General features: G+C 40.4%; 3 protein-coding genes and 1 long non-coding RNA gene across 6 annotated transcripts; 2 read left to right on the top strand and 2 right to left on the bottom strand.

Moving 5' to 3' along the window:
- Positions 1-2606: 2606 nt before the first annotated feature.
- Positions 2607-16124, bottom strand: LRRC31 (leucine rich repeat containing 31). The gene is given in 10 exon segments (XM_061374800.1): positions 2607-3095; positions 4990-5159; positions 6329-6494; positions 7155-7322; positions 8093-8260; positions 9103-9270; positions 11656-11823; positions 12216-12365; positions 13643-13900; positions 15484-16124. Coding segments are annotated over 10 exon segments (1749 nt in total). The 5' UTR covers positions 15497-16124; the 3' UTR covers positions 2607-2775.
- Positions 16125-25207: 9083 nt separating this feature from the next.
- Positions 25208-43661, top strand: SAMD7 (sterile alpha motif domain containing 7). 2 transcript variants are annotated; one of them, XM_061374795.1, is made up of 9 exons: positions 25208-25402; positions 33406-33509; positions 34198-34324; positions 34465-34601; positions 35685-35763; positions 38103-38782; positions 39783-39904; positions 40667-40777; positions 41687-43661. In XM_061374795.1, exons 2-9 carry the CDS (start codon positions 33407-33409, stop codon positions 41957-41959), a joined length of 1632 nt encoding a protein of 543 aa, XP_061230779.1. In that variant the 5' UTR covers positions 25208-25402; position 33406; the 3' UTR covers positions 41960-43661. The 2 variants fall into 2 exon arrangements, with proteins under 2 accessions (XP_061230779.1, XP_061230782.1); XM_061374798.1 differs by lacking the exon at positions 25208-25402 and having other exon boundaries at positions 33385-33509.
- On the bottom strand, positions 33317-51511 carry LOC133223772 (uncharacterized). Its single transcript, XR_009728678.1, has 4 exons — positions 51080-51511; positions 49831-50185; positions 47001-47138; positions 33317-33460 (listed from the first exon to the last, which is right to left on the bottom strand). It is a non-coding gene; the product is annotated as an uncharacterized LOC133223772 (long non-coding RNA).
- A 411-nt stretch (positions 51512-51922) lies between these two features.
- On the top strand, positions 51923-70834 carry SEC62 (SEC62 homolog, preprotein translocation factor). Of its 2 annotated transcripts, none has more exons than XM_061374809.1 (8): positions 51923-52049; positions 60255-60363; positions 60757-60862; positions 62843-63047; positions 64484-64576; positions 67162-67222; positions 68097-68216; positions 68804-70834. In XM_061374809.1, the coding sequence occupies exons 1-8, from the start codon at positions 52014-52016 to the stop codon at positions 69271-69273; spliced, it is 1200 nt and encodes a 399-aa protein (XP_061230793.1). In that variant the 5' UTR covers positions 51923-52013; the 3' UTR covers positions 69274-70834. The 2 variants fall into 2 exon arrangements, with proteins under 2 accessions (XP_061230793.1, XP_061230794.1); XM_061374810.1 differs by lacking the exon at positions 51923-52049 and adding an exon at positions 56841-56863.
- Positions 70835-71512: the final 678 nt, after the last annotated feature.

Below are 71512 nucleotides of genomic sequence, written 5' to 3'. Positions count from 1 at the left end.
GAGCTGAGAATGAGGACCCAACTATGTCAAAGCAAGAAACCCCAATGCTGAAGTCCACTTCAGTCAGCAAGATTACAACAAATCTCAGATATTAAACATGGGTCAGCTGCTTTACTGAATTAGAGAGGGAGAGTTTCAAGTGGGAAAGCTGTGATTCAGAGATTCTCACAGAGCAGATAAAGCATCAATTTCCCAGTTGGCCTAAAGGCAGATTTGAGGAGGAAAGGTATAGAAAAGGAAAGGCACAGAAAAGCAAGTGATCAAGGAAAGAGGCTGGTGCCCTGCTGTTAAACAGAAATGATGGTAATTCCACATTAGAGTCACTCTCCTGGCTTAAGTTTCTGATTGACAGTCTCTCTTGTTAGCCCTATATGAAACTGGGGCTCTTCGCTTCATTTCAGAAGTTGAGGATCTCTGTAGAAAATAACTGATGCCACACCGTAGAAATTCCCAGCTACCTCTGACCAAGATACTCCAGTTCACCTCACGTTTCTGAGAGCTGCGGGAGCCAAGCACACTTTTCATGTAGAACTGAAACTGGAACCAGGAAGTCCATGGAGACCCTCACACAAAATTATGGATTAAACAATCGAGAGGTATCATCACAGCATGGTCAGCTGCTGGTTATAGCCCTGACTAGCCAGAAGTTGATGTTGGAAGGGTCATCTAGACGGAATATTGATGTACGTCTGCATGAGAGGGGTCCTAGCAAGTTAGGAAAGTGCAACTTTGTGCCTCTCCTTTACAAGATTGCTGTAGCATGCAGATATACTCAGAGCTAATTCAGCAGTACTTTATCCCTCAAGCTGCCTTGGGATTTCTCTAAGACTCCTCACCCAGTGGGCAGATCTTATATCTTTACTTCCTAAAATACCTTTCCAATGAATAATCCCACTGCAGTCTTTGAGCTCACTTGTGGGTTAACATGCTCCATGACACGAGTGACTATGCTGGAATTCGGCTCTGTTTAAGCAAATACAGTACAATGCCAAATAAATTATCAAATAAAAAAAAAGGAAGAACCACTTACACATCCCAAGTTGGTGCTTTTTCTAACAGTTCTTGGTCACAGATCAGGGCGCTGTGCTCTTAACTAGAAGATGCCCTGTGGCTTTCAATAATAGACTTTGCTTATTTCCTTCATCTTTAGGGTAAGTATAAGAACACTGTCTATGTTACAAGGTGTTGTGAAGGTTAATGGATTAATCCTGAATGTGGGAAGCATGAAGGCACTGTGGGAACTCCCACTGGCTTTCACATGCTGTAGATCAGACTCTTACATCTGAAAGTTTGTTTTTTGTTGTTGTTGTGTTTGGTTTGGTTTGGGGTTTTTTTGTGCTGCATGTCATAAACGGGTCTGTACAGAAAGTGCAGTCTGAAACAGCTCAGGATGAGAAGGGGCATCCCTGAAGTTTCCTAAAGTCTTTGCATAGCCTTACCCAGAATGCTTTTGGATTGCTCTGTATACAAATTTCCTTGCTAAGGTAGCAGGACATCTCTCTCACTTAACCTACCACAGCATTTCCCTTGTCCCTGAGACCTGCAAAGACACCAATCAACTTGATTTTATGTTGATTCTGTACACAGGACTCATCTACACTATGAGATGGCATCAAAGGCTGAGCCGAGGCAGAACAGCTCCTTATGTATTTTCCTTACTGGACTAATATATAATCCTGAGTTGTCCGGATGCTGTCCAAATCTCACAATTTTACAGATTCACAGAGAGGCAAAAGTTTTGGGGGAGAAGAAACTAAAATTTAAAACATAGAGGTTTCAAGTATTTTCAGACATTTTTCTTACATACATGAGGCCACATTCACACTGCCCAGCCACCTCCATTAGCAAACACCCCAGCCACTTCCTGCTCTTGACAAACCTGCAGTGTGTCCATCTGAAATCATCGTTGCTCATTTGACAGTAGTCACTGTGGTATTCATAACACAAAGATTAAGCGTATATAGTAGTGTGAGCATGGCCCAGAGAATCTGAGAGAGTATGTTATTAACCATAGAATCATAGAATAGTTAGGGTTGGAAAGGACCTTAAGATCATCAAGTTCCAACCCCCCTGCCATGGGCAGGGACACCTCGCACTAAACCATATTACCCAAGGCTTCGTCCAGCGTGGTCTTGAACACTGCCAGGGATGGAGCATTCACAACCTCCCTGGGCAACCTATTCCAGTGCCTCACCACCCTAACAGGAAAGAATTTCCTCCTTATATCCAGTCTAAACTTCCCCTGTTTAAGTTTTAACCCATTACCTCTTGTCCTATCACTACAGTCCCTAATGAAGAGCCCCTCCCCAGCATCCCTGTAGGCCCCCTTCAGATACTGGAAGGCTGCTATGAGGTCTCCACGCAGCCTTCTCTTCTCCAGGCTGAACAGCCCCAACTTTCTCAGCCTGTCTTCATATGGGAGGTGCTCCAGTCCCCTGATCATCCTCGTGGCCCTCCTCTGGACTTGTTCCAACAGATCCATGTCCTTTTTATGTTGAGGACACCAGAACTGCACACAGTACTCCAGGTGAGGTCTCACAAGCGCAAAGGGGCAGGATCACCTCCTTCGACCTGCTGGTCCGCTCCTTTTGATGGAATGGATGGAATAATCTGTGCATGCAGAAGGTTAAATAAGTTTTTTATAATTGTGGAACTATTTCAGGAGTTCTTATGAGACGAGATTACTAAAACCTGGGCTGTCTTCTAAGTCAGAGACACGTAATACTTCGTTCATGTGCTGCTTGTGAAAGTCCTTCCAGAAACCCTCAACCTCCATCAACAGTCAAAACGAATGCTTCTTTTGTTGTCTTGATTAAAGCCTTCCAGTTGTTCCCGTTGTAATTCTGAAAGGACCCATCTTTGCATCCCCAGTTCTGCCAAGGCAGGTAGCTTTGTCAATGCTGCTAACAACTCACTGAACCACATCCCACAGTCACGGCAGGACGATGGGCGAAGACTGACGTCCAGCTCTGAGAGTTCTTTGAATACTGTTAAGCCTTGACAGAACATGGCCCATCCTTCGTCAGATACATTGTTATTATAACTCAAATCCAGCTTCTGTAATCTGGCTAGGTGACCATCCCGCGTCAGCAATGCTGCAAGAAATTACAGGCACAAACACAACTAATACATCCTCACAATTGCCTTAAAAGCTTATAAGTAAGAATAGCAGTATTTTAATACCATAATATTTAAGACTTTTCAGCAGTCAAACAGCAAGATTCAACTCCTCAGCAACATTAAATCACAGGCTGTTGATGTCAGAAAAACTTTTATCACACCTGAAGGAGTGTACAACATTTAAAACACAGGCAATTCAAAAGGAACAGAAGTATAGGGTTAAAATTGCATGACAGCCTGAAAACCTTTGAGTCAATTGGACAGAAATTGTATGCAGTGCTAATTAAAATAGGCAGACAAGCTTTACAGGGAGACAACTACAGGCTGGGCAGAGATGGATCGAGAGTAGCCCTGAGGAGAGGGACTTGGGGGTGTTGGTTAATGAGAAGCTCAACATGACCCAGCAGTGTGTACTTGCAGGCCAGGAAGCCAACCATATGCTGGGCTGCATCACCAGCAGCAGGACCAGCATGTTGATGGAAGGGATTTTCCCACTCTACTCAGCTCTCATAAGACAACCCCCCCCCAGAGTACTGTGTTCAGCTGGGGGGCCCCCAACACAAGAGGAACATGGACCTGTTGGAGTGAGTCCAGAGGATAGCCATCAAGATGCTCAGAGAGCTGTAGCAGCTCTGCTATGGAGACAGGCTGAGAGAGTTTGGCTCAGGGGAGACCTTATAACAGTCTTCCAATACCTAAAGGGGGCCTACAAGAAATACGGAGAAGGACTTCTTACAAGGGCATGCAGTGATAGGACAAAAGGGAATGTTTTTAAACTTAAAGAGGGTAGATTTAGATTAGACATGAGAAATTCTTTACTATGAGGGTTGGTGAGATACTGGAACAGGTTGCCCACAGACGTTTTGGATGCCCCATCCCTGGGCAAGTGTTCAAAGCCAGGCTGGATGGGGCTTTGAGCAACTTGCTCTAGTGGAAGGTGTCCCTGCTTGTGGCTGGGGGTGTGGAACCAGATGATCATTAAGGCCCCTTCAAACCCAAACCATTCTATGATTCTAAGATTTAGAAAGAGGAAAGCAAAACTAGATGAGGTTGTGTGATTACAACAGCCACTTCCACTGTGGGTGGGTAATGGTCCCGATATACCCTAAAGGGAACTGGGATCCCTAATGTACAATTGGCAAAGGAGACACCCATCAAGGGTAGTGTTTATAAAGTCACAAATATTCAGGCTTCATCTCACCAGCCTTCAGATTACAGGGCCTTAATAACTGCCACACAGCTATTGCCAGTCTCAGACACTCAAAACCCATGAGTCAGGCCCACAGAATCACAAAGATGATTATAAAATAAACAGGTTTTTAAGGGATCCTAGAATTGATTCCATCATCAGGTTTCTGTTTTCCAGTATTTCTCAGCAGCTGCTAAGAGATGGGCAAAAGTATTTCTGATTTGATTCTTCTACAGTAGTGTGACACCCTGAAACACACCTAATGGACTGAGAGCTAACAGTGCTGTATTACTGCCTGTCAGCATGTACATTTTTTATAAATTACTGGACACAGAGCCAGCAACTGAATAAAATAAAACTCCTCACAGGCAGTTTAAATATCTGATATAAAAACCAGATGCAAACCCTACATTTTCCAAGTGCTGCCTTTTTGTATTAATACTTAAAACTACTAAAAGATTCTTTGTACTTTGTACTTTGTACACCTTTGCACTGTGCATGTGCAGGACAGCCAGACTTCAGTAAAATAAAAACCCTTTCTGGGTAAAATATTGCTTAATTTTCCATCTTTTCATTTGATTTATGCAAAAATGTGCTCAGCCCATAGAACAAGTCCCTTCTGAATTGTGGTCTAAATGCCCTGGCTCCTTGATTGCTAGTAAATACCATGTTATACGTACTTAGAAGTGCCAAATCTTCATCCACCAAGTTACAGCTGCTCAGTCTTAACACTTGAATCTCCATTGCAAGCTTTAGTGCTCCCAAAAGCAGCTTTAGGTTCCCACCAACGCACTTATTCCAGGAAAGGTCTAATATCTCCAGTTCAGGAAGGTGAAGGGCAGCCTCAGCTGAAAAGATTAAGACCAGCAACTTCTGCTTACTGAGAGAAAACAATACAGCTTCAATAGACAGCTCACCAACAATTCACCTCTAAATAGGCTTCTACCAGGCTGCCTACTTGTGCTGAGAGTGACTTATTTCATCCTAATAAAAGTCAGAATAAAGAATATAAGAAGGGCCTGCCTACAGAATCTATAAGAACTCTGTGGAGGAGTTTCTTGTCTTTCTGTTTATGTTATTGGCTTGACCTTGTCCCACTGAAGCCAATTTAACTTAACAGCTTGTTTTTAAACCATTTTATATCAATTTAAAGACAGCAAATTCTTGCTGTGAACTCACCATGCAAGGTGAAATGCTGTGTATCTTTTGACAACACCAATTTCCATGATGTCAGTCTTACATAATTGTAATGATATAAATATAGTACTTTTCCTGCAGGGACCTCAGACCAATTTAGCTTGCTACTGCTTCTGCTGAAGGCAGTAAAATTTTACTACAGGTTTCAATGTCACTAGTAAACAGTACAAAACGTAAGTGCATTTTGTGGTAACTAACTGATCCCTCCTAGGGGTACTTAGATTTCATGTGCCATATGGAACACTTATCAAAAGTACAGTGTAGCCACTAATCCACTGGGATTTGCAATAAGTAGGCAAAAGAGTCTGAATTTGCATGTCCCACGTTAGACTGGACTTTTCTTCATAGCTATGCAGTCTCTTTTCTACTAATGCAGCCATTGCTTCAGTTCCTCCACTGCCCCATGCTTAACTCTATTCCAGAGAGTTTCTACTGAAACTTTCACGAGAAGTGAGGTGAAAAACCTTCAGTCAGAACTTTACCCCATTAAACTGCAAATGCAGTGTTACAACCAAACTATAATTACAGCATAATATAAAATCAGGTTTTCCTTTCTCTTCCCAAATTAGGAAGTATACAAAAGCTCGCTATCAAACAAAAGACTAAAAGGACTTCATCCAGTCAGGTATAATGGGCAAAGATAGAAAATGGCCTTCCCTTGCAGCTGGGTCCCATGAAGCACTGGTTTCATCACAGGCTTTTTCAGCTGGGACCTGTGGTATAATGTAGCCATGGATCTGGAGTTCAGCCAGTGGAGAATGAAGTACTTATCCCACAAGGATACATAGAGAATAGACACTCTTTAAAAAACCATTCCTATCTAGTGATGAAAACGACTCTTCACCTAAACCACAATTGCTGATGGCCACAGATTTCAACTTCAGTAAAAACCTGAGCCTGCTCAGAAGAGGTCCAGATGAGACGCCCACATTTTTATTCAAGGATAAATTCAGCTCTTGAAGACTGGAGAGTAAAGGTATCACCTGGGCTGTGAAAACATGAAATATTTATTAGACAGTCACCAATCCAAAACAAACATGTAGTTGTATACTTGCTTGACATAATTTCTGCTCTTTATAAATCAATCCAAAAGTCAAGGCCAAATTCTGACACTCAGATTTATGGTGAGTAATGTTTTAGTCCATAAATAGCCTTTTTATTTTCAGTAGGAATGTTTAAGAAATTAGGTATTACATACTGTGTGGAAGGTCGTCAGAACACAGCTTCCTTTGAAATTTTGTAGGTGAAGTAGGGAATTTAACATTAAATGAGATGGGGGTTATTTCTAAATGTCTTTGCTGATAACTGAAACTCCTTTGTATTAATGCTATTATTTTCTATTAGTCAATAGATTAAAAATAAATTATGTTTGCTATTAGTAATAGTCAGTATTTCCCAGTGCTTCAGCAGTAGCTTTTCAAATTGTTTTCTTTATCATGGAAAATAAGATGTAGGCAATATAGGCTTTGAGTCATGGGATTTTATTGTTATTGTTCTAAAGAGTAAAAAAAACCAATGTCAAGATATTGTGATAATGCACACAGAAAAATTAACTGGCTCACTAGGTTAGGCGGAATCTCTTACACCTTTGAGTGCTTTCAGAAGTCAAAACCTACATTCTTAATGGATTTCCTCAATATGTTCTTACACAAAATGGTCATGTCCTATTCTGTTACACAGCACTGGTGGAAATCAAGGACTTCAAGATTTTTCAAGCTGGCCAAATGAGCTGTTGAGTCTTTAAAGCCACCACCAATCTCTTTGTTACATGGTAAGTCTAATTTCCTTAGGTCTGCAAGGTGCTGTAAAGCAGAGTCTGAAATGGAAAAGGGAGCATCCTGGTCACCGGCTGCCACAATAGCACAGGTCACAGCTTTAGCATTTATTTATTTACTTCAACGTCAAAGTTTGCACAAGGTATTGCAGGCAAAGCTCTTAGAGTAAGCTTCAGTGTATAATCACAGGAGACATACAGTAATACCACAAAGCTCCCCCATCTTTGCAACTCCATTCCTCTCTGAAAGAGCAGGTGAAGGTGAGGCCAGCTCATCCCCCAGATCCAGTCAATCCTCAGCATTTTGCTGAAATTACTACTGGATGTGATAATTAGTGGCAGTTGGTTTGTCTTCTGGATAAAACCTCCACTAGGGAGAGACACAGACAATAAGCGCATTTCATATGGCTTCACTAGACACTCATTAAGTGATGATGGTGAATTTGGATTTCCCCCTGAGAGTAGGGATTAGTTTGTTAAAAGTTAGCTAGAGTGTCTGGGCCTTGTCTGTTCTGTCTGGGGAGAGAGGAAGCATGTCCACAGAGCCACTAATCTACCCTAAGATGTGTCTCAGATAAATGGTGTGGAGGGTGACTCTCCCCACTGACTTTCACATGCTTGAGCTCAGGGAAGATAAATGCTAGTCATTTTGAAAGTCTCTGTAGTCTTTTATCAATCCTCAAACAGCAAATAACGATTGCCCATTAATACTGCCAAACCATCAGCAAAATCCCACCTCATTGCCTTTCTTAAATGGTTTTCAGATGTACAATTTATTCGGAATGAAAGTCTTTCAGAACATGAAGTCTAACCTAAGCCCTGAAGGCTGGCTTGCTTTAATCCACACATGTGCAAGTTTAACTCTTTCAAGCCTGGCACATTTTTCAGAGCCTGAGCAATAACCTTCATGCTGCAGCCAATGAGTTTGTTGATAGAGAGATCTAATACTTCAAGGTTTGGGATCATATTTAGAATTTCAGCTGGAAAAAAAAGAAAAGAACGGAATTGGGAATTGTCTGCAATACATACAGATGAACCCTAGAAAAATATAGCACCATGGCAAACAAGAGGAGGTAGGCAGGTTTGCCTATATGCGTGGTTTAGACTTACGAAGTTCCTGTTCTATCTAAAAATACAGCAAAACAAAGACTGGATAGGAATAAAGAAAACCAGTGAAAAAATCTGCCTCAAAATAAAGGTGAAAAAAAAATACAAGGATAGCTAGGAAAATACAGGGGAATAAAAATCAGAAGTACTAGAAAGAAAAAATTATAATGAAAATATATACGATTTTATGTTGCATAAGGACCATATGCTACAGTGCAGGTGAGTGCATAGAGGTTTCTCTTTAGGGAGTAAGTATCTTTTGAAACACAGAATCATATCAAAAGATGACACAGGATTAAGCTGTGGCGAAAGAGAGGAGGGATGGTAAGTGGTTGCCGACTCAGCCTAAATTCTCATTGCTCAGGCCTTCTTTCCCATCCCACAGCTAACTACCTAATTTTAAGCAGTCAGTGTTGGAAAACCTGGCGTATATGATTTGCTCAGCATCTCAAAGGATCAAGCAACCCTGGACCACCGAGGCAGCTAGACTGCGGATTAGATCTAGCTATTTTTCTTCTCAACCACACCTCCTGTGATTAGGGAGAACAACTTTCTTCCTTGAAAGAACGTGCATTAAAATACAACACTGTTATAATGCAGAGCCTGAAATAAATTAACTTTCTACTAACACTGAGCTCAATACAGCCATGGTCTAAGTCGAACAGGTTATATTGCTGTGAAGCCACCCACAGTCCAGCTAGATCGATAGACATACCAAGGGATTCTCCATCTTTTGCAGTCAGGTTACAGTCTGTGATTTTCAGAAGTTTTAACTTGCATCCTTTCTGGATTTTTTTTGTCAGGAGTGATAGTTTTCCACCTATGTTACTGTTCCATGATAAATCCAGTTCTTCAAGTTGAGAAACAATTTCAAATGCCTCTCCTGTAACAGATGTTTAAGATGACTCATTCTAGGTATCAATTTCAGTGCAAGATGAAAACAAAGGTTTGGAATATATTAAAGAGGAAGGTTAGTCACTTCATTCTCAAACTACTGTATTTCAAATGGCTTGCCACAAAAATTGGTATATGTGTGAATTGTTGCTACTGCAGCAATGTTGCATAAACTGTCACTTTGTCTAAGGAGCTATACAGATCACAAGTCATTGTCACTGTACACACAGGCCTGGAATTTGTTCAGGTTCCCAAATCCCCATCAGACTGGCCATAATTGCAGACCTTTCCAGGACCCCAAAAATCTAGCCTATAGGAAAATCAATACAAGTGACAAGTCTGAATTTATTGCCCTGTGTAGTTCTGCTCTATTTTATTTGTCAGGCTTTCAATGTCCTCTGTAGTGTGCCCACAGGTCATTTTGGAGGGGATGAAAGAAGGTCCTCTCCCAACTATTTCTGAATATGTAAAAGTTTCATTTCTGACTCACTTCATAAGAAATCAAGATGAGCATGGTTTTGACCAAAGCCAACTTTCCCATGATTTCAAGGCAGACGGCACTGATTTTGCTTACACTCAGAAAAAAAAAAGTCTTTTGCAGTCTTGATATACCTCCCAGTGTGAACTGGGTTAGTGCTTCCTTGCAATACTAACATGCCACTGCAAAATACAGCTTCCTAACTTCCTTTGTAGAGGAGGAAGGCAGGTGTATATTTGCATATACTCATTCCCAAAGAAGATCAATTAATCAGACCATATGCAAATACCATTTCAAAGTGTCACAAATTTTTATATGAAGTCTTGTCATCAACCTAGCAATTAAGAATTGCATATTAATAATAATAAAACACACGTCTGTGTGTTTTCCAAATTAATTCTTCACAAAAGTTTTATAATAGAAACCTAATTATTTCTGTTTTGAAAGGGAATATCTAGGTCTGAGAGAAAAGGAGATGTTGCAGTTTCTGTTTCTGCACTTACTCAAAATGATTGCCTCATTCTTGAACACTAAGCAATGCTCTACAGCCGAGAAATCCTTTTGCCTCTACAGCACAGCCTGTTTCTGTTTGACATGGGGAGTACCATTCTAGACACATTTCCCACCCAGAAGATAAATAAAGGACTACAACTCCAGGAATGGTTTCCTATCACTTCTCACAGCTCTAAGCAATCACATAGGAGAGGCCAATAATTATGGTTATATGATTTCTAAGCAGAATGCACTGAGTCCACAAGTGGCCACATTTCCACAGATAAATATGAACATAGTCAAACAGGCAGTAGTGGCCTAAATGCACATACTGTTTTCGAAATCGCAGGCAAAATCAACGTAAACTGTGTTGCTATTCTACATGTCAAGGGCATCGCATTTTGGCTGGAAATTCAAGTTCTAGGATCAGTTTTGTATCTGTCTCAGCAGAGACCAAGCCAGAAGAGGGAAGGAAACTGCAGAGAAGAACCAGGCAGAATAAATCAATTGGAAATATAACCAGTAACTAATAAAACTCAAGGGCTTGATAAAGGATAAAATAAATTTGGAAAGAAAAAAACAAACACAAAACAAAACAAAGATCAGAAATGGACCAATAATTGTTTTCACCAGCTTTTGTAGAGATGAGAGATATAGCTTTCATCCCCAGCAGATAATATGACCCACTTTTGTGCTGCCACCATATATGTCATTTTATTGCTAAACCTTTCATGGAAAAAGCCTAGATATGAATGACATAAACTCCAGTTTTTTGAGTCAGCCCTCCTTTTTGATACATGTCACAGACACATCCCACAGTAAACTCCAGGCCCAGAGGTCACTCAGTGTCAGAACCTGAGTGCATAACACTACCTTTAAAACTTTTAAATCTCATGCTTTGCAGAAAGCAGGGTTGCAGGCACTCCAAGCAAAGAAGTAATCAGGGGAATAAGCTTCTCCCAGGCCTGCAAAAACAAGTCATAAAGCTTCAAGCAGCACTTCTGTTTTTAAGTCTCTTCCAAAAGATCAACATTTTTTTGTGATGAGCACTTACCTGTCCTGCCTCATGAAGACCTAAGCTGACCCTATTATGACTGACTCTGTTTCAGTTCTTCTATCATTAGACATCAAAGATAGAAAAACAAAACAAAACACTAACTGGAATTGAAAACACGCTTTCCTGCAAACAGGACTGAATTCTGTTCCCTTCTGAATATGAAATCTTCATACCCTGAGGAATGAACTTGGCAGAGCAACCCGTAAGCCCAAGTTCTTTCTGCTGTTTCACAGCAGGACTTTTACATTGTCCTTTGTAGAAGCAGCAAGAGTAGGATGTAGGAAGAGATGAGATGGATTATGTTAGACCCAAGCTGTCTGGAAGTGAATGTAAATGAAATCCTGTACCTAAGGAGGTGACATCCTCAGCTGTCAGTTTGCAATTGTTAAGTCGAAGGACTTTTAACAGGTTTACATGATGAAGATGAACAGTGAGAGCTTTCAAAGTCCCACCAACACCACCATTCCAGGACAGCCTGATTTCTTCCAGCTCTGGGAGAAAGGGCAGTAAAGAAGCTGTAAAAAAGAAGGGAATTCTCTTTGCATGTTCTCTGAACACTCTGGATGTTAATACATGTTAATACAAATATTCTTTCTACAACAAATACAGCATTTTTAAGCCATGACAATTTGTATCTCAGTTTTCTTATCTGTAGTTCGAGTGTTAAGGACATTAATCTGCTTCACAGACTTGTTTGATTTTATATTTATATATATATATATTACATGATTTGTGTAATTTATTAATTAACATTTCTCAGGGACCTAGGACCACCAGATGAATTGTTAAATAAAGCCAGGCCTGTGTAAAAGAAAGGTAATAGAAAAGAGGAAAGTGAATAACTGAATAGGCAAATAAGAATTTAAGAAATGTATGAAGTGACTAGTTGAATAAAATGTGTATTTACCCAGCTCTGTTACATCTGCTGCACTTAATGCACAATTATTTAGATCCAGATTCTTGCTGTTGGGTTTCTTCCCCAGTTTCTGCATGAACTGGTTAAATATCTGGTCACCAGATGGTGACTCTGCTTCAGAAATGAGATGTGAAATTCCATCTGAGTAACAAAAGAAATAGGCCTCTGGTTATTTCTGCTACTAACATAGTGTGTAAAACCTACCTGTGACTGTCAGGTAAAGACTTTAGGAAATGAACTAAATCTGTCAGTAAAACAGGATCTGGTTTTGATCAATGTGGACCAATATTCTGAGTGATAAGGTCACTATAGGTCAGATCACTACAAAGCTCCTGATACACAGTGGGAAAAGAATCTCCTGTTGCACGTCTCCACGCTACCTTTATGCCAGTGACTTTGGGTGGTTACACCCCCAGTTCAAGGACATGAAATCCATGTAAAAGTTTGCACTGTAGCTACTCTGGATGCACAAGTCATACAACCACCTCCATGTGCCTGCACTGTAGCCACACTGCTGCAGTACGCCCTGATAAGTTAGCACCAAGTGGCCCTGCAATTGTGTGGTGAACCTGCTGCTGTCTTCATGACAGCCTGTGTTAATTTTCATTGTGTGTGTAAGGCATTTCCTGCTTTTCTTGGCTCTGCAAAGCATCCCTTGCTTACCTTCTTCTTTCATGCAGGTTGTACAGCAAGGAAAATTGCCTTTGCATTCATTGATAAACTCTTTAACAAATCAGTAATTTCATCTAATGCCTATAACTGGAAAAAACGCAGCAAAAATTTATATGAAATAGCAATCCCACTCCCAGTAGCCATCCTCTCATTGGTTGCCCAAACCTACCCAAAACTCTTAGGACAAAGGATGGGGTTCTAAGCATCACCTTCCAGCTCCTTTTTAAAAATAGCCTCATTTTCTCTAGTGTGGATATAAAGAGTATTCTTATGTGCCCAAAATCACATACACAATGAATTTCCGTTCCCTTCCCCTCCCTCTTACCAATGTCAAGTGGTAGAAAACATCTGCTTTTGTTGTCTTCAGATTGCTTTAGCAGCAGGGCAGACAGAGACTGATCCCACATACAAGCCAAGCTACTGCTCAACTCTTGGCTTTGAAACCAAGTAAGCTCTGTAACTAATGAGCTGACTCCAGCACTGATCTCTCACATTGGAGATCAAGAGAGAGGTCACCCAAAAGCTTTATTCCTCCTCAGCAACATGGATCTCACTCCTTGCTTGGCATCTATCAAATTTGAGGGTACGTCCTTGATAATATTCCAATCAGAAGGAAATCCTAGCTAAAGGATAAACTGTAGACAGCAAAATACAGGATTGTGGATTGCAAGAAAAATAACTGATATTCTATGAAATTAAAATATGTATTTCATAAGACATATATTTCATTAATATACTGGCATTACCTTCTGCAGAGAGATCTTCCTTCTCACACTGATCATTAGCTCCAGAATTGTTTATTTCTGTTTCTTCAATTTCCCTTCTGTCCTTGCTTTCAGATTTCCCAAAGTCAAAGCCCCTGAAGAATTTTTTCATGGCTGAAGGCTGCTCTTTTCTTTTTCCAGGAGATGACCTTTTTCTCTGGAACTGTTTCATAACAAAGTCAAATGGGGAACTCTTTGGGATCTCCTCTTCATGCTTATCCTGGCAGCTACCTTGCTTACCTTCTTTCACAGCGGCAGATGCAGTGCGAATTTCCTACTATTCTCTCCCTGCTAATATAAAAAAAAGCACTGTTTAGTAGGCCAGACTCTGAACTCCCCCTCCAAAAGGAACAGGTAATACTCAGTATTAATACAGCAGACTCGGTGGCCCCAGTTCTCAGTGGTATCACTCTGCTGCCTGGTTAGTGCCAACAAGCCCCTAAGGCCAACCTACCTGGCCACCGAGTGCTGAAGGGTGAACTTGCTGCTTCCCCTACCACTGAATCCCCATGTTTAGTTCACAGTCTTGTGGCCACATTAAAAAAGCAAGGCTGAGATGTCCCTGTTGTGAGGGGATGCCAGGTGAAGTTTTACACCAAAGTGATTCTTCTTGCCAAAGGCCAGCCAGGCAGTTACAAAGGTGGGAGGAGGTGGTGTGCAAGAGGGACTACAAGGACATCCTTGCCTGAATCATGTCAAATGCTCCCAAGCTCAGGGTGGAACATGCAAACAAAACCCCATTAACCTTAGAGTAAAGCTGAAGCGATAGTGCTGAAAACAACCAGATGTCATAGCTATGAACATTCAGAGTGTGACACTGCTAGAAGAAAACAAGCCCCCTTGATAGCTTGTTTGGAACAGTTCAGTACTATAGCAACCTCAGTTTCAGTGACTAATATAAATATTAAAGTTTTATTTTATAATTTATGCACATTCTTTCCTTATTTCTGTTCATACTACACAAGTATCGTTCAGTGGTTCTGAAACTGTTTTGTTTTTTCTTCGAACATGCATTTAATGCTCTTTTGTTAGTTTTAGTTCTAGCATTCACACACAAACTCATGCTTTTAACAGAGCAGTCATAAAAACTAGGTAGGCATTCACTGACTTCTGCTTTTCGAAGGACCACATGGAAAAGGCATGTATCAAGCCCTGCTGTGTGCCACTGACTGCAAGAGAGATGATCTCTGCTCAGAACTCAATTCTGTGATTCATCAGAGCTCATGAATGGATTTCTGTGTTCACAGATTCCCCCTTTCCCAGTACAGATCTGCACACAGAACACATTCCACAATTTGCTGTTCATAGAGTGCATTAACTCAATCATTTTAATAAGTCAGTTATATAGAATGTCACTGGCACAAACTTTCCCCAAATGAGAAACGTATGTAGTAGTATCAGAAACCCCACGACTTGCACAAGTAATTTCATGTTATTATAGCAAGAGCTGGGTCAATGTCAAAAGAGTTGGCAAATGTCAAAATAAAGCAAATGTTTTTATATACACCTACTTTTCTGTGTGTGCGTGTATAAATGTGCGGTTATATACTGATGTATATGTATTTAGGTAAATTTTCTAAGTGTGTTGGGAGTTCTCTGCCACAACATGAGTGCTCAATGGCAGAGCACTTACAAAAAGCTGATGCATTGTTTAAAGTCTTGCTCTTAATAACCTTTTACAGCTCTATTTCTTGTAAGTAAAAAATTATACAAAGCAGTCTACACAGCTGTACATGCACCTTTACCGAGCTGTAAAACAATGCTGGTTACCCTGCTGTGTTTTCATGCTGTAGAACAGTATTATCTTAAACAAAGAAACATACCTGTCTTTTCCATTGGTACACTTAAGGATCTCTCACGTTTTACAGTACTTTCAGGGCTTGCAGGAGAAGTGAGCGATGATATCCAAACAAAACCTCACTTCTTTCTCTCATAGGACTCTCCATGCAGTTTCAAGAGCTTCTGTCTTCATCAGTTTGATAGCAGCAGCTCTGCACAAGTGGTTTGTGGGCTCTTTCCTGATGCCTCTATTCCTTTGCACCGTCTCTTAATGTTAGCCTGCTCTCTCTGGCCTCTCTTTTCTTGGGGGGGTTGAGAAGTCCATTTAAATGGTGTGATCATGCCGCAGTTCAGATCATTCACCAGGCAGAAACCAGGAAGTGGCAGCTCAGACTTTAACACTGTATGCTAACCACTGCATGCCTCTGAAACAGCTGTTGTTCGAAGAGGCTGAGACACTTTATAGATCGGGTTACAAGACTACCTGAAGAAAAGTTCTTTGTTTTCCCACCCCTTTTGTCCATACTGGTCAGAAATACTGCTGGAGGGTGAGGAAAACTGTGCTGTCAGCAGGATGTTGAATAGTTCTGTAACAAAAAGGAATACAGGGGATACAGTGCACTGTTTTATGTTAGCAGGAGACATTGGAGGAGGGGGTCACACTGCATCATCAGGCACAATTTACTTGTAGACAACAGAATATACAACATTACAATGTAATCATTTCATACAATGTATGTATACATACATAATAATATACACATACATAATATTTCATATATTCAAATATATACATACATAATATTTCACTGTACACTTTTTGTCACTATACCTTTTGCCTATCTGTGCTAAAACCTGATTTCCATGATGGCAAATGTTACAATTTCCATATTAAACATACTCACGGACATTTCTGTTAGAACTCTTGAGTTTTGATGATTCTTTTTAATCCACAAGGTCTTCAATTTTGTAGGCTAAACAACCTAAACTCTTCTAGTCTCCTCTCATGTGGCAAACTCTCCATTTCCCTTATCATTTCCTGCTCACCTTTGCACCTGCTGCAATATAATTTTTGCTTCCTTAAATACGAGGGACCATCCACTGACATGTATACACTAGAGACATATGCAAACTGGAGTGCTTTTGTTGGGGAATGATAAAGCTGGTCAACAAAACTAATGATTGCTTTGAAAGCAGCTGAGCAGACACGATTCTTGAGGACAGGCTTTCTGTGTAAGGCAGTTCCTGCTTGGCTTTGCAAAGCATCCCTTGCGTGTCAATGCACAAATGACTCAGAGTGAAATAAAGCATTGAGTGCTTCTAGGAGCCAACAGGATAAGATTAAGGGAAGAAAATCTTAGAGTGAGTATGAGGCGAATCCTCCCACCCATGAGTAGTACTATGCTGGCAAACATTTACAGTAGGAAAAAATGCACAAAACTACTGTGATGAACCATCTTTCCCTGCAGGAATGGAGGGCACATTTCTATTCCCAAACAGAAAGGATCTCCAAGTTGGTTTTCAGGTTTTCTGACACCCAGGAGTGGCTGCCCTGTCCCAGTTCTTGGAACTAGCATCTCACTACAGACTTGTATCCACTGGGAAAGATAACCTCCCTGTGTGCTAATTCACTTCACGTGTTCTGGTGTTTCCGCTATGCAGACTATCAAAATCCCAAGCATTTCTGTTGGTAAGGAACTCGCTGAATTTGACAGCTCTTTTCCACTTTTCTTGTGGAACCACAATCGTAGTTCACAACCCATGCTGTGAGTATGTGCCAAGCTCTGCTGGCCCAAGACACTCAAAGCCTGCTGCAGTTCAATGAGAACGTGGAATGGGAATATTTTATAATCTCCACTCCCTGGAACTGGGGAAATCCCTAAGCATGTTAAGCACCAAATACAGTGTTTCGGTGGGCTAACTTGGGTGCTCTGACACCAGTATGTTAGGTGATGTGCTGCCCATTCAGAAATTCTTTCACCACTAAGCTGTTGAATGGTAGTGAAAATACCTCATGGCACTACGGCAGCACCCCTGTAATCTGGTAAGAAGGGAAATGTAGTTTTGCAGGGACCTAATTTCCTCTTTCTAAAAAGCGTATCTTCACCTTTTTTTACAGCAGCTACGAAGGAAGAGCAGGGTTATCCCAAAACAAAGCAGGATAACCAGAGGGAGGTGGCTGCACTGGGCTGTAAACGTGAGCATTACTTTGCAATAGGCCCAGGCTGTGCTGTGAATGTGTGATATATCAGCCATGCCACTGTTAGCTGTTAGACTGGGCCTTGCTGTGTTGGTTGCTGTCTCCTCCATGGCATACTTATGAACATGTGCCCTGCTCCTGCCTTGCTGACCTGTGTGCCTGCTTCTTGCAGTATGTCATGGACAGCACGGGGCAGGCTTAGCTTCTGGAGTTTAAAAACAATAAATGCCTTCCCCTTTCTATCCAGTTGTATGGTTTGTGACCATCTGCCAAGTATTCAGTGTCACATGTTTATATCTGCTCTTCCTTCTGTGTAGACCTGCAGCAAGGTCAGGAACAGAACCAGTTTTGGAACAAAATAGTTGAAGTTGCATCCCACACAGTATCCACTGGTGAGAGATTAATGTGGATTTTTGTACTTTGCCTCATTGTGACTTCTTAATCCGGCATATATTCCAAAGAAATAATGCCATTAGAGGATTAGTGCTACAAGTTCATTTGAAAAAAAGGATTTGCAAACACTGAAATCCTATATTCTATGTACTTAATCACTCAGTATCATTTTGGGGATTTTCTCTCCCTTTAGTAGTGTCCTTTTCAATGAAACCCAAGCAAAGCAGCAGCTCTGTTTTGGATGGCCCTTATTATCCATTAAACAAAATCCAAAGCATCTGCTTAAAACAGTACAGAATCTAAACCCACTGGACTAAACCCATCCTTGCTGTCGTAGTCACTGCAGTTATACCAGACAGGCACTTGGCCCAATATATATATAGAATTTAATGATTTTGGATATTTATCTGCTAGGGATTGTTAATATCCTGTAGCATGTAGTAACACAGTGACCCTTGTTTGCTTCTAAGACAGTTCCCTTCCCCAGCTTTGCTCACAACTAGTAAAGCTACTGTTCTCCTCTGTGGGAGAAGGAGACTGAATCACTGCCTTGCTATTCTTTCTTCCTTTCCTCAGAATGCATCTCAGCTGCTCTGTTTCCCCTTTCTGCATGGCTGTCACTGCCTGCAGCAGCCTCCATGGACTTCTCTTGCTTGGCTTGATTTGTTGCAGGCTGCCTAGATGAAGTGGGCAGTTTCTTGGCCCATACCAATACTATACCATACCATAGCAGGGGTGGTAAAATGCTTACTGCCCCATTACCATCTTTGCCAGTGCCAGGGGGCTTGCTGTGGGGATGCACTGACTCAGAACACGTGCCAGGAGCTGCTGCCAAATGAGGGTAGGGGAAGAGCAAGTGGTCTGTTCCAGTACCAGGTTCACTGCCCTTATCTTTCCCAGCCATGTACATCAAACCATACCCTCCACAGCTCTCTCTGTCCTTTTCCTCCTGCTTTGTCCTGTCCCTTTATCCTTCAACTTTGACCCAGTTCTGACCCCTTATAGCTGAGGTAGCAGAATTCAGTCTTGCCTACATAGCTGAGAAGCCTTCAGCTGGCACAGATGGCACATTGCTAGTACCACAGTATCTGTGTCGTCCACTAATTTGATGATGACTCTACACCTGCGCAACTCACAGAGCAGCAGGGATCAGCTTTAGGGCCAGACAAAAACCTTCAGAGAAGACTTCACACACAATGGGCTGGAAGGACAGTTCTCTGAGGATGAATGAAGGGATGCAGGTGCAGTCACTAGCGGGTAGTGCTCTGGCAGAGCCCAGGTTAGGAAACACAGCTTGGGCTTCCAGGTAGAGCTCAGCAGTGTGTTGCTGTCTGGATAAATGCTTATTTTCCGTATATTCTTACACTCTCAGAAATACAGTGCAACACTGACACTTCCCCAGAGCAAGCTCATCTCAAGACTTCCCTACTCTGAGATCGGTGTGCATGCCTGAGGATTCAATTTGGTTCATAAATATTCTCATTTCCCACAAAATAAGTATTTAACTTTCTGATTTGAATAGGCCATCCGCCTACAGTAGTTCCTGAGGCAGCTGCTTAAAGTACATTTCACTGGGTTATGAAAGCCAAATCAAATTCTTTTATTCCATATTTATGTACAACCATAAACTGACCACAGGAGGGGTCTGAAGAGGCAATGAGAACATACAAAACTAGCTGAAACCTTGGATTCAGAAACACACGTCTCTGAATCATAGAATCATAGAATAGCTAGGGTTGGAAGGCACCTTAAGATCATCCAGTTCCAACCCCCCTGCCATGGGCAGGCACACCTCACACTAAACCATGTCATCCAAGGCTCTGTTCAGCCTGGCCTTGAACACTGCCAGGGATGGAGCATTCACAGCTTCCCTGGGCAACCCATTCCAGTGCCTCACACTCTTACAGTAAAGAACTTCCTCTTTATATCCAGTCTAAACTTCCCCTGTTTAAGTTTGAACCCGTTACCCCTTGTCCTATCACTACAGTCCCTAATGAAGAGTCCATCCCCAGCATCCTTATAGGCCCCCTTCAGATACTGGAAGGCTGAATACCCTTAAGCAGCCCCCTAAACTCAGTGAGGATTTTCATGGATCAAAAGGTTGAGGAAGATTTTGACATTTCACTCCATTTTTGCACTTTAAAAGACAACAAAAAGTAAAGTTATGAAACTCTGGTGCTAGCATGCAGACTTGAACTCTGCCTGACTTGAAGGGGCTGCACACTTCGCAGGACCATCTTGCAAGTTCATGTGCTGGGTGAACTGGTCATACACAGAGGTGTGTGACAGCCCGTTGCCACTGATTTATTGAAGCTATTGATGCATGTAGCAGCACAAGTTGCTAGACATCAACTATAGAATTTTAAAACATATGCTTTTTTTTACAAAGCCAGAATTTACCTTACCTACTATAAACAATAGCAAAATAAGTAGATTTTTCCAACACTCATATTGAATATACATTTTGATTTCCATAAAAAAGCATGACTAGAAAATCTGTCACAGCAAATGTATATTTACAACCACAATGCTGGTATTTAAAACACCCTGATATTTTGAGTTACTCTTTTTTTAAATTCAACAACACAAACACATACTTAATGTTTCATTCTCTGTTACAATACACAGGTCTGGTAGAGAAGATTTTCAGGCTGGAAAATTCTTTTTAGTTGAACTTACGCCAGGATTAATCCCCTTTCAGTTAATCATTTACATGAAAAGGTAATCTGCAGAGTTCATGCAAGGCCTGCAAACTATATTAATTACAAGAAACCTAATTAGAAATCAACACAGTCAAAGCATCAGTGTTATTTCCATACAGTGCCATCTGGTACAATGAGTCTGGATAGTTCAGCAAAACTCTCCATTGCATTCTGTGGAACTTCAACCTGGATATGTGTTGCCACGACAGCAAGTTTATGCTGATATATGTAAGCTGGTTGTAAAACATTTTTTAGGGTCATTCTAAGTGGCAGCATCTGAGACCCTGTGTTTCTTGTTATTTTGAAAGTTAGTTCAAAAATTAGTTCAAAAATAGCCAACAGTTTCCTTTTTGAATGTGATTAACAATCACAGATTACCAATGCAACAGGAATTTGCCCTTCCATATCCAAAAATACCCTAAATCCGTACACAGGCTAATGAAAAAAAATCACCAAGCAAGCAAATATGGAAACATGCTTGCTATAAAATGGTTTAATTAGAGATAAATGAGTGTTATTTGCTCTGTTAATTATTACTGTAAAAAGGCACATCCAGAGTGAAAACACTGAAATTCTATAGGTGACACAAACATGGCAGAATGTGGCTTCTGTTACCTCTCGTGTGTGTGCATGGAAGTGGTGATACCATTTTACAAATTGATTTGCTCTTTATGCATGTGTCCAGTCTGAAAGCTTTGACTAAGACATTTCAGTCCTGTTAGACACTCTGTTAGCCAAACAAAAAAAAACAGGTATTTGAAAACTTAATTTGTATGGTTTCAAATCCAAATCTTTACAATGATTTTGATTCAGCAACACATAAAATCCAGTCTTCTTTCAATATACAACATTTGGACAATTTAATTTTCAAAAGAACTTAATGGTTAGCCATATTTCATCACTTAGACTCACTCATTCACTTTTGGACTTGAGATCAGCTATGCTGAGTAAATTACTGTAACTTCAGTTTTGTCCCTATTTTGGTCCAGTTCTGATCAATTCCCAGATTTCCACTGGGAACGAGACAGCTGTGTAAGCCACCTAGTCTCTCTAAACATCTCCTAAGAACTCTGATAAATGTAATTCTTTTCCACTGAAAGCCAACTGTTACCTTTCCAATTAGTATTTGCCGATCTTGTCAGTTCCAATTAGTATTTGCCGATCTTGTCAGTGTGTATGTAATACAGGTGAACTCTGAAGTTGGGCACTTCTCTGTTCAGAGTATCCTACTAGAAGCAGAGCACCTGCCCTGCAAACCAAGCAAAGAACTAGGACTGAAAAAAAATTAATGCCCAAGGACTGCTATAGTTTAAAGTACATTCTGCACACCCAGCACACCAGGTGACACACAGCTTTGCCCATTCCCTTCTCTGGGTATTTTTGAAGTTGTTGTGAGTGAACCCAAAGGCAAGATCCTGTGTGATTCCAAGCCAGCTGTGTCACTGTAGAGTTAGATGATTGTTTCTAATCCCAGGATTCTAGGACACCACTTCTTGTTCAAGCTCATTCTTGTTATTCCCAGCCTACCAGTTCCAGACTTCTTAACCCATTCATCAGGACCACCCTTTCCCCTGCCTATGCCTGTGGGCACTTTCCTAGTTTATACCTTTTGCAGGAAACACGGAAGGGAGGGAGGTTTAGCTAAAGAATTTGATATGTCTGAACACAGATTTCGTTATGGGAAAAGACAGGGTGACCTGTGATAAATAAGCCAGTTATCGAGTTCTGTATCAATCCAGTTCATTTCATTATATAGAAATTAGTCTCCACTGAAGTGTATGTTGCTTCAGCAAACTGCATAGGAGGAGAAATAAAGATTACTGCTCTTTCACAGATTCCCCACTTATGATAGACAGTGTTTAGAAACAGCTTTAAAACCTGCTTACACTCTAGTTTAGCAGGTTCTCTACTCATACGAGTCCATTTCAGCATTGCATTCTATTGAACAACGTAATTCTTGAACTGGCAATAAAATTGCCTAGTACAATTTTTTTGTCTTCTATTTTTGAAGACCATAAATCCCATCAGTTGAGCCATGTCTGTCATCAGTTTTGTCTAAAGGGAAGAAAGAAGTTTCTGACCCAAATCAGTGCTGACAATGATAAGACAATATCTACCTTAGTACACGGAGCCGATTCCACACTTAACAACCCATTCTGGTACTTCAGGAATTGTGACAGATGTGAAGTAGTTGACATTTATTTTTAAATTAATTGAGAGAGTCTCCTTATTCTTAATTCAGCTCTGGAATAGTACATAAACTGCCAAAGTCTGTTGGGTTTTTTGGTACTGTTCTTCCAATTCCTTGTGGTCTATGACAAAGTGATACTCTTTCAGGGCACTCTATACCAGATGGGTCAAATCTCTGTGTTGAGACTTCTTCACTGCTTATTGTAAAGGTCACTCCAGGCAATAAGCCTGGCTAAGAATGTACAAAAGGTTGTGTTGACTCCAGCTTCATCTTTTGCATTACTGTATATCTGGTGTCAGTAGCTCAGGCTACAAACACCAGATACTGGGTGGGAACTGACAGGCTACAGTTGTCCCTGAGTGTCAGTGTTTCCCCACTCACATTCCTCTCTGCAAAGGGGATAAAGTGGGACTACACTGCCCTAAACCACCTTAGCCAACTGATACTAATTGACAGACCAAGGCCCAAATCAATTTGACATACTATACATTACTTTGTTCTATTGATAACTCATTCCTATGTCCCTCTCTCTCCCTCCTTTGCTGCTTTGCTATTTTTCCCTGTTGGTGAATATGACTGTCAGAATCAGGACTGCAGAGGGACACCCAGGCCACTGCACGCACCTCTGCCTGGTGTCTCTCTGTGAAACCACCCAAGAACAACTAGATCTTCCCTGGAGAGGGATCATTACAGCATTTTTATGAATTGTGGTTGTCACACTTCACTACACCATAAAGCAATCCTGCTTTCATGCCAGAAGCCAAAAGCTAGATGCCAGGGGTCTTGCAAATTAATGTACTCTTTCCAAACTTCCCTCACTAGGTAAACAAGGTAAAAATACATGCATGTCCTTACATTGCTGGGTTTGTTTCTACCTCAGGAAGTAATTTTTCCTGGTTTAAACTTTTTGTGGTTTTCCTGAAACGTGATTCACGTGGACTGAAACATCTGATGAAAAATAGATGCTGATGCAAGACTTGTAATTTATTTGGGCAACACCATATCTTAACATTTACTTCAGCCTCACCCAGAGAAGCTTGAAAAGTCCCAGCAAAGGAACTTTGTTCAGACTCTATCTACTCATTACATTTCCCATCACAGGCTTTGGTATGCAGTTACAGACTGAGTGGATTGAACACAAGCTGAAAGTTATCTTCAAGCATAGAATGCTCCTTTGATTCCTTGTCTGCCTGCATGTGCAAAGATTTGGACAACCACATAAAAACTAGTCTCAGGTTATTTTAACTGGTATCTAATTATATTTTTAAAGGAAGCCTTAAAATTATTTTTAAAACTTAGTATTTTTTTTTCTTTTAACAGTGATTCTGGATGTGATTTTCTTGTTTATAAAGAAGATCCAGACAGCAACAAAATAACCACTATAGCATTTACACCAGAAATATTCAGTGCTGCAGACACTTCTAAAAAAATTAATTAAAAAAAATCCCACATTTAAAAGCTGTCACACTATATATGCCTTTTGTGTTACATTAAAAAAAGTTTGGTTTCTGTACAGATATGCTGAACTATAGCAGAATTGCATCCCTTTACTGACAATAACATTACCCTGAGAGCGATTCTTAATAGGAATGAGTCTGTTCACTCCAGATTTAGGCATTATGTTAGCATTTGAGAGATGACTTTGGGCAATTTTTTTTTGCCGCAGCAAGCACCTGATGAACTTTAGTCAGGTGAATAAGGGATTAACAAACATCAACCTTGACATCCCATCAGCTGACAGGGATATTAGAAGAAACTAACCACTCCCTGACATTTTAAAGTTTGCCATTTACAAGGCACTCGATCTGAGAGTTCACTCACTGACAGTGAGAATTAAAGAGTAAACTGCCGGCTTGAGTAGTATAACCAACTGATCCCTGTGTTAGCCTCACAATATGCTTAACAGGATTTCCATCTTCTAGTTCCCCCCCCAATCTAATCGGATACACAGTACTGGGATAACACAATTCTGGGGTGACTGCTTGCCAACAGTCAGAAGTATACCCTTTTGAAAAAACAGCATGAGTATATAACACAATGTGTGAGAACTAGGCAATTGCTAACCTTCTCTCCTATTTCTTGTTGGAACAGGAAGATTTTTAGTGAAGGCATCAAGCATCTTAAAAGCTAACAACAGCTTAGCAGGTTAAATGTGAAATAGGTTTAATCAGATCAGTGTAGTGCTCTTCTTGTAATTATGTTTTTACAGGGGGATGGTATTGGAGAAGAGCTTGTGATGTCAGAGTGGGAAGGGCTTAGAAGCAGGGATGGGGGCTAATCAAGATAAATTCAATTTGTATTTAAAGTAAAGTCAGCGTTAGTTAAGGCAGTTTTTGACATGTTAATCTTGATGTGTTTTAAAGGCTGCCAATCACGTTACTGAAGCGGCTTGAAAGGAAGACTTACAGAGAAGGCACACACTCTTGGATGTTCATGGTGTCTTCATTTTACCCAAAACTAAGGTCTTCGCAATAGATGTAAGTATACATGAAATAAAAATTAAGTGTGCTAGTTTTCAATGTAAATGGTGATGCAGTATCAGGTAGGCAATACCAAGAGGTGTATGATTTTTTTGATTTTGATAGGAAGTACTCATCTCATGTTAGAAACAGGGCAGACCAAAGCAGAGTTCACGGTGCTTTTAATTAAGAGCCGCACTGGACTGCAGAGAGTAAAGTTAGGAATAGGCAGAGGTGATACAGGAAAAGCAAAGTATGTGATTAACTATGTTCTGATTTCTCAGCAGATGTACTCTTACAGGTAAAGAATCCAGCATATTCTGGTGCAAACTTTATTTTTTATGACATAAACGTGACCATTTTAGAAACATTTAAAGATCTATGAAGGATTTTACGTTGGGAAAGCTTGTCACTGCATAGTCAGTATTTTTCTAGAAGACTCTGAATACAGATTGAGTTGCTTAATGTATATACACAAATACTTCATTGGCTTGTAACTGGTTGTTAATACACACAGCTTAATCTTTCTGCTAATTTATCTTTTTAAAGTACAACAGAAAACCTTCAATATTTACAGATACTTCTTGGATGGTGGATTCCCTGAAACAGTGTGCAATCAGAATTGAGGCTATCATCACACAGATATATCTGACTGGTTCAGTCTGATGTAGATTTACCTAACCAAAATTTTGCTGGTGTGCTCAGCCACTGTAACAAACCCCAGTGCTGGCAGCTTTGTGGGACACCAATGCATGCGGTGTGGTATATTTTGTAAAACTATTGTCATACTGTGATGAGGGTTCCTTACATCTCATTATTATCTGAATATGTGGGTGGAATCAACTGTAGACTGACAAAGGCTTGGGCACTATTATATTGCCTTCAGAGCTAAAATTTCAAGTTCCTCAGCTACAGGATATGTGAATTTCCATGTCTCCTTGGTGCCCCAGAGATACGGAAATAGAGAGAGAGGTGAGCAATCCTAACTCAAGTAGGTCTGATCCTTCAAACTGGAGGTGAAAATGTTCAGTCTGTTCTAAGAGTGATGAGATGCCAATTTCTGAGACTGTTTACAGGATCACGTGTGCAATTTCACATGTTAATCTCAGGGAAGAAGTTTGTATTAAAATTTGTGACTTCGTATGTGAGTTTGGAAAATAAGAGCGGGTTTAGTATCTCACATCTGTGACATATTTTAACATACCTGCAAATATGTTTTAAGATGAATGTGTAATGTCTTTTGCTTTGTAATAAAGAAAGCTAACCTGAAATTATTAATGATAAAAACCCACACCATCTGGTTTTACTTTAGTGGCATTAAGACACAGAGGATTTTGAGAAGTTCAAGGGATACTGCTGCAATATTTACCATCCTTACTGAAGAGGGTAAGCACTGAGGATTCATTACATGTTTTCTAGATTCAACCTCTTAGCCAGTGAAGTTAAAGAGTTATTAAATCAAAATCGCTTTAGGTAGCCCTACTAAAACCTGTTCCTCTTTCCACTACCTGGTTTATTTTGGCACTGGGAGTGCTGTCATTTGCACTAGTATTTCATGTTAAAGTGACACATGAATCCCACTAAAATTCAACTGCATTTCATCTGCAAATATGAGCCTTGCTCTCCAATTGCCAGAGAGCTTTCCATCCCAAGAATTATATTTTTGGTATTTAAGAAAACCAACAAACTTTTTTTAAGCTTTAAAAGAAAAAAATACTAAAAAGTTAAAAATACAGAGTTTAGTTTTCCTTTTACTGATTCCACTTCGGCTACATTTTGCAATCTTTGGACTTCCAGAAGAATCAAAGACAAGAGGATAACATTTCAAATGTCAGCCATAATTATGAAATAAATCCACAAGGAAAACAAATTACATCATGCTTTTCTCTCTCTGTATATAACCGGTATAACAGAGACCCACCCCTTGTAAACAGCTTCTCCATGTACCAGTTTGTCAGGACAGGGTGTATGTACAATGTTATACACAGACATGTATGCATGCACACACTTTCTCTGCTACAGGCAGTATTTTCATTAGGTTTTGCTTAGTTATTTTACTCAGTTTTTGAAAAGGCGCAGTTAAAGCATTCACTGTGATCTCAGCTGGAGTCTTTGGATGCTGCCACAAATATGAATGAATAGTATTACCAGTGTGGTTCTGCAGAAACCAGTCCTGGGTGCCTGAGAGGGAGAACTGCTAAGCACAGTTCCCACCTCAGCTGCTTACTGTCCTGTATCTATGTCTCCAGTGTCATACCAAATGGCAGGACTGCTACTTTTTCCTTCACTATCTGCCTGTTTCACCTCTTGCTGTGTGTTTGTGCCCAGCACAATGCAGCTCCACCTTTGGTTATACATTGTTGCCTTAGTGGCACACAGGCATAACAGCTTGCCTTTCCCCCAGCCATTCCAGTGGGAGCAAGATAAGCTATTATGAACCTAACTTTATTCCTGAAGGTTTGACTTGATTTCTTCTTGAGGCCAGTCTGTTTGAAAAAACACAAGTGACTTGCTGCTTGCCATCTTACCAATTAGCTAGCTCAGAAATGGTGAAACACCCATGTCTTCATGTCAGTGTAAAGGCACGCAATGCAAATGCGACTGGCTGACACACACACAGTATAAATATAGTTATTTTCCTTTCTTTAAGGAACATATCGTTCTCAATCCAGTTTTAGGATTACATTCTAATCTCAGTCTCTGAGCAGTCTGTGCCCACGTATCTAGGATTAGAATTTAGCCCTACAGCCTCTCCTGTGGTACCTTACCCCAATTAAGAAGACATATTTCATTCCCCCCTTATGACATAATGTTGGTATAACTGCCTTCTTGCCTTCCAAAGTCATTTATTTTGCTGTGGGCTCTTGAATAAGTACAATCTCTAGCTCTATGATTCTTAGCACAGATTTAGGGCAAACCGCTTTAATACTACAGTTAATAACATTAGATTATTCATAATATTGGAATATTTATTTAATTTTTAAAACAGCATCTTATTTCTCAGGTAATCAGGAAAGGTCTTCTAAAAAGGGAGCCAATGGAAATGAAAATGAGACGATTTATGAGTTTATTTACATAGTTCACTCATAAGCATGCATACATGTTTGTATTAAATGTTTAACTGATTTCTCTGACACAGATTTACCTGAACATTTTCAACAATACTCAGCTTCTCTCAAAGAGTCTGTGGAGCCACTGCAAAGGTATGCTAAACATTGCTTTTAAAAAAGGCTAATTCTGTGTGTTTGATGTAAATAAATGCATTAGCTAATGAAATCTTAATGTATTTAACTAAAAGAAACCCAAAAACAAAACAAGAAAAAGTTAAAAAAAAGTTTTCCAAGTCTGTATTATACACAGGACTATACTATATTTTGCCAATGAAATTAATAATGTAGATATACAGACTAGATATAGACATTTTGAAATCACATACAGCATGATTAGATTTGCAAATGCTTCTGGTTCATGAAGTTCATGTCTTGTCCTTTCTCATCTAATAAATTGAGACAGAATTAGTACTGGGTGAGTGGTTCTGCCTGCTGCCAAGTAGGGTTTGCTAAGGGTAAGACTCTAAAGGTAGAGATTAACTTGTCTTCATCCCTGTAATGTGCTGTACAGCCAGGATTTGTGCAATAGGATCAGAGAAGAGCCATATATGACTGTAACACTAGACAGCTGGTGTGTATGAATTTATATGAAGCCTGATGCCAGATTTTGAGCTACTCACAAATCCCAGCTAATATATGTATTAGAAGTGTACTTTCCCTGTTCCCTCAGAGATCTTTTTTTTTTCTGATATTGGTTTCTAATATACTAGTTGTTATAAAAATAATATGAACCTTAAGCACCCTAAATTTGGCCTGCAAGTCAGAACCCCAGCTAAGTAACCAAAAAAGGTGGTTTTCCAAATGGAATAACATAGATCCTCAAGTTCAGTATCTCCTGACACAGGGTGACATACAAGTCTGTATATTAGGTTATTAAGCTAACTATTTATCCCACCTGATCAATTCAACACTTTCCTGAACAGAAGACTCAGGGAAATAAGTAATTTAAGACACATAACCAACATACAACATCTGTCCTTCAAGTTAAATTTAAACCATACTGATATTTTGCCATTCAACTTACGAAAGCAGACTAGAATTCTAGTGGAAAGAGCATCTCAACATTTTTACCACAAATACCAGAGTTATTTTTATGTATCTGAGAAGAAATCCAACATAAGTGAAATAGGATTGACTGGCACACCAATGAAAAAACCAGAATGATGTCACAAAGCAATTCCAGTGAAAACCTCATTAAGGAATCAAACCTTCGTTCTGGCTTGCAAGGATTCAAAAACTGGGTCAGTGGAAGCAGTAAGCTACAGCTTTAGTGGAAGAAGACACGAGTGAACTTCCACGATGTATTGTTCCATGATTTGTTCAATACTCTATCTTCCCTGTGTCAAACCAAAAGAGCACCTAGACTACTTTTGTAAAGATAAGTTGCTTACCTGATGCATGTTGCCTGAAGGGATGAATGTTGCCTGAGGTGAAGCTCTGTGAATCTTGGTCATCTAACGAACAATAATCTGTCAATAAATATGGATCAGCTTCAGGGGATGCTGCCGTATTCAGTACACTACATTAAGTGAAAATGCCAGCATTTAAAATAAAACCCCTCTTTTTGAAAGAAAAATTTTAAGATGGTTCTTAAATAGTTGCCTCTTCAGCTATAAAAGGAGGCTATTTGAGAGACTACCTATCAACAAGACAGTATAGCATCACATCCAACACAAAATCCAGACTTGTTTTGGGAACTGCACGAAGTATACATTGATACTGGTGCCACTGGCTTCTAACCACAGTTACTGCTGCTTGGTTATTGATAGATGTCTGCCAGAACAGACAGTGTATACAAGATCCCACGTGGAGGTGGTGGTTTGGGGTCAGAATAGATAGGTCTTTTCCCACAAGGTTTTCCATGATTCTATACTTTAAAAGTTGTATCAAATAATTTTAGTCACAGGTTTGATTTCAGGGTGGACTGTAGAAGTTCTAAGTAGGCCTAATAAGGACAATTATCTTTTACTTGTGTGTCTTTTTCCCTCACACAGGGACAGCTTCCCCAGAATAAAGTGCATTCACAACTATGATTAAACAAGGGATTGAAGCATTCTAGCAGTTCCTAAAAAGCAAAAGTGGTACAGCTTGTCAGGCATCTGTCAGACAAAATTTTTTTAGTGTTAATACAGCCTTTCAAATTATTATTATTATTATTATTACAATTATTATTACTATTATTATTATTTACTAGAATAAAATGGCTAAAACCTGGTGGTTTTTTTCCTCATAATGTCTATCTGGACCCTTGCTGGTTGCTTTGCACCTTAATATTCTGTAGTCAGGTGCACCAGGAAAGACGAGGCTGTAAGGCGGTTAGCATGAAGTTTTTAAATTGCAGCTTTGCTTTCCAAAGGATTTAATACACAGCCAAACCACCTAAATGGCTCAGTGGACCAATATGGTAGGTCAAGTACTATCATCCCAGTAGCCATCTATTTTTTGAGCTGCTGTAAAGTTTAGTTCAGCACTAAATCGCTTTAGTACTGAGCTTTAAAATGCTTTAGCAGCTCAGAAGCACTTTGGCAGCTCAAATGCTCTTCATGAAGCACCCAGCATCCTAAACCGCTTTAAGTCTAAAGCATCCTAAAAAAAAAAGCAAATGGAAACACACCCAGCAGCACATGTTCAGGTACATACGTCAAGAACAAAGTACACGGTGCTGTTCTTGGACTTGACAGGCGTATCTGCTTCCAGGAAGACCTGAATCTTGGCCAACATATAATCTAGCACTTACAAATGTAAAGCATTTTTTATTTTGAGGGAACACCAGTAATGTGCTCCAAGTATAACCTCTGCTCTCAGTCAGAACAGCTGAAATTACTAACTTGTCTGCCTTTTGGAAAACTCATTTTGAGACAGAGACCAAGTAGCCACACCATACCAAGGAAATGGCAAATTCCTGAAGCATGCGAATTAGAATCACAGAATCAGAGAATCAGAGAATTAGACTGACAGCTTTCCCATAAAATATGTTGTAACTTATCAATAGGTCAAAGGCAATAAAAGGAGATGTAATGATTATTCTAATTTATAAATGGCTTGCGTAACAAAATGCAGGACTTGGCTTATATCACATTTTGGGTATTGAACGGTTTTTAAAGTTCAGCTCTGTTTTGGAGAAGGACTGGCTGTTAAAAGGGGAATCTTGGTTATTCCTGCTTACTGTTTCTAAGGAACTTCTGCATACTAGGCATCTGGTTGAAAGGCAGACAAATCGCTTGGCAATTGGATCTGTCTTGTACTCATAATAGTGTTAACATCTCAAGCTGTGTTTAATCTTATTGGTATTTGTACAATACCACTGACTCTGCAGTAGTCACATACACACAACTGGTGCTGCAGCTGGATTTTATCATGCCAAAGCCATTAATCACAGGCCTTGAATTAGTAAGCCTAGAAGCAGGACAGGATAGTGTAAAAAATAAAATATGTTTTGGCCTGAAAAGAAAGCAAGTTTGGCATAAATGTGAAAATACATATGAAAGACCTGAGCAAAAGGTAGTCAGAGTTCTCAGGGAGGGCTGACATTTTACTGCAATAGCATCATCAGGACATGCTAAAGACAGACTAGGCAAGTAAGCCATAAAAAGCTAAACCATCCAAAGCTCTGGGTGATTTTAGCCTTTTGTGCTTCAGAGATCACATCTTTGTGGAGTGATTTTTAAACATGAATTCAGCAGTTGTCAGCACTCAGCTGAAATGGAAGGTAGATGCTATCAGGGAATTTGTCAGTGGCTTTGGTAGTGTCTGTACTTCTCTTAGCATTCCTAAGGTGTCCCTCACTTATCTATACCATATGCCAGCTGAACTCATGAGCTGTAACTCCCTACCTGCAAGTTGAGAACACTTTTACGCATTACATCTCCCTTATTTCAGAAGACAGAATCCATTTCATTAGATCTAATGTGGGAGAAAATTCAACCCCTTAATTTCAATTTAATTTGAAGAAAAAAATTAATAAAATCAATCAATCATTTGCTGTGCAAACCTAATTTGAAAGCAATGTACAGATGCCTCTGTTGCCTTTACAGCTAGCCTGCTCCCTCTGCCAACCCCTCAAAGCATCCTGCACAGGATAGCTGTTTAACATCCAGGCTGAGTGTTACAGGACTTATTTCCTCTACCTGCAGAAATAATCCTGCTGTAGGTCAAAATCCCAAGTAGGGTGGTTATACTGTGGTTATTCATTACCCTGGTATCAGGATCATTTGTAAACTTGTCACCTTCCTCCCTGGACAAACTTAGAAATGTCCATGCCATCCACCTTAATGATAGCATAGTTATTCAGTTCTGCATCTGTAGTGTATTAGTTTTTAGTCTAGATTTCTACTCTTCATCTGGCTTTATTTACCTGTACATATATGGATAATTAATCTGAGCCTACCAGTCTTAAGGGGCTGATGTAATTTAGAACAGCTTATTTCTACCATTTCTTTCCAGCTGTTTCATTTAGTTTATAGTAGATAGGGATACCAAGTATCACAATTCCTAAATTAAAACCAGATACCTGCCTTCCTAAGTGCAATACCTGCCACTGTTCTCAGGGCTGCTGGGATATAGCAGGGGCTGCAGGCAAAAGACTCAGGCTTACTCATGTCCCTTTGAGCAGCTGGTATTTCACAACATCCTGACTTTTCTTGCATAGTAAGACTCAAGGACACTGAACAACTCAGCATAAATAAGGGAAACATTTGCATTGTCCCCAAAATAGGATGTTTCTATATGGTATCCATACAATCCACAAGCATTAAAGGGTACAGCTGTGACTGGCAGAAGGACTGCCTGCTTATCTGAGAAATAACTTACATAATCTGCTCTGTTTCTTACATTTTCTAATGTTTTATTCTTGTCTTTGGACCTGCTGATTCAGTTCTTTACAACAGAAAAGCTGCTGCTGTCTCCTTGCAGAATGACTCCACGAGATCACATGAGAAAAATGTCTATCCTGGGAGAACAAGGAACACTAGAAGAAAAGCACTTATATCGGTTAGCAAGTGGAATGGCAGCAGGAGGTAGGCAGGAAGAAACCTAGTTGCACACTGCACAAGAAACAGCCAGCAACAGGTTTAATGCCTTTAAAAGGTATTTCAAATTTATCTTAGGAGTAACTGGAGAAACATTTCTCTTAAAGGTAATTAAAAGCTAACATGGGGGATTCTTGGCATTCAAAATTTGATCATGTGATGCTAAGCATCTGGAAGAGGAGTCAAGGTCACACAGGAACTCAGAAACAAAAGCCATAGCTGGATGTTATGATGCTCTTGGTCACCAGTGTGGGCTCCTTTTTCTTAGAGATGCTGAACAAGCCAGGTTCCAGCTAATAATTTTTTTCTAAAACTGTTTTAGAAACAAAAACTTTCCAGCAGAGAAATTAACATTCATCACTATTCTCTTCTGTATCATATCATTAATGAATTGTTGTTAATTGTAAATTGTCCTTTTGTACACTTGGCTGCGCACATCCTGTTATTTTTACTGCAGCTTGATTGTATAAATATACATTAGTTTAACTAAAGAGGTTGCCATGGCAGTGGAAACATAGTTTTTTGGTTACTGCTATTAAAAAAAAGGTGTGATTTGCTAACTCGTACTAAAATGCTTGAGGAAACACCCGTATTTTTTCAAGTACAGTTATACTGCAGACAGGATCACTTTCTAATTCACTACATTGACAACAGAACTGTATGTGCTTTCTGTCAGAACTGCGGCAGCGACAAGAGATGCTCATGCGCAACCAGCTGATGGCAGTAAACCCTCAGCTGATGGGTGCCGGCCAGCCGAGAATGCAGGCGATTCCCTCCCAGTTTGAGCCTCGGCTCGTTGACAGGTACTTTGCAACATTTCCCTATTGTAATACTGCAGTTAAAGAATAACCGTGCTGCACCTGCGTATATAAACATGCTAGATTATTCTTAACTAAACAATGTCCGTTGTGTATCTGAATGTATTTGATTTTTTTCCTCTCAGAGATCTGTTACCTTCAGCTGAAATGATGACATCAGCTGACCCAAGACAAATCCATATAGCATCCCACCTCGGGCCCACGGTCCCACAGCATGCAAACATGCCAAATATACTGTCCAACCGGGTTTACCCACCCCCAGGTAACGAAGCATTTTCTGCACCCTGAAAAGCGATAGCCTGTAAATGAGAAAGCAAACTCCACCTACTGGTTTTTCAGAGGTTTGTTGGTAGTGTCAATAACAGTTTGTTTTCTTTAGGAAAAACAGTCTCACTGAGAAGAGGCAGTCTGCCTACCAGAGAGTCTAAACTGTGCCAGTTTAAGTCTAAACACATCCATTTTAACTTTTGTTAAATGCACTGTTTTCAAAATCATTTGCACATTTTTGTTCTTCCCTTTTCTTTTTGTATTTTCCAAGCATTCTCACACTCAAACAGAACACTGTCACTAAATAAACTAGTCCAATCAACACTTTTTTTGCTACATTTAACTCTTGCTCATGAGTGAGCATTGGCTGCTTTAAGACTACCTTACTTAAGATCATATTCTTTAATCATATTGTAACATGGTATTTCACACATGTAGGGCAACTACAAGTTCTTTTAATAAAGGCTCAAAATTACAGGGCACAGCTCTAAGGGAAAGACTGAGACCACAGTGTGGCAACACAACTGTGGCACATATGTTGTGCATAAATTTAGGTATCACTTTATACAAAGGTGAACCGTATTATCTTAAGGTTCCTTCTTTGACATAAGGGAATAAACTCTCAATGTCACATAGATCCATAAACAAGAAATTCAGGCTTCAGCACACACCCCCCCCCCCCGATTCCCTCGAGGAAGTACAATGTAAATTACATGGCACCTAGGCTGAAAACAGTTTTGAAGAGCAGGTTTGCTTAACTGTTGCTTATTATTTTCTGAGCAGCTATATGTACTTCAAAGACATAAGGCACCAGACAAAGTCACCCTGCTGTCCTCTTTCCTTCATGGTTAATGGCAAGTAACTACAGGTCTGATCCTGCAAACAGCTGATGCTGGACTACATGTTTTTACTACATATTTCAAAGCAATGAACACAAACAGAACTTAGCCTGAAGTTGTATCAGCTTCCTAGTGAAGCACACAGTTCGAGTCTCAGTATTGCTTTGGGATTTGTGCATTTGCTTTAAGAAACAAGTGAATTTTACAGATTTCTTTTTTTTCCTCTCTGGCCCTTTAAGGATATAGCTTTCTGCAACCAGAATCCATGGAAGCTGTGGCCAGGAGACAGGAACTGGTTCAAAAGCAAAATATTGCCAGGTAATCAATAGTAAACGTTGTTTTGAGGTAGATGCCAGGATTAGGGCAGCAAAGGCAGGTGGAAATTGTTATTTCACATACTTTCTGTGGTTTTTTATTTACAGTGATTGAGATACTTTTTCCAAGTCACCCAGGGAAGCAGAGGAACCTTGATTACCTCTTAACATATGAAGCTACTTAACTTTTTGCTTGCCCCCATTCTGCTTTTAGCCTTAAAATTATATAGGAAACAACCCCCCCAGCTTAATTAAAGACACAAAGAAGCTACAAACTTCAGCCCTAGTCCTTGAACTCTGGATCCAAATAATCTGAAATTACAAAAAGTCACAAAAAATTAAAACATCACAGCTGTGTGTGACAGCACACAACATTTTAAGCCTTTGCAGCTGGGCCCTTGGCACGATTAGCTGTGTCTCCACCCTACCAGGGTGGACAGCTTTCCTAATTCAACCAGTCTGAATGTCAGGGTGACTATGAAGTCCAATTATTTGTACCAGTTTTGGGGTAATCAGTAACTGGTTAAGTAACTGCTACTGCTGCCCTCACAGCCACACCATTTCCATAGCCAAACTCTAACCTCAACAACTCCTGCACTAGGCTTCACCACAGGCCTGAGTGGCAGTGCCCCTCAGACACTACAATCAAAGAACAGATAAATTCTCAGCAGGCATCTCCAGAGAATTATGACAGAAGCATTTTGAGATATTCAGTCAGCAAAGCTCAGTTACTTTCAAGCACAAGATCTACATCGACAATACATTTCATACAGCTCTTGTCATATGGTGAAACCCCTCAGAAACACAAGTAAAATAGCTAGCAGCAAGCATGGTCATCACATACACCCTCAGCCACATCAGAGCTAATCCTACCTCTTCAGGCTCTTCCTGCAGTCCACCAAACCCAAGAGAACCCCAGCAGAAAAAAAGCTTAGCCTAAATCCATAAGAGAACACTTAACCCCAGCCTTCTGTTGTCCTGACAACTGCATTAGCTCCATGCTGCTTTCTACTGCACACATTACTTTTAGAGCTGCACTTGCTCCTCTCAGGCTTTCTAGAAATCAGGTGTTGGCAAACAATCTGCTGTGCTTGTGGCAGCTGTACTGCTGAGCACCTGGTCCCAAATCCTTGTTCTCCAAGGGACTCTGCCTCATACCAATGCTCAGGGATCCCCCATCTGCCAGTCCTCAGAGAAGCAGACTATCTTATCTGGAGGAGTAGTCACAAATGTAAGGCTTTTTGCTGGTTTATCTCCACCTCAAGAGCTGTGTGTAAGTAACAACAATAGGGCAAGAGGTACAAGGACATGGTACATAGACAAAACACTTCCATTGCATCTCTGAAAGCAGAAAAATAATAATATGGAGGTTGTTGCAAAGATGAAAAGAGGGCAGAGAAAAAGCCCCCAAATGTTATGGAGTGATCAACTAACTCCTTTTTGTCACAACAGTCTGAATAGATACCTTTTGACCCAACTATTTTTCTGACAATTTTACATTAATGAGAAGTCTCCTAAAAGTCAGACTCTCTCTGACCTATTACCCTCATTGCAGTTAAGAGCTACAGTAGGAGCTACAGCTTTCTGTTTGCTCACTAGGTTGGCTCCCGAGAAAGCCGATGACAGCAAAGGTTGGTACAACAGAGGCACATACTACTTGTATTCTCCGTGTCCCACTGGTAAGCCCTCCTAACCACAATGCCAGGGGCAGGAAGCTGTCACAGGCCATGGAGCACTGGCTTCATCCACCAGAATGGAAAGCAGTTGAACACTTACCACCAGGACCTCACTCCTTCATGCTCTCAGAGCCATGCTCAGGTGCCATGCACTATCGAGAGTTACTCAAAGAGATTTACATTAGCTTACTCTGAATGCATGCACAGGTTACATAGATAATGTAATTCTAGTTCTTTATAATAGTATTGCTGCTGTTTTGCAGTTTTCAGTACAATTTTGATTAGTAATGTAAATAACTTATTTTCTTTAGTCTTATGACCCTGGAGACAATTTTCCAAATCCCAAATGAGCATAATCACTGTAATAATGCCTGGATTGCCAATATATAAATTACTTTTTTTTGTCTTAACTATTACCTAGAGGCATCACATGAAATATGTATTTTCTCTTCCTTTTAGTTTACTCTGTGTATCTGTCAGCACAATAAATATAGCCAGGTTTGCATTCCATCTGCAGTTTGTGTTCTCTCACACATAGCAATATATGGGAGAGAAGACAAGCAGTACTCTTGCCTATTCAATTATCTGAGTTTTAATCTGTTACTGTAAACAGAGTTGATGAAGGAACTGAGCTGCCCTAACTGCTTGTGCTCTGTATGTCTCTTAGAATGGAAATGGAGATGAGTGCTATTTTTCAGCAAAAAGAAATGGAGAAAGCTCATCGGAAAGGACTACTGGGCCTGGAAGCACCTTTCCTTTATCATGGGATGCCAGCTAGTCCCATTGCTTTCCGTGGCAGGCACAGACTGCCTGAAGGCCATCTCCCCAGTGACTTATATGTTCATCGTACCACCCTCGATGAAATTCATGGCAACACTATGCTAATGGCAACCAGCCCATACCCTCCAGTCACCACTTTGCAAAGGGAGAGGGGACGTCGACCAGGGAGAAGAGCTGGAAATCACAAAACTGCAGAGTGTAGTGCTAATGGCACAAAGAACCAAGCTGATGACAAAACTACAGACCCTGCTGCAGCTGCAGTGGATGATGAGAAAGAAGACAAGAAAGAAGCTGAGGTGCAGATACCAAACAAACATGAACAAAACAAAAACCAGACTGAGCCATCTGCAGTTGCCAAAAACTGTAAAGAGTTTGAACAAAGCTTGAGAAAAAACTCGTCTACTCATGAAATTTCTACTGAAACTAACAGCTGCAACAATACAAATGAGAAAGAATCTAATAGCTCCTGTACTGCTTTTGATGACAAGTTCATGTACCCTTCTGCAATCCCATTCTCAGCATTACCATATGGATTCCCAGTACCAAGCAATGCACTGCTACCCTCAGGTTTGTCAAGTCTGCAGAGTACAGTTAGGGTGGCATACTGATATAATTTATTGATTTGCTCTCTTATTTCCTCCCTCTGTTTTAAGCAAAGTTTTCGTGTGATAGAGTCATGGCAACTGAATGTAGAGTTCATATGCAGCAAATAGGAATAACCTGGTAAATCTGAGTCAGCAAAGGTGGTTTTCTCTGCTGCTTGCTGGCACAATGGAGGTTTCAGCATTCTAGGTAACAGTGCTTTTATTTCCAGGACAATGCAGTTGCACAGCAAAAGTCACAGAGCAGCCTCCTAACTGTTTCAGTGCTCTGTGCTATGCACTATATAGCTGCAGGATGTCATCCTGAGTTTATCTCAGTCTCTGGGACAACACACTTGTCACCCCTAAGCCATTAAATTAGCAGCACTTTGAGGTTCTCTGCAATTCTGTTTAGCATGTTATATTCTTTCTTCTGGTGATCAGGGAGAAATGTAGCAGCACACAATATACTAATCATAATCCCTGTGTTTGTCAAACAGGACAAGGAATCCCTTAGAAATTACACTCATTTAGGAACAAACTTAGCCCTGAGACTTAGACCTCCCCAAGAACAGCATCAGACAGAGGCCGCTCAGCCACTATGTAAGAAATATTCTTTCTAAAGCTTTGCAGCTCTTGTTAAATACACCAGTGCCTTGCAAAACTTCGTATTACCTAAAATGACAACAGGCTGAGCTGTCTGTCCAGGATGATCTGCCAAAGACATACTCTATCACTGAAAAATATAGAATCATAGAATCATTTAGGTTGGTAAAGACCTTTAAGATCATTTGAGTCCAACCATAAACCTAATACTGCCAAGCCCACCACTAAACTCTAAACTAAACTGTATCTGTCCGTGACTACACACTGCAGTTAATGCATCAGGTTCTGGAGAAGTGTAAAAATGCTCATGTTAACAATTGCTTCCTATTGATTTGCTGGCAAAGTGCCAGAAACATAACATTTTTGTTCCCTCCTCAAAGGAGCACATGGCCTGATCCTGAATGGAGAAGACATTTCTTCATCTGAAGACATTCGCAAGTGGACTGTTGATGATGTTTACAACTTCATCATTAGCCTCCCTGGCTGTTCAGATTACGCCCAGGTGATTATAAACATTCATCTCATTTTCAGGTCTTTACGAGCATCTAGATTTAAAGGTCATCAAACAAATGTAAATGCTAGAGGTTAACTAGTTCTCACAGACTTACAAACATTAACAGTTTTCACTGTGCTTCAGCATATGAAGTTACTTCTTAAAGGGGAAACCAGTCCATGATCTGAGGTTACATGCACTTCTGCTGCACTTGGGTCATGACAGATACCAGGAGGACCAGCAGCAAACCAGTAGTATAAGGAAAGTATCTTAATTTTTTCACTTCACATGCCCTGCACAATTTTTATGCAGATTAAGGCAATTTTGCATTCTTGGATATTGGTATAACCCACCTACCACCCCTGCGTTCTTATAGGCATCATTCCATTTGAAAAATGAAATATTGTTAGAAATGCAAGCACAGAGGCTGAAATCTTGCATGTTGTAAAGCCTCAATAGGATCAACACTATTCTTTCATCAGTAATAGGCTGCTTACATAAAAATCCACAAAACCCAACAAACAAAAAGAACTAAGTAACACTGAAACATTACAAAGTTCTCGCTTGCCAGGAAGACGTAGATAAACTACAGGCAAATGTGCTGATATCCACATGCCTGAACAAGAGACCTCATGCTGCAGCTAGGAGATAAATACAAAGACAAAACAGTAAAATTATTATTTCCTCCTTTTATTGCCTCAGGAATAAGCATAAAAACTAACCAGTGAAGTCTGTTTTAGCACACCATGTTGTGTTTTATCATTTCATAAGCTATTTAAAGACCATGCTATTGATGGAGAAACCCTCCCACTGCTAACAGAGGAACATCTCCTGGATACAATGGGATTAAAACTTGGACCAGCATTAAAAATCCGCTCTCAGGTATGATCATTGAATATGTGCCAGAGTGGCAGGTCACAGAGATGTGACAGAGTCAGAAGCCAGCAGGAGGAAACTCTTCCAAACTAAAACCCTTTTTTTTCTCACTGACAAGGTAACCACCATATTAGAAGCAAAATCACTCCAGCATAGTGCTTTTGCTTCTCTGTGTGTTACAACAGCATGCATGATCAGGGGAGATTAGGACTGTCAGTTTGAGAGACACTTCAAGTAGAGTCAGGATACACCACCAGTGGACGCTAGGCTGAGGTCTGAAATGGAAAAGATATTTTTTATGAATTAATTCAGTTTCACTACATTTTCCCCTTCCAGTTGGTAAGAAGTGCTCTGACACACACATGCTTCTGTTCCAACCTGACTTTTAAAATATACCAAGTAGAGGTTTCTACAGCCCTTCTGGGAATATAATCGTACATGTTTCAGGGACAGGCTGTCCCTCTGTGTTTAAAGTCTTCAACTCTTAATTTCATCATCAACCCTCAGTGTGCTTCTCTTGTTGCCTGGTTTTTAACTCTTTGCTCACTCTTACTCTTCTCACTAAAACCACCTTCCCCACTACTGGCTGGCAGTTTGCCTCTCCTCTGTCCCACGGGTGCTACAGCACAAAGGGAACAAGAGAAGCTGGCTGTCAGGCCCAGCACACTGGGCCATTTCCAAGCTGAGTATTGCCAAGGTTATCCTTCCACGCAACCTCGGCCTAGAAAAACACAAAAGAGGGAAAATGGAAATTTTTTTTTCCACTTTTGCTAACAACTAATAATCATTTGAGATGGGTTTGAGAGGGGATCTCCTGGATGTCCCTAGCATTGCTACATGAGTCAGCCTTGATGTTTAATGTTTTAAATGCTATCTCAAGAAACAATTGCTGCAATTGGTCTTTTATCTCTAAAGGTGTCTCAGCGTTTGGGCAATGTGTTCTACATGATGAATCTTCCTCTGCCAGTGCCATTGCCACCTGCTTCAGGCAAACCCTCAGATCAGCCTCCTGACATAACTTCCCCTCTTCACTGTAACAGCACTGGAGATGTGCTGGATAGTCCAGGCTCTCAGGACCCAGAAACTTCACAAGCAGTGGAACAGATCATTTCAGAAAGCAGGGAAAATCCGTGCAACACAGCTGGATCTCAGGCTGACTTCCAGATGATCACTTTCCAGAAAAGTTGAGCTAAGTCCAGGACATAACATCTTTTTAATATTACAGGAACCTCTAGTTAACAAAGCATTTGAGAAGATAGCTGCAGTGTGAAACCTCTGTGTGATTGGTCCGAATAAAATAAACTGCAAATGCAGCATGAGGAAGTGTGGTCTCTGAAAGGCATCACAAAAATGCAACTACATATTGGTGCAATTACTTCCAAGTGCAATGCATTGGAAAGAAACCAGTATGGTTAACAAATACTTTTCATTTTTTCATTGAAGTCCAGTGTCATCACTGAAGTCTGTCAGAGATTCAGAGTGCGCTGTCTTACAGTGTGTTCCTGCAGGCTGCTAAGAAACTACAAGGAAAAGTTACAGCTTCCACATATAGCTTGCTGCTGCTCTTGTTAAACAAAATTTATACAGGAAATTTATAAAGAATTCATTGGGAGAGTATGGAATTACCTGCAGAATATAGAGAAATAGACCCTAGACTCAGCAATTTGGGTTAATTCCATTGATACTCGAGAACTAAGCCTAAGTGCCTGGGAAGGGTATAGACAAGAAACATGGATTAAACCCTGGACAAGGAAATACCAGGTGTAACAGGAATTTTAATTATACTGAAGCATTCTTATCACTGAGGTTTCAACTTGCTGTGAGTGACTGCACCACTGAGATGAGTTTAGAAAGAAGGATCAGCAGACTCCAGCATGAAGACCAGTAACTGTGACAGTAATGTTCCTGCAGGCAGCAGGCTCAAAGTCACCCAGTTCCACTGCCAACCACTGCCACAGCTCACCTTTCTCCTCAGCTCACATCAGCAAGCCACGGAAAACTCTTAATTTGGTGGCACACTCAAGTGCTCTTCGTTTTGGAAGAGGCCATCAATTTTAGCCTGAAAGCTCCCTCTTCTCTGCAAAAATATGGTTTCTCCTCATGTCTGACTGGTGATTTATTACCGCATAGCAAACAAGAACACAAAATAGAGTTTTTAGCTAGGGATAAATCCCCAGCATTTTATCGTGATTCCTGTGTGAATTATCTTGGTTCCCTCTTTAGGGACTTAGTCATACAGTGGTCTTCCACTTAGGCTTTGGAAGTTATTATACTCCACTCTTCTCCTTGCAAGAACACTTCTTTACTCCAAAGGATACACAAATATTTCTGATAAAAATAAGTTCTGTAAATTGAGGGTTGATGATAGGCTGTGCTTCTGCTGTATATTGCTACTTTAGAGTCTCTCTCCTTAGTTTAGTTTGTGTGGCCTCAAGCACTTAAAAACCAAGAGGTACTCTGCTGTTTAGACGGGGAGTGTGTAAGCATACAAGGAGGTAGAGTACTCTCATATTTTAGACTGTGAGCATGTGTTCTTTTACTTTAGCCTGAGATAAATGATTTTATGTCTTTGATATGTTTGTGCACTAGATAATATGTGATTAGATCCTTGCAACAGCAACTTAAGATGCTCAGTATACTGTCCAAACCTTGCAGCCTTCAGAGGAAGGGCAAACATCTGTTGCACTCCTTTTCTGAACTAGCAAAGTCTGTAAAAAGAGTACAGCCTAATTCTGCTTTCACTGAAAACTGCCACTGACACCAGTTATGACAGTTTTGGACTCTGTACATCTATCTCCACATACTGTTACTGGGGTGTACATTTTTAATGTTTAACTGATGAAATCCAGGAAGGCCCAGTGCAAAAATGTGAGATGCTGTGCAGCAAAATATTCTGAAGTTGTAGACAGAGACCGAAGTAATCCCTTCCTGACTGAAGTGCTGATCTTTACATCTGTGATCTGGTGAAATATGAGAGTTTTCCCAAGAATCTGGATTATGTTTTATGCCTCACCTATGAGTATCTATCATATAAAAAACTATTTACTGAATACTCAGCAGTCTTCAAAACCATCAAAATTATAACCTAAACCTGGAAGGCTTCAATACAAATCATAAGATTGTCTAAAAGAAGTACAACAGCAATATTAATCCTGGACTATCAGGATTGCTGTTCACTTCAGTTTGCTGTTCACTTTGTCTCAATTAAGTTCAGCAAGTATTAACCTCAGTTCTCTTCATTAACTTTTCTTCATCTTTTCATGGCTTTCAAACTTAGTGAGGCAGCTTGGAGAGTTTTATGTTGGATTTGGTAATGTAAATATTTACTTTTCAGATTTTGGCTGAAACACAAGTTTCACTGTAAAAACTCATATTCTGTTTGAAATGCTTTTACCTGCAATTTTAATACAGAACACCTTGGATTAATTGTACCAGAAAAAACGTTTTTACAGTAGATTTAACTATTGTGGTTTTTTTAAAATGTAGATAGTCCATATACCAAGAGGGGAAAAGAATATATTTTTATATAGTACAATTGTTTGTTAAAATGTAAAAAAAAAATAAAATAAATAGGGACAGCTTTCTGTTTAACGATTTCTAACTTGTTTTTTTTTTTTTTTTTGTACAATTGACGATCATATTGACAATGCCACTTACCTAATTAAACACAGTTAATGAACTGGTTTTCAAATGGCATCCTACCTCCTCACTGGATGAAACTTTTGACTTAACCCACATGAGAACTTCACCCTAGAAAAACATCTGATAGGTTCCCAGGTCAAATAGCCCACGAGATGTCGCTGCAAAGCTGAAAGAGGTTACCTACTATCCAAAGGGACAAGCAGCACACTTGAAGCACAGGTGGGCTGTTAAGACCAAGGATGATGAAACTGAACTTGTTTTTCCAAAGTAACAGCAGAGGAGCTTGACTTGAAATCCCACATGCTAGGGAAGAAAGACTAAAATCTGGTTCTGAAGAATGTGACTACTTTTGAAAATGGCTCAGACATGAACAAAGCCAAAAGCAGAGAAAGCTGGGATGCAAATTTTGCATGCTGGTACTACTTCTACAATTAAAAAAACCCAAACAAAACAACAGGTCCTTTGCACATGCTGGGGTCTCCTTCCCAAAATGACAAATAGAATGAGTTCATAGCTTCCTCCACTGGGGGGGGAGGGGTGCGTGCCAAAATGCAGCCAGGCCTGAACCACATACAGCCATAGAGTGAAATAGGAAGAAAAGTGATTCTAAATGGACATAATCAATTCTATTTGTAATGACAGAAATGCTGCTGGTAATTAATGTTTCCTCGCCTACAAACACTTCACAGAGAGAAATTTAAAAAAAGCTGAAAATTGAAAATGACACAGAATCAGAAGACAGACCCATATTTTCAGATTTTAATACGTTTTCAGGAATTATGTTTGTATGTAAACAACAAGGCCTTACTGATTCTCAGCAGCTACCTGTTATATTTTACTTTTAATGCTTACTCCAGCTGCAAAGGGGTGTAGCCAGCACACACAAGTAGGTAAGAGAGCTGGCAGAACTGCACTGCTTGATGACTTTCTGTTGCCTGTGACACCACTGCATTAATTTTTTCTACTATGCCACTAAAATCACAACAGGATGCAGATGGTATATTTTAATAAGTGTGGCACCATTAGAAATCTATCACTTGATGTCTATTGCTGTATTAGCCTGTAATAGTGATGCAGTTAACGAAGAACAGAATGTTTTTTATGAGATGTTGTAGAAGTACCTCATTTTGTCTGTATCCACATTAAATGTGTAGGATCCTAGGGACAGGGATTTCCATTTTTTTTCTTTTTTTTTAACAGGGCCAAGGTTAAAGACAACATAAATAAAAAGATACAGCAAACATAACAGAATGGTTCTGTACTGTAACTAACAGAACTAGGAAAGTCCTAAAAAGCAAGAAACATCTTGTCCTCCCAACCTGTGTTTCTGACCTTGTGATTGCTGCATACGATGATGATGTGGCGTACATATTCATACAAACCTAAACAGGTAATTCTCTGGTCAGTTCCCCAGGTGAAAAATCTCTTAAAAACCGCTATAAATAGACAAGTTAGGCAGAATTCCTACCTGTCCAAGTCAGGCAGCCATTCTAATCAAGCACACAAACCCAAGAACCAGCAGCTTCAAATACCAAGGCGATGGTATCTGAAACTGACTCATATCCATGCCACCAGCTGCTTTACAAAATTTAGCATTCTAAGACCTTATAAATTGTGAATCCTCCACGAAATAGTTTTCAGAATGTTAATTTATCCTTTGAGTGTGAAAAAGAAAAAATAATCGCCTCCCTCCAGTTTTAAAAATCACTTCTCGTATTTTAGACTCTCCAAATACCATAAATCAATGTTGATTGGTTATGTAGAGTTCTGAGTCATCTCAGTTGGAATTACTACAGTAAAGCACCCAAAACTAGATACACCTCTTGTTTCTGTATCTTGCTCCTGATAAAGGCAAAATCAATGTCCTATCTAAGCCCTTTATCATTCACTGGAAAACAAAAAGGCAGTTTTATAACGCTGGGTGTTCATCAGGGTTCTGCTTGGTTTTGACTGAGCCATTCACACTAAACAGCTATAGCTCTACTGCTCTATAGCTATCTACATGGCAATGATTCTATAGTAAGAGAAAACCTCACCTCTCCTTTTTTGTTTCGTTAGGGTTTGGGTTTGGTTTGGGGGTTCTTTTCTATTTTTTTTTTTTTGGGGGGGGGGGTTACTTTCTGCCTTTGCAGTTGCAAAGCTCTTTCCTTTCTTCAGGAAGGCTTTGTTCCTACTATCACCTATACTGAGGCCACAAGAATTATTCTGTTGACTTGGCCTTTAGATAGCCCTTTCCTTACTCCCACTGCCAAATTTACCTAAGTCTGTATTCTTCCAGACAGACAATAGTTCTGCTACTACCCATGTGTTCTTCTTGAACCAACAATTTCCATGTTGGTGAGGATGCAAAACCTTTTACTTAGACCATAGAAAAGAGACACCTATTGTCTGTGTTGCATAGAGAACAATATATTATTTTTTCCTATAGTAGAGGAAAGACATGAATAGATGTTTTGCTTCATCAAAATTTAAAAACATATAATGTGGCATCTGTGTGTGTGAATTACTGCAATAAAAATCAACCAACCAAAATAGCAAACAGAAGCACTGCTGAGAGAGCATCAAGCCAGCCTGGTTTTCTCATTACCTTTCCATTACAGGATTCAAACAACTCTGTTAGAGGAGTGCTGCTCAGTCTGGGACTCCAGGATCCATGGGACTCCAGCAGTTCGTAAACTTGCACTGAAAGATGGTCTGTAAAGCAATCACTGGCTTCTGGTTGAATCTGTTAATTGGAGAGACGTAAACTCAAGAATCACATTTTTATATAACAAATATTTTTAACTCAAACACTTGTAGTCATAACAACAAATTCATGATTTTGTAAAAAAGTAACCATTTGTTTTTCTTAATGCTCTATCCTTAAATATCACCATTTTTCTCTTCCCCTCCTGCCACTGCCAAAAAACACTGAGATACAAGCAAGCAAGCCAGTCTTTTTAGCTTTTTTTTTTTTTTTCTCTTTTACCTAAAACCTTAGCTGGCTCTTCTGAAAAATGCACAGATATGTTTTCTATTTAACATTCTTATGTGTCCAGGTACATCCCCACAAACTTCATCATGGTCCCCTAGACCAGAAGTCTTTAGGAAGAGTATATGCCACTCCACATCAGGAGAAGAATGCCCTTACTAGGGTTCATCAGTTATTGCTAAAATGAAAATATATTCTTGCAATGAACAAAGCTGGTATTTGAAATAGCTGCAATTAGTTGCAGAAGGACCAGTATCAGGAGAAATTAATTCTTAGCTCAACCATGGGTTTTCTAAGTTATATGTATCAAATAATTCTGAATTGTATAGAAATGAAAAGAACTTCCAAGACTGGAAGTACTTAAGAAGCATCTTAGCAAAAGATAATTCTGGGGATTTGTCTAATGAACTTTTGTCACTCTGCTAAATTAAAAGCTAAGTGGCTAACTAAATATTTATAAGCTTCTGAGGTGGAAGTGACTCAGGATATGTCTACACTGGAGTGTGCTTCTGAATTATGACTCATGTATTTGTGGGTGGATTTTAGCTGAACCTGCCTTGAAAGTATGTGATGCTGTATGGCACAAGGCCCATATTATCATAGAACTATAGAATAGTTAGGGTTGGAAAGAACCATAAGATCATCTAGTTCCAACCCCCCTGAAAGGCAGGAACACCTCACACTAAACCATGTCATTCAAGGCTTCGTCCAACCTGGCCTTGAACGCTGCCAGGGATGGAGCATTCACAATCTCCCTGGGAAACCCATTCCAGTGCCTCACCACCCTAACAGGAAAGAATTTCTTCCTTATATCCAATCTAAACTTCCCCTGTTTAAATTTTAACCCATTAACCCTTGTCCTGTCACTACAGTCCCTAATGAAGAGTCCCTCCCCAGCATCCCTATAGGCCCCCTTCAGATATTGGAAGGCTGATATGAGGTCTCCACGCATCCTTCTCCAGGCTGAACAGCCCCAACTTTCTCAGCCTGTCTTCATATGGGAGGTGCTCCAGTCCCCTGATCATCCTCGTGGCCCTCCTCTGGACTTGTTCCAACAGTTCCATATCCTTTTTATGTTGAGGACACCAGAACTCCAAGTGAGGTCTCACAAGAGCAGAGTAGAGGGGCAGGATCACCTCCTTCGACCTGCTGGTCACACTCCTTTTGATGCAGCCCAGGATACGGTTGGCTTTCTGGGCTGTGAGCTCACACTGCTGGCCCATGTTCATTTTTTCATCGACCAACACCCCCAAGTCCTTCTCCACAGGGCTGCTCTGAATCTCTTCTCTGCCCAAGCTGTAGCTGTGCCTGGGATTGCTCCGACCCAGGTGTAGGACCTTGCACTTGTCATGGTTAAACTTCATGAGGTTGGCATCACCTCACCTCACAAGTATGTCAAGGAATATTCCTTATATTTTTAACCCATATTCAGTGCTGAAGCTGACTAGATGAAAAGGGTGGTCACTCCAGAGCCTGCAGCATGCTACCATCTGTAGATGATCTAGGAAATAGCTCCTAACATATTGCTGGGGTATTTGTCTGACTTCTTTGGATTCCTCTATGGAAGCTCTTTTCTTTCTTCCTGCCTGCTTGCCTTCCTTTCATCCTGCCTGTCAGCAAGTAATTTTGACTTGTGTTCTCCCCTCTCCTCCCCTCAAAGTCAGAAGGATTAACCATGGAGCCAGTGGATAAGCTTTTTGCAAATGAATGGTTTGTTTAGCAGAACAGACACTTGCTCAGACTTCCAGTGTCACTTCTATTCCTATACTGCAGAAAGCAGTGTGACTGTACAGAGAGTTTGTGACATGCTTGTCAGTAATTCAATTGCCAATGTGTATGTAGCCTTGCACTTCTGGTGCATATTCACACTCTCTTACAGATCCAGGATGACTGGCACTGAGCCCAAAACAATGAGATTACCAGTAGCACAATAATTTGTCAGGAATAAGTGAATATAAGGCTACAAGAAAACACATACCAGAAAGAGCACAACACCACCCAACTCGCTGTCCTGCCTCAGAGGCCAAGATAGGATACCTAAAGCAGAGTGTAAGAACAAAGCAGCCATTTCAGACTACTTCCAGGGACCTATCTCACAGACAACCAGAGATGATTTTATATTTAACAGCTCATGATGTATTTTTGTTCCATGAATGTATCCACCTGTTTTTTGTACTAAATATCCAGCATCCATACTGCTATATTAGATCACACATTTGGGGTAAAGAGGAGAGGCAGGAGGGAAAAGGGGCTAATTAAATGCTGTCAGTTTGGCTTCAGTTGAAAAAGGAAACCACTCCACTTGCATGCAATATCCTTCACAACAGTAATGTTTCTGAAACCCTACTCTAATAAAAATGGCAGTAGGTACTTAAGGGGCTAACTTCCATGCATGGTTCTGAAACGCTTCTTTTTGCGGCCTATCCTACAGTTGACAGACACGGACCTTAAACGCAAGCCTTTTGAACCTTCACTTTTTTCACTGGCTTTCTTGAGACTCAGCCACTTGCTTCTCTTTTGTTCTCCCACCATAACAATGACTATAAACAAACCTGTCCCATGTAATATTCAGCCTTGATAGGCTCTGTGCTCCATAGTGGCACAAAGTTCAGCATCCATGCCTTGCACTGAAGGGCACATTCCCTGGTCCACTTCCCATCCCTTGGTCCTTTCTTACAGATCTGCTGGAAATGATCAGTTTGCTCCCTGTGCTACACACCAGTCTGGTGCTGCATGCCCAGCTGTCCTGGGAAGAACTCATTCAGGTTACTGTTCCTTGAACTTCAGGTGAATTAAAAGTTCTGTGGAAAAAAAAAGAAAAAGAAAAAAGAGATTAAGCAGAAATCCAAGGTGCTTTTCTGGCAACAAGCAGCTTGATCTACTGCAGTTAGATACTTTAAAAAAAGCAAAAAAAAAAGAGCTAAGCATTAAAGGTGGGTTTATGAATCTCCAGTAGATGCTAAGGCATAGAAGGCATATGCAAAATAAGCCTTAAAAGAGCCTGAAAGTAGAGGTATGACAGATGATGATCTGCAATGAGACCCATCATGAAGCAGCTGCACTCTTCACAAGGAGGGCAGCAAGCAGATAACAGCATGGTTCTGAACAGCCTCTCCCATAGAGCAGGAGGCGTTTCACAGCTTCAGTTCAGTTTCTGCCTGTGCAGGGAGAGGAGAGGGCTCTGAGCTACACCATACTAAAACCCTCACTGCAGGCATTGTGTATTATTAGCAAGCTGTAAGTTACAGATGGCTAAAACGTCTTCCACAAGACAGCCCCGTTTCAGATGTGCTTTTATGTTACTGTAAGTTAAGTACATGAAGTAACTGTTAAAACGATTGCCAACTTAAAAATGTATTTTTTGACTAAATGCAGCTTGCCTACTTTGTACAGGGCATTGTTTTATTATAACCATAAAAACTTTAATTCCCTATACCCACAATCTTTTCTCTTGAATTACATTTTATGGTTAGTTCGCTCCGCAGCCTGTCAGCTTAATTTGTAACTTGTATAGATTTTCTGCCCAGCAACAGCAAGAGGAAAATATTCAAAAGGAAAAGATGTCGTACCAGAAGAAAAAACACCAAAAACAAAACAAAACAAACAAAAAAAAACCCAACAAACCCACAAAAAATGTCACAGTGACTTGGAGCAAATCTGCTGCTGGAAACAATTTTATGTTTTTAATTACCTACTTTTCAATCTGAGAGGTTCCCAAATCACAGGAACGGGAAGGGATGACTTGAAGGGGCTTGACAAGGCAATACAGGACTGCACATACTTTTCCATCCCGAAGTGCCAGGGTGTGGTTTGGAAACATGGAGCCAGGATAAACGATTATATGCTTTGCTAACTTGAGTGACCTCATAGCAAAAGCATGCAAGGCAGCCACTGACAAAAGACCTTTTTACTGTATATAGGTTGCTTTCTGAATTATGTAAGTATATGAGGTCTGAGCAACCAGTCTGTTTAAACAGGTAAGAACTAACAAAGGCCTGCTGCATGGAGCATATTTAAGGCTGAACTTTCTATTTAGAAGTAACAAAACTAAACATGTACATTTTTACTGCCAGTGAGCTGGAGCACTTCTATTCCAGGATGGGCTCACTCTCCAGATCCCAAGTGACACCTCTTAAGCTCAGACTCCCCAGCTTGTCCAGCATGTGGCCACACCACTACCTCCTGCCCTGGATAGGCCGCACCATGTAGCCCCGGCTGCCTGCTAGGGAACCGGGCGGCAAGAGGCACCACTCCCGATTTACGAGCTCGACTTCAGAGGCGAGAGTGAGGCCCAGGCACCGGGGACGCAGCATCTCCCCCCGGGGGAGTTTCTCATTAACCAGACTACTCCAGGAGGGTGACAGCCAGAAAGGAACCCGACCCCTCGGCCCGCAGCAATGTCTAAGCCGGGGCAGCCCACCAATGTGTAGCCCCAGCGCAGGGATGCTGTGAGCCGGCACAGAGGACTATAGCAATAGAAACCCCCAGCCAACCCACCCGCTGAGGAGCCGAGGTCCCTCGACCTTCCCGCCCCTCCGCAGGCTCCCGCCGCCTCTCGCGAGGCCGCTGAACCAACCCCCCCCTCCCCCCGCGCTCCCTCACGTCACCGGCGGAGCAGACGGGGACAACATGGCGGAGCGGCGGAGGCACAGGAAGCGGATTCAGGTAGCTGGCCCTCTCCCTACCAGCTTGCCTTACCCTTGCCTCCTCCTTGGGTGGCAGCTCCCTCTCTCCGTCCTCAGGGAGGCCCGGCTGGGCTGCGCCGGGCGGCCCGGCCGCACCTCAGGGGGGCTTCTCTCCCTTTTCCACGGCCTCCCCGCCACGACGTCGTGCCGTTGTGAGGTGGTGGCGGCGGGCGGTGGGGGAAGCACCATCGTCTCGCTAGCCGCCGAGGTATACCGGAATACCGCTGGCGCCCGGAGCGCCGCACTAGAGCTCGGTAGAAGCCCGGGCTGGCAGCGGGAGACAGGTTTTCCTCAGAATTTTCTAGCAAATTCATAAATCCTCGTAAATACTGAGGGAAGCTGGGGGCCCTGCGGGGCGGAGGAGTGCCTGTAGGAGCGGTTTGGGGGTGCTGGAAGCACTGCTCCCCCGCCGCAGCTGGAGGCTGTGGAGCGGCCGGCACGGCAGGGAGCTCGCCCCGCCCTCACCCTTAGGTGCGGGCCTGCCCTCAGAGGGTCTGCGCCCTCAAAAGTGCATTGTCTTCTTCGAAGACCAGCGGGTGAGATGTCGAACTGTTGCCTGTATTTAATGGTCCTGTTATACTTAGGATCTCACCCGTTACCAGTGTTGGACAGTAGCTTGATGTGATATAACAACACTCAGAATAGGCGAGCAGCCACCTTAGCCGAGAGCTGACCCATCATCTGTCCCAGCGATCGTAAGAAAAAAGGCATGGGGCAGATGGTATAAGCATCTTAAAAACAAACGTGCCCAGCCAGGAAATGATTTGGTGAGGAAAACAGATTTGTTTTTAGAAAACAAACAACAGCTTGTAAAAATAGACTTAAATCATGAGATCATGTTAAAATGTAGTGATAATTATGTGGTGTCACTTAAGGGCAAGATGAAGACATCTTAGTTATTTTCACTTACCTGGAAGTTTGGACTTCTTAGTATATTAATTTTAACAGTGAGTTTTACAAAGTTTATTATGCATGTTTTGGACAGTTATAACATCAGGTACTATAATGGCTGTTACCATTATGTATTATTAACACTAAGCCTAAATAGTGTGTGTTTGGGATTTATTACTCTACTGCTGAGTGGAGATAGTATTAACAAGAGAAATCATAAAGCCATTCAACAATGTACACTTCATATGTCATGTTTCTGCTTGGTTGCTCTCTCTCCTTTCTCATCTTTTCCCTTCCCACCCCACTTTCCCCTGAGAAAGCAGAGATGTGCCTATACATCATAGTTTCTTTTTTCCCCTTTAATTCAAACTACGGGAGCCGAGGGAGGGGGAATGCAAAGGGTAATTAATCAAAATCTGGTTAAGCAAGCCTTATCAATCACAAATATTCAATGAATTACCATAAAACGTTACAGAATTACTATCTTTTCATACTCACCATAGACTGTCCCTTACCAAGGACAAAACTAGCTCAATAAAGCATCCATCAAACACAAATTAATTTAATGTTTTGTAAAATACACAAGGCAGTGGTCTTGCAGGCACTTAAGCATGTACTTAATTTCCTGACTGTTAGCAGTAAAAGTATTTCCCAGATTATTAGTAATTAAATTGATGTCTGGTGTTAGAACATACGGTTTAAGATTGTGGCCTGAATTTGAGATATAACTGGGCAGATAAATGTGTATTGCATCTTAGTAGCTTCTCTGTGTGTGTAAGCAACAGTGGGAAGACAGAACAGTGAACAAAGACTGTTGAATGCCCAAGTGGTATTCTTAATTGGGCAGTGAATAAAATGTCTTTTTCTTGGTAGTTGGTTTTGATTGGTTTTTTGGTTTTTTTGGTTTTTTTTCAAAGTTTTTTAAACTTTATCGGCATAGTTACTGTGTTACCGTGTTTCAGGATAATGCTGCAGGTTTATTGTTTTAAAATGGAATGTGTGATTTGTAGTTGTTGCAAGTGCTTTGGAAGCATGCATTTATTTTAGGGTGGTGTGTACCCTTAGTAAAGAGATGTTTATCATACTGTATGCAAGTCTGACATCTGAATTGTAATTAAGTACAGCTGCATTTGACGAAAGGTTCTTAGGAGGAGATGGTATGTTTAGCTGTGGAAGAGACTGATGTAATGGAGTTTGATACCAAATACTTACTATCTGTATAGAACCTGGGTTATGAATAACTTTTATAGGATTTTATGTCTGCCATCAGGATTGGAATGATGTAGTTAGATCAGCTGGCTGCATGTGAGAGGAGACATGAAAAAAAGTCTCAGTAAAATAGTTCAAAGTTGTGTCAAGCCTACTTTCTGTGTTCTCCATCGGAAGCAGTAACAGGAAGGATTTGGTTTATAGATTGCATTTTCATAGAAAGACACATTGCCCAATTTGTATTACATAGCTTAGACTCTTTGCCTGGCCACAAGCTGAAAGTTACAGAAGTTGCAGAAATTGCAACTTCAAAAGTTTGTATAGAGACATTTTAGAGGTAAAGTTTTCAAAGTGTCATTCTGACAGTGATGGTAATTTAACTGTAACTGACATGGAGATTACTTCAGACATGCAATGGTGAGAAGAAACTGGTCTGTAGACTGCAGCTTGCTCAAGCCAGTGGGCTCCAACATTATTCAAATTTCTCAAATAAAAAATGCTTGCTGTATACAAAGGGATTATTAAAAGAAAAACAACATATGTTGTCTAGTGGCTAGTTTAATATTTTTTCTTTAGACAGATACATCTCAAAAGATGGGAGCTGTTTTTGAATGCTTGTTACTCCAGCAACCTGATCAAAGCTGTTTCATTTCTTGGGGGAAAAAAACCCAATTTCATGTGTATCCCAAAATACTCAAGCAAAAAATCTTCAGAGTTGCTTCCTCTGAGAAGCGTTCAGCTGGGCAACATGTGGCACTTGGTTGGCAGGGCCGCAGTTTGACTGTTAAGTAGGCATTAAGCTTTAATTACATTGGCTGGATTCCATTGTGCGCAGTTCTGTTCTGCCCGGGTGAAGTTTTGTTTATCTTTGCGTTGCAGGTAATAGCACTTGAACAGCACCTTAGTGATGTGTCCTCTACTCTAGAAATGTTAATGTGTGTAAAAACTGCTCTTCTGAATAGAGAAAACAGTTCTAAGGTAGTTCTTAGGTCAGTGTCTCACTGCAAATTGATGGCTGAGCTGCAGATTGATGGCTGAGGTGGCATCAATGCCGCATGCATCCAATTAGCAGCACATGCTTTCCTTGTTGACTTCTTTTTTCCTCTTCACTTGAATCACTGGATTAAAGCTTTGAGTCTCCTGATGAGGGACATCTACTAAATAGCATTGACTGTTGTAGCCTGTTCTGTCGTGGTTTGGTCTCTGCGGGAAGGAAGATGAAACAGCTGCGTTGCTGCTTCCTATGCTACATTTTTTGTGGGAATGCCTATGGAAGGGATCTTCAGAAATGGCAATGCAGTGGTTGTTTAGTAATGCAGAGTTAAATCCACCTTGCCCATTTGTCTTTATTTTCTCGTGCATTCTAGTAAAGCTGAGTGGGATGATAACAGAGGAGAATGGCTAAATAACTTCTTTGAAAGTGGATGGTATTGGGTGATAAGGAGGAAGAAACAAAAATTTCGGGTGGAAAAATGCAGAAAAATAGGAATAAAAAGTAGCAGACCCGCTTGTCATTAAAACAAGAATCACTGGTTTTCAAAAATCCGAGTTACATTTTGGGAGGTGGAAAAAGTCAAAACAACTGGCCTAGGGTTAGAAGGGGATGGAAGCTGGCATGTTTTGGCTTGAAAATACTGTACATAGCTCCTTTTATGTGTGTAAGCTCAGAAAAAATAGTGATTGCTGGAAAGAATGAGGAAAACAAATACTTCTATTTTATAGGATATGTATAGGACAAAAAAAAATCTGTTAATTTTTTTCTGTAAAGAAAATTAATGGCTTGTGGCTAGCACACAGCCATAGTAATCCAGAAGAACTGGTTTCTCTTCATGGTTCTGCCACTGTTTCTTTAAGACACCTGGGGCGATCTATGTACTGGTCATCAATGCAGAAGTCAGACTGTGTTAATCACTGAAGAAAATACAGATGGAGTCCTAAGACCCTAACGCATGGAGTTTCTTTTCACTCCCACCCAGTGATCTGTCGAGTCATGCTGATTTGTGAGCTTTTTCTCTGCCCTATTGCACCTTGATTTCTTTTAGGCAAAATATAAATATTTCATCAGAAAGGCTGAGTACTTACTCCCCTGCCACAGAACATCCTCTACGCTAAAGTCCTGAGAGTCAACAGGGAAAAGAAAAAAATAATCCTGTAATTCAGCCCAAGCTTTGATGTGTTCAGACCATCTTCAGAGGAGATACGCTAATGCAGTTGTAGTGTCCTTATAATACATGAAGAGGTGTGAGGAATGGAACATGGATTGACATAGTGTCATTTTTGATGTAGCTTCTCAGCTTGAAAAACAGGCTGTGCGTGACGAATGTGCTTAAATTTCTTCTTATCTGAAAGCTGTAAACTGTTGGGCCTCAGAAGTCATCTGTGAGGGATGTTCTGAAAAATCAGAGTTCTAAGATGTAAGAGCAGCAAAACAAACTAGATACTAATTTTATTGATTTTGATGACCTCTTTAAAACAGAGGAGTATAAATCCTTGTAGTGCATTTGTCTGCACATGATATAACTTGTCTTGTTAGTAGTAGTCGTCATTTACTCTCTTCTGATTTTCCAGAAACCCTGTTTCCATTACAGTGCTGTGGAAGGAAATTATCCTAGCTTGGGTCAAACCTGTCTCCCTGCAACTGTGATGCAGGGGCAGGGGGGTGTGTGTGGGGAAGAGTGAAATTTTGAACCACAGGTATCTCTGGCCTTTTGACATCCACTGTGTGATTCCAGGAGCAAGAGAACCTGAGTAAGTCATTAAGGTAGAGATGAAAGGGAGAAGACAGCTCACAGGCACACTAGTTTTAATAGTGCAGTTCAGATGTTTTTATTTTTAACATATACAGGCGGCTTTGCTGCTGCAGTCCCAGCTTGAATTCATTGGGAACTACATGAGTGTATTAAAGGAAGTTCTGAATGCACTGTGCTATACTATCGAGGTGTCCCTGCCCATGGCAGGGGGGTTGGAACTTGATGATCTTAAGGTCATTTCCAACCCTAACTATCTATGATTCTATGATTTGGGAGATAATAGTAAAAAATCAGTTTGATTCACATTTTCCTTTCACTTCGGTGCATCTGAAAGGTCCCTGGGCTTGAAAATCTCAGGGTCATTTTATGAACTCGTATAGGACAGAATTTTGATAGGAATGCTTGAGAATTTTCTTGAAAATTTGAAAATACCAGTGCATTCATAGTAAGTAGGTAGGCTGAGCCCTGCTTTCTCTGCCTGCCTGTAGATGGAGTTCTTCTGTCTACATAAATAAGAAATTTGGTTTGATTTTATTTTTAATCGCATTCTCCCAGAGTTTGTAAATTATCGGGGATCATAAATCTCCAAATTTTACATGCTCTCTAGTGACAACGTGCATTTTTCAATATACAAAATTAAAGTAGATGCAAGGGTCTAAAAATCTGGAGGAGAAGTATTTGGAAGCTTGACACTAGCCTATTTTTTATTACTGGAAAACAGAGTTTTGACAGAGAAGGCATTTTACAACATTCCAGAAATATATTACCTGAGATGTCTCTTGAATCTTTCTAGTTTTCCTATAAAAGCAAACTTTAAATACCAGGAAGTTTTCATATGCTTTTTAAGGCCATGTGATCTGTTGTAAAGCTTTATAGCTTGTTGAGAATTACCCCTTGATTTATTTATATAATGCTTTTCAAAATGTGTAGGGAGACTTAAAGTGTATGGCTTTTGGCTAGTTTTACAACCAAACATAAAGATCAGTTGAGCTACATCTTGAAAAAGTTGTGTTCAGGATATTAAAGTTTTCAGTGCTTGTGTTGATTTCATTTTATGATAAAATGTAGTTTTCATTTCTGTCAGTTGTCTGTTGTAATATTTTAACAAAAACATGGCTCTGCAAATTAAAGGGATGAAAACAGGATGAAAAATGAGGATTAAATTACAGAGAAAACTTCCTCAGAACAAGCTCAATGCAACTGTGGCAGTCTTTCTCACAGGGCAGAATTTTTGTTTGAAATGTTGTAAAAGTAGTCCACAGAAAAAGACAAAGCAATGCATAGTAAGGAGCAACCAAAGTGAAAAAATCCTGGTGCCAGCCTCTGCCTGTGTAGTACAGCACATGACCGGGCAGAATCATAAATATTTTAGGAAGAAGAAGGAAAAAAAAAGCCTAGCAGAGGAATTAACATTGATGTGAGTATCTGTAGCTTCTCTGACTGTTTTACTGGCTGTGTTGTGAAGAACAACATTTTGCCCTGTGCATTGTTGTTCCAATTTTAATTTCCTGGTAGGAAATACCAGAAAAAGCATTATTTAGAAAATGAACTGCTGTGTGTAGTCATCAGTCTTCACTGTACCTTAGCATCATTTGCTGGATTTAATCCATTTTAACTCCTTTTGTTGCTATTAGACCACATCTGGTTTGGTACCAAACTTGGTAGCATCATTAGCGATGTACGATTCCATGGAAGGGGACATCAGACCAACAATATATATATTATAAGCATACATGCAGTCAGCTAGTGAATAGTTTTCTATGAGTTATGTAATGTTTCATACAGATTCTTAAAAATTAAAAAGGGATGGAACATGAAGGAGTTAATGTAATCCCTATGAGGATTATTAAAATCATCTGACTTAATTTGGGCATGTGTTTTTGAAACAAACTGGTGAGTGTGAGAGCATATTTCTGTATAGAGATAAAGAATTTAAACTTTAAAAAAATACTCAGTAATCTCAGAATTAACAAACTGTGGAGTCTTTTGGATATCTTATGTCTATATTACCCTCTTTAAAATTGTCCTCAGATAGGAAAAGCAACAATCTCCTCTAGAAGGATAATTTATTAACCAGTTCATTTTGAAAGTTTGCTATGCAAACTGTTGAAAATTAACAACTCTCACCAGCAAAGTTTTTATTCTGGTGTAACAACATCTATTTAACCTTACATTTTCACTTACCATGCTTCCTGTGCTATTGCCATTAACATCTTAAAAGGTGGTGGTGAAGGTTGTATATGTTTATTGACCTTTAAAAACATTGTTGTCTTTAAATAGAAACTTTGCATTCCATGTATTCCTGTAAATCACCAATCTGTTTTGTGGCTTCTATAATCTATTTCTTTGGCCAGCACAAGAAGAATAGGTACAGAAAAGGTACTGCCAGTCTGAGAAGATGTCCTGGTGTCTCCCTGTTACTGATCTGCAAGTAGTGGGGGATTTGGAAAATTCAGCCTTACTGCTTCAGATAATTCTTACAGAGAGGAAGTCTGCATGACTCGGTGCAATATGTGAAACACTTGTTTCAGATACGATTTTATGAAGCAGGAACATTCCTTTCCTGCTTACAGATAACAGGTCTTAATTTTACATAACTGAAGATGTCTGTCTTCATCCTTCTGTCTTACACATTAATGAATTCTGCTACCTCTCTGCAAGTTGGTAAATGTGCAGAGGTGATGAATGTGTGCACACTAATGGCTCCCTTTTCTTAAAATGCCTGTTTTGATGTTTGTGTACTTCATCCTGCTGCTTCATCATCTCTAGGTTGGCAGAATCTCCTTGATGGTGCTCTGAAGTTCAAGTCATTTTGTGGTCATGCAGTGATACTGAAATTTTTTAGCCAAATATTTCAGCTCCTTTTCACCATGATTTTCTCCTCATTCACCTGAAATTCAAGCTGCTTTGTATTCTGTCAATATGCCTACATTGCTGTCATTTCATACATTCCCATGCCTCCCTCTATTGTTTTCCTTTGTTCTCAGCTTCACAACTATTTTCATCCGAGCTTGTATGCCTTAAACAGCTTTCCATGTGCCCAGTGCTTACCTCTTAGCTCATCTCTGGTTTTTCTCTTTTTACAGAGCTGTTAAAAGAGTTCCTAGGTGTTGCCTTCAGATCGCCTAACTTAAGAATTCCTGCATTTTTGCTCCGTGTAGACAGGAAGTTCTTGGGGGAAATGACCTATTTTCACATCTTTTACATTTTATTTATTATTTATATATTGTCATAAAACAATGAGGACTTTGCAATATTTGATTTTTGAGCCCAAATGAGTGTTTTTTTTCCCATGTGTTTAAAACTTTATTAATTTTGGACTTTTACCATTGTAGGAGGTCGGTGAGCCATTCAAAGAGGAGAAGGCTGTTGCTAAATACTTACGTTTCAACTGTCCAACAAAATCCACCAACATGATGGGCCACCGAGTTGATTATTTTATTGGTAGGGTTACTTTTAACCAGGGAATGGAAGTTTCTTCTAACTTTGTACTTGTACTTGGAGGGGGGTGTGTGTTTTGTTTTTATTATTAGTGCTTTATCTGATAAGTACTGCTCTTACAATTTGGTTTTCAAAAGTTATCTAGGCATTAGATAGCCATAAAATTAATCTTAACAGCCTGAAGTAAACAGAATAAACTTTCCACTCTGTGATTTAAAGATGCATAGTTTTCGAGAGTACTGTATTTTAGAATAGTGGCTAGTTGTACCTTAAAGAGTGAGAGGATGTGGAACATCACCACAACTCACTGGTTGGTGTGGTTCAAGGAATATAGACTAAATGTTAAAATGAATATTGTTAATTTTAATGCATTTTTGATTCTGTTTTCCCCTTTAGCTTCAAAAGCTGTGGATTGCCTCCTGGATTCTAAATGGGCAAAGGCAAAGAAAGGGGAAGAGGCTTTATTTACAACCCGAGAATCTGTAGTTGATTACTGCAACAGGTATGGCGTAGTCTCATTAATTAAGTTTATTAATGAGTATGGTTGTCAAGCTGTTAAGTTGTCTTAGCTGTTTAGGGACCAGTTGCACTTAGACTTTGTGCATTCTCAAACATGAGGTTGTTTGTAAAAATGATAATTGCAGTTTTATTACCGTGTGAAGGTGGAAACAATGTTGTTTCTTCATCTTTGTTCTTGAAACTCTCGCACGCTTTCATTATATGTCTGAGGCAAGATGAAAAAAATAATTTTCCTAAATTTCATAGTTTTTTTAAGTTAGTAGGATCAGAGCTCTCAAATCTCTGATGTGGAGCTGGTCTGCCATCATGGTAGAAGCTGGACCCTGAGGTTTAGTTTATGCTTCTCAGATGGTCAGATGTCCTTTCAGTGTACTCGCTGAAGTGTTTTCAGAGTTTTAAATTAGCACAGTCTACTTCCTTTGCCTTTTGGAAGGAATGGAGAAGTATCTTAATACAGAGATAATCCCTTCAGAGTAAAAGGCTGCTTAGGCTCTTACACATCTTGAAAACAAGTACCTTAACTCTTATCATGGCTATTGCTTGTTTTACCTGTTGTATTAAACAAAAGAACAAATAGCAGATCCTGCTCCTTCATCCTGTGTCAGTTGCATCAGTCAGTTGCATGTTTGAAACAAGTTACAAGTTCATAACACTATTCAAGTACATAAGGTCTCCTGGTTCAGTAAATTATCTTTTGATGGGTTTTGCTCACAAATAAGCTACAGAAACAATGCTCTTTTCAGCAGATCTATAGAGGGTTAGCAAGTTGGGAATCAGCAAGCAATCTGAACTTCAGTAGTTATGGCAAGGTCTGTCCTGCTTCAGGACCGGGCTGTTTGCCGTGCTGGTACTATGGCTGTGTGCTCGGAACAGTAGGTCTTGTACAGTCCCATCTTTTTACAATTCCATCAGAGGCAGAGGTAGCTCCCATACCTGAAAGAGCTGTCCTGCAGGCAAGACCTGTCCTGTGGGCTGCTCAGTACCTGAGCCCCTAAACTTCCAGCTGCAAAGAAAAGTAGTTTCTGCCAAACAAGTGATCTTTCTGTTGCTAGAAAGAGAATCCATGTCAACAGTTGTCTGAAGGAAGGGCTTTTTACACACCTGAAACAACTCTGCCTGAGAGTCAGCATGCATGTAAGTGTAATTGATAGAATGACTTCTCTATCTTCAGCGAGTTCCTCAGTTTAACCAGCAGTATGGCATAAAGATTTGGTTTGCAGCAAGAGATGAAAGAAAGCAAAGAAAAAATCAAGTTGATTTGTTGCTCCAGATGAGGATTTTTGGTGTGAATGTGTCTTTGGGTTTCACACCCCACTGCTTCCTCTCAGTGCAAAGAGCAGTATTCCGTATGGCTCTTCCTATTCTGAATTTGGCTATGATTCTTTCAACGATGTTACTTGCTGGTGACAAGGTTAAGGTTGAGAATCCCAAATACTGTTATTTCCTGGAGCCTGCTGGCCGTATGTATACATGCTCTAAGGTGTATTTGTTCCTGGTGTGAATGGAATGCTTGCACATGTACCACAGTTTTATCAGGATTATTTTATTCATCATGCACCACTTGCTGAGGAACTCGATAAGCCATATGTTCACTTTCTTACTTGTGCTGTGAAATACACTGACATGAACCTGAACATAAATATTGGATGAAGTTGCATTAGTGGGAAAGATAATTAAATTGACCTGGTGGGTTTCACAGTCTTGCATCTTGCAGATTCATTCATATCTATGCAAAATGCTGCCACAGAAAAGTAGGAGGTTTACCCAGTTTTGAGAAGAGGTGAGACCCAGGATAGTTAGATTTTGTGTATTTAGTTCTAAATAGAGCAGATGATGATGATCTCTGTCTTTCAGTCATGCTAATCATGATTATAGTAGATGCTCTGGAATGGTATCTGATAACAGTTGAGAAAACATCATTATCACACAGCCATACTTAAGTGTATCATTTAATGTTTTTAAGACTTTTGAAAAAACAGTTCTTTCATCGAGCATTAAAAGTGATGAAAATGAAACCTGACAAGGATACAAAGAAAGAAAAGGAAAAAGGAAGGGCTGAGACTGGGAAAGAAGAGGAGAAAAAGAGCAAGAAGGAAAGTGTCAAAGATGACAAAAATAAGAAGGAGAAAGAAAAGAAGAAGGATGGTGAAAAAGAGGAGTGTAAGAAGGTAAGTACTGTCTGTCAGAGGAGAGAGACACCTGTGACAGGGAATATAGTAACTGGTGAGATTACATGGGCTTAAAATATAGTTGATTGTTCTAAAATGTGACATACCTTTTTTTTTTTTTTCTGCCTGTTTTCATCTCTAAAATACACTGGGTTTGTGATTTGTTTGGTTTTTACTTTAGGCCTGCTCTGATTTTGATCTTTATGAAAAAAGAGGCTTCAGCTATGCCTTGTTTACCTCATCATCTTCCAGTGTGGGCTGAGATAATAACAATCTACTCTTAGCTGCAGCAGGCAGTGATGCTTTCTGCGTTAGCACAGGATGACACACAGGTGTTAGACTGGACATCTGAGAGCAGTGCAGCTGCACACCTGAAACAAAACCAAGTTTGCGGTGTTTGGCAATAAGAATGTTTGGAATGTAATGTTTGATACATGATGCTTATAAATAGCTCTGTGCTCGGGGGCTAGGTTTGTGTGGGACAGCTCCATTACTAACCTGTATAACACCTAGTTTTCACAGACTTCTGATTTATTTCCTTTAAAGTTCAGACTATCTTTATTACATTTTCATGTGGTTTTTCATGTTTTCATTCCTGATTTATTTTATTAACAGAATTCCTAAATTAAAATATTAGGAGTCTGCAGGAAAAACTTGAGAGATGGATGTGGTTTTTTTTTCTTCTATATACAGTGGTGTGAATCCAGTGAAAGTAGGATAGTGCTTGAAAGTGATTCCCATTCAGACACTCCCCATTGAAATAAGGGCATATTTAACAACAGCTATAGTCAACACGTACAAAGGTCTGGACCTCAGAAGAAAGTCAGGTGGCTAATGAAAGAATTACAAACAAAACAATCTCACTGTCAGTCTAAACACAGAAGCCAGTATAAGCTTATCTTAACTCTTGAGGTACTTTAAAATGATGCTGCTGCAAGCTATGAACCCCAGCAGTTGCCTGTCATCTGGAGAGTTATGTTAGTAAGTGTCATGTTCATTTTTAACCCAGTCATTATTTATGGAGCTGATATTTTAGTGGATTATATAAGACAAATGAGTAGTAACTTGAACACCACCACAGGTCATAAATTAGAAAGTTAATTTTAAGCAAAGAAAATAAGCAAAAAGAAGGAACGGGAGACAGGGAGGAGGAAGCACAAGATCCAGAAAGAGATTAAGGAGATAAACCAGGCAGAAGCCAATTCTGAAAGGATGCCCTTGTGGTAAATACAGAACAACTAATTCTAATAAAGTTAGGGTTGAAGTGGTGTTCGCTGTTACTGATCTTTGTGCAGATTTCCTGTTAACTATCTGGGGAGCTTTGCTATGCATTTGACGGCATAATATAATCCTGAAGTCATAGTCTAGTTCTTAGACACTAAGACTAAGATTTCTCTTTCCTTACAATTTAACTTCAATTTTGTGCTTGTTTTCAGGATGAGACTCCAGGAACACCCAAGAAAAAGGAAACTAAAAGGAAATTTAAACTTGAGCCGCATGAAGACCAAGTTTTCTTGGATGGCAATGAGGTAGGATTTATGGGTACTTCCTCACTTTCAGTGTCAATGTACTGTTGTCCACTAACAGGTTAGTTTACTGGATTTCTGCAAACTTTCTTGGCACGTAGAAAGAAAAATTAATGGCAATATGGTGGCTGATCTTGAAACACAGGTTTTTAGATATTTGCAAGGAGGTCAGAGGGAGATAACCAGTAGCTTAAAAAAATCACAAACCGTATTACTAGTAGTTTCTGTGTTGGTGGCCATGAGGTGCAGTGTTTATCCTCAGGGTCTAATGGGGTGCTGGAGCAGGCTGCACAGAGCAGTTCTACAGCCTGTATGCTCAGCAGCTTTCCAGAGCGGACCCAGTAAAACCCTGAGTAAGCTGGGCAGGCCTTGCGGTGGACCCTACTCTGAACAGCAGGCTGGGCTGGAGGGCCTCTTCAGGTCCCTTCCAACACACGTTATCCTGTGCGTGTTATCCTTCTGAAATATTTCTAAACAAGACACAGACCTTTTGAAACATGATGTTCAGTCACAGGTGGGGAAATAAAAACATTCTTGCCACCCAGAGGCTGCCTGACTCTGATCTGGGCAGATGGGCATTCCTTGGTTCTCATCCTGGCTTTACTGCTGAAACTCAGATCTTAAATGCTTCTGCATACTTTGCTTTCCTGGAAGACAAAGAACGTAATTCTTTAACAGCTCTGTAATGCAGAGAGTAATTTGTGTGTTTTTAATGTTTGGTATAAGCGGGAAGCCTTTACTTCAGCAAAATCACACTGTGTGTTAATGCTGTATGCCACTGTCCTGGAATTTCCCTGAAGATTCTTGCATACAATGGTTATAAAACATACACAGCAGTGAACTCTAAATAAACACTTTGTGCTGAAAATGTATTTCCTCTATGTATCTTTATTTTGCTCTTCTCAGTCAGTTCTTTTACTGCCAGCCTTGTTCTATGTCATCCCACTGCATACCGAATCACACCTCCCTCTGATCCTCACTGTTGTCTTTTACATGGAGTAACTGTGATGGTGAGTGGCATTCAAAGTGAGGGCGCAGCACTGCATTTGCAATACAATGGTATTTACTCCTTGTCTTAACATAATTTACTTTTTTATTAATGACCTGACACTGTTGAAGAACTGCAACTCTAAAGAGTTTTTTTTTAAAGTAGGAGCTAATTTCGAGCCAATCCTTGTTTATGTACATTGAGCTGGTTTTTACCTTTTCTTCCTTATTTTGCACTTACGAACACTGAATATTATTACACACTGCCTTACTGCCGGTCACCAGTCATGAGCTGCAGTTTGTTTGGGCTCACGGAACAGCTGACTGGAAGCACAGCTGCACTTGCATATACTCAACTCTCACACCCTGTGAGAAGTCGAATATTAGATACATGTTGTGTCACTCTGAAAAACTGTATTATTGCCTCTAAGGTGTCCTCCTGCTAGTTCATACTAACACATTGCTGTGGGGGTTGCTGGTTTCTAGTAATTAGCAGCTTCTCTTCATAATTCATAGCTGAGATTCAAATTGTTTGATAGGAAAAAAAAATTTCCTGTTTTCCTAGTTCAGAAAATCCTGCACTTTAGCTAGAACTTGGTGTTGGTTTTTAACAAGGGTGAGCAAATCTGATTCAGACAGGTCCACAGTTCTAGCAGAAACATTTTGTACCGTGTTGCAACTGTAGACATGTAGATAACAGTGCACTGTGGAACAGCAGGTACAGTTATGCTTATCTGAGACCATCAAATGGGACTTCAGCTGAACTGAGCATTTCAGCTGGTTGCTTTGTTCCATACGTTCAGTCTGGTTTTTTTCCCCTGTTAAGGAAATCTCTTCAAAGCTAGGGGTATGGCCATCAGATTGAGGGGGGTGATTCTGCCCTTCTACTCTGCTCTCATGAAACCCTGCTATGGCAGGGGGTTGGAACTACATGATCTTTTAAGGTCCCTTTCAACCCAAACCATTCTATGATTCTATTCTGTTTGCACAAAAGTGTTTTTTTTACTTCATACTGAACAACATTAATGAATAAAGATAAAACCAAACCTTGCTTCAGTGATATGTCTGAATTTTTCATTTCCCCGTCAGTTTTCCTGTCTGATTGTTTTCCCCAGGATTTTGTCACCTGTAAGTTAAACAGGTACAACTTCTTTCATGAAGTAATTCTTTGAGAGATCCAGGCTGAACTTTCCACTTACACAGTATAGAAACTCCTTCCCTTCCTTCTTCCCCTCCAGCAGGGCCAGCACTCTGCCGAGCTGCAGCTTGCACTGCCTTCGGCCTCCTGCCACAAGGCTCATTTTAATAACCACCACAGCTCAGGCAGTGCTGTGGGCACATAGGCATGTAGCCCCTTGGCTGTCTGTCTCCTTTTGCACTTCTGCTGGTAGAAACCTGTTTCAAGTCCTGGTCAAAGTATAACCCTTCCTAGGATACAGGGGCCCCTGCCCTGCTCCTCTGCTCTGACACAGTACTGACTTGCAGGGCCTCTGTTCAGCATCAAGTAGACAGCATGGCAGTAAGTGTTTGGATGAAGCAACAAATGAAATAATTTATCAGAGCTTGTTTTCCAAGTATAAACGAGATTATTTCTGTTGTAGGTGTATGTGTGGATCTATGACCCCGTTCACTTTAAAACTTTTGCCATGGGACTTGTACTTGGTAAGTAAGAGCAGAGGTTTTGGTGAGGATGTCATAAATGTAGGCAGAGTATTCCAGGCCTGTCTGTCCTTGGTGAAGTTTGCCTTTTCCCAGATAAAGTTTTGCTCTTCAGTCTCAGCATGATGTGATATTGATTCTATTACCTGAATTTTGAAGAGCTGCACATGTTGAAAAGTAAAAGCTGAAACATGCTTTAGCATAGATGTGCAAGCTGGTTATTTCCATTGCTTTAAGTTAACAAGTAAGTGATCCAATAGGCAATGCGGATTATATAAAAATATGAAAAATATTAAAGGGATGAGTTTAAGCTATGAGTGATACCTTTCTGATCCTAAAACTTGTATCACCTGGTTTGGTTTTGTTTTTGTTCTTTTTTAATCTAAATTAGTATTGATGTTAACTGCTGATGTTAAGCTCACTGATGACCGTAAGCTAACAGATCAGTGTCCTACTGGTCTAGCCCTCTGACTTCTTCCTGCCAGCTTTCTCTGTGTGGAACAACCACCCCTCCCGAGAACTCACGTCATCCCTCGTGGGCTTTGACCCACAAGGGTCAAAGTGGGGCCAACACAACTTCAACCCAGCTCCCTGTGTCCCTTTCCTGTTGCACCGGTTATAGGCAGCTCCCTGCTTCCCTTTTTACTTGTGCCCACTCCTCAGAGGGTCTCCTTTTGCTCTGTTGGCTAAGCAGAGTGACTCGGAGTTGCTGAATGCAACGTCTCTACCCAGTACAAAAACCAGTGAGTCTAGACAAGTTTTCAGCTATTGTCAGTACCTCATACAATGCTAAGCTAATACCTTGAATAAATAGTAAGCCTAATACCTTTGTACCCATACCATGAAAAAATAATTGTCCTTCTCATGCTTTTCTTAGTGATTGCTGTTATAGCTGCAACGCTGTTCCCCCTCTGGCCAGCAGAAATGCGTGTTGGTGTTTATTACCTCAGTGTAGGCGCAGGCTGTTTCGTCGCCAGTATTCTTCTTCTTGCCGTTGGTAAGTGTTGGTCATCCTCACTGTCACCAGGTGAAGTTTGAAAGGTCAGAGACAAGGGAGACGGAGCCTAACCTCTTGGACGTGGTCCGAACAGTCAGACCGATTCCTTGTTACGGATTTCCCTCTTGGCCACTGGGTGTCAGAGTTGTGCCACAGAAAGACAGAAAGCAAGCTTGTCACTTGGTTGTGTTTCCTGTAGAGTGGAGATCTGTGTACTGCTTCCTTTAAAAAAGAAAAAAAAAGGGGGGGGGGGCAAAACAAACCCAAGAGCTGTGCATAAGAACATATTCAGTGGTGGAAATGATGTAACCAGGATTTTAAAGCTTTCTTCAGCTTGTATCTCTGTAACAGAGGGGATTAAAACCTAAATCATAGAGAAGGTTCATAATTAATGGGGTGGGGGAGACACGGTAAGAACAATTGATGCCACAGTGCTGTTGCAGAACAAGAGATTTCCTCCTAAGGTCACCCCTGTCCCTGGCTTGGGGTGGGCATCAGCCTGTAGTGCACATTTCTTACACCACAGGTGTGCATTGTGTGTCTTTATAATAAACCCCAGCATTTCTGGTTTTTTTTTTAATACGCAGCTCGCTGCATCCTTTTCCTGATCATCTGGCTGATCACTGGAGGAAGGCATCACTTCTGGTTCCTGCCAAACCTTACAGCAGATGTGGGCTTCATCGACTCCTTCAGGCCTGTGTACACACATGAATACAAAGGACCAAAAGCAGACTTAAAGAAAGAGGAAAAATCAGAATCCAAAAAGCAGCAAAAATACGACAGTGAGGAGAAATCAGATAGCGAGAAGAAGGAAGAAGATGATGGGAAAACAGAAGGACCGAGGAACTCGGGAACAGACGGCTCTGGAGGAGAGCGGCACTCAGACACTGACAGTGACAGGCGTGAAGATGACAGGTCCCAGCACAGTAGTGGAAATGGAAACGACTTTGAAATGATCACAAAAGAGGAACTGGAACAGCAAACAGATGAGGGAGATTGTGAAGAGGAGGAAGAGGAGGAAGAGACCAAAAGTAGGCCTTCACATGAAAAATCATAACTCACTGTGGTTTGGGGACTAAGTATGTGCAAATGGTTGGATTTTCTTTGTTGGCTGATCACCAAAACATAGACCATACAGTAGCGTCTTTGTTTGCTGAAATATACATGTTACCAAACAGTTTTATATCTAGTTCCTTCATTTTTTTTAACCATTAACTTGATTATTTGGTACTATGTTAATCATTAATACCCATTTACAGAAGTTTTATCAATCTGACAAGTTTTCTATTGATTGATAGATTGCCCAGATTGTCCTCAGACATACTGAAGAACAGTTTTCTGGTACTTGCATAACTGGTCGATTAGTTTAGCTTCTCAAACTTGGTTTTGTAAAACAGGTGATAGTGGAATGACCAAATCTTCAATTATTCCTAATTATTTGATCTCTAGTTAGGTAAAGCCCATCTTAGCCTACAGCTTTCTTGATATCCTTCTTGATTTTGTTTTCAAAAGATTGTGAAAACTTTCCTGAGAAAACTAGTTTTAGCAGAAGTATCTGGCTGAAAATGTAGAAGCTGGTAGTGCTGAATTCAGCTGCAGTGCTCTTTTCCTCCAGACTGCGTGCCAGCAACCGAGGAAATCCAAACTGGTTTTGTACATCTGGTTCACAGAAAGATGTCATCTCCAGCAGGTGAAGGAAGTCTCCAGGTTTGGAAATCCTGGCTGTTTTCCTTCTCCTGCTCCATCATAATTAAAATTTAAATAAATGTATTCTGTACATAATTTACAAATAAAGCAAACCATTTACTTTAACTGCTACTTATTATTTAGAGATTTGATCCAGCATTCAGTTTGTATTATTAAAGCCATTTTGTGGTGTATCTATCAGAGAAATGCAAGTCACGAGGACCTCACAGACTATTTGTGTATGATTGGTAGCTGTTCCACAAAAGCTTTAGTTTTGTGCCAACATTCCATGTATTTGAGTAAATTGATCTTTATTAAATGAAAGCAAACAACATAGCTGTATGTATGCCTTAATGTTAAACTTTCTCTATTCTGGAACTGGAATACTTTTAAAACTGAAGAGGCAGCAGAGTATTCCGCTGTTCAGAAACACAGGTAACTCAAAGCTAATACAAAGTGACCATTAATAATTTGTTTATAAATATTTTAGAGTAGTTTGTATGGTTTCTCTTGTGCGTCCCTTTCTGCTGGATGTTTGGAGGATGTATGTTCAGGTTAACTAAGCACTGAGAAAGCGAAGACTTGGCATCACTCCTCCAGATGACTCCAAGAGTGAGTATAGATTCGATTGCCTCCTGGAGCCACTCAAGAGAAGATGAGGGTAAGCCTGGCATTTTAATGACTGACTTGGAGAACTGTTTTTCCTGTCCTAAATTCATTCCTCTTCCTTCCAGCATCGGCGTTTTGGATGAAGATACTAATTTTTTCAGATTATGCAAATATAAACATCATAATGGGTGCATTGATAATTCATGGATGTGGCGTATTTGCTTCTTAAATATTTACTCCGTGAGGAAACAGATAAATCGGATCACTTTTTTATTAATACAGCAAAAAATTAAAGGACCCATTACCTTAATGGATTGACTCCTAGATACTTGTGTGGTGTCACTGATTACAATAGCTAAGGAAGCGCCTGACTTTGGTACATCTCTTGGTGATGAAGCCATTCCAGCAGCTGGCCTGAGACACTGCTGATGCTTTGCTCAGGTGAGGACTCATTTTCTTTGTGCTTGCATGTCACGCCTTCATGGCTGCTGCTGACAGCAGAGCTGCCTCTTCCTGTGCAAGAACCTTGGGCCTGTTTTGCTCTCTGGGTGCTGGTACCTCTGGCCTGAAGAGCGGGTGCTATGGCTTGTTTGGTAACTTGCTTTTCAGCAGGCAGGTGCAGAGTTACAAAACTTCGTGCTGAATGTTCATCGTGTTCAGTTCCTGCTGATGCTGATGGGAGCACAACCGAGGGTGGCTAGCCTTGCGCATAGGTGTCTTCCAGAGGCCATTTAGAGACTGGCACTGGGGGAGTGCTCCATACACTGAGCATGGCAGAACACATGCGCTGGCAGTGTCCAGCAGTGGCTCACAGCAGGCTCCACAGCCACTGCTGATCTTTGAAGAAATAGGGGATTTCAATCATTTCAAGTACATTTCCTCCTAAAAGTGAAGTAAAATCTTAAGGGCCTTGTTGAAGAAATAAGGTTGAAATGGTTGACTAATAAATACTTCAGTAATGTTGCCAGCTGCTTCCTAAGTTGATGTGTGTGATATGCCAG

This window comes from Neopsephotus bourkii, unplaced genomic scaffold (assembly GCF_033783945.1).
Source record: "Neopsephotus bourkii isolate Nb327-2 ecotype Australia unplaced genomic scaffold, CSIRO-AGI_Nbou_v1 NB_1654, whole genome shotgun sequence".
NCBI lineage: Eukaryota > Metazoa > Chordata > Aves > Psittaciformes > Psittacidae > Neopsephotus > Neopsephotus bourkii.
Note: the sequence above shows the minus strand (reverse complement) of the source record. Positions and strands in the feature narration are given on the sequence as shown.

What these genes read in the sequence shown, in the direction of transcription:
- SAMD7 (XM_061374795.1), top strand. Translation starts at nt 33,407, where the DNA reads ATGACTCCACGAGATCACATGAGAAAAATGTCTATCCTGGGAGAACAA. An exon ending in GAGCCTCGGCTCGTTGACAG is followed by an intron (nt 34,325 to 34,464) that starts GTACTTTGCAAC and finishes TTTTCCTCTCAG; the next exon opens with AGATCTGTTACCTTCAGCTG. An exon ending in CCGGGTTTACCCACCCCCAG is followed by an intron (nt 34,602 to 35,684) that starts GTAACGAAGCAT and finishes TGGCCCTTTAAG; the next exon opens with GATATAGCTTTCTGCAACCA.
- SEC62 (XM_061374809.1), top strand. Translation starts at nt 52,014, where the DNA reads ATGGCGGAGCGGCGGAGGCACAGGAAGCGGATTCAG. An exon ending in GTAGTTGATTACTGCAACAG is followed by an intron (nt 60,863 to 62,842) that starts GTATGGCGTAGT and finishes AATGTTTTTAAG; the next exon opens with ACTTTTGAAAAAACAGTTCT. An exon ending in TATTCTTCTTCTTGCCGTTG is followed by an intron (nt 68,217 to 68,803) that starts GTAAGTGTTGGT and finishes TTTAATACGCAG; the next exon opens with CTCGCTGCATCCTTTTCCTG.